The following is a 72,089-nucleotide window of genomic DNA, read 5'->3' as shown; positions in this document are numbered from 1 at the left end:
TTGAAGATTCGAGATAAAAGATTTGTCAATAGATAAGATATATATAAAACCATAGCAATTGATTTGAAAGTTTATGACTTGGTTTAACATATCTTATGTAAAAGATTTTCAGAAATTTGTTTCCGAATCAAAGTCTCGGGTTCGGTTATCAAAGGGTAGCCATATATGTATCTAAAGAAATTTCTTAAGATTTTATAGCATTATTAATGACGACAAGTGGTCTAACAGGTCGATTCAGATGAACGCTCATAGGTATAGCTCACACTTCACTTGGGTGTCTGGTTGTTCTGGCAGCAGAACAAGTTAATGATCACTAAAAATGAGTGATATCTCTCTCTGACGACTCACACTCATATTGGAGGTGTTTAGCTATGCTTTTCCTGAAAGTCACTTAGTATCATTATTAGATAATCAATCACGTAAGACTGGTTTCGGCATTACTCAGTGGGTTTCTTCATTCATGCCATTAACTTTCACTCTCTCTCCGTCGGGAAATACATGTAGAGGGGTTTAGCAATTTTCATAGTGCAGTTTGCAACTAAGAACTTTCATTGATGAAGGCTACAGTATCCCGGGAAGTCCATTGTTGTTGCAGCTCTTCCTTGATGGTATCCTTTTTGTTGATCAATATCGATTTTTTGTAAAAAGATATTTTGTTTTAGCATCGAGAATTTGCTACATTTTGAGAAAATTTGGATTTTTGAGAGTATCTATCTTGCGGGATTAAGATATCCCTTTTTGTGAAAAATGGTTAAAAACAGATCAATGGATCTTTTGATGATTGTTTTGAAATAACCATTTGGTTGAAACTTTGTTTAAAAATACCAAATGTAGAGTTTTTTTTGTTTTGGTTGGTATTTCTTCAGTGAATGATATGGCTTTCTTGTTGATTCGTCTTTATCTTGATTCATCTTTGAAGATTAGATGTGGATAGATCTTTGTTTATCTTTGATAAGTGATTGTTGAAATCCTTTTTGTTTCGTCTTTTCTTGTTGATGGATCACGGGATCTCAAGAGTTCATTTTTGGTTGGCTTATATCTAGGTGGGGATTGGTGGCATAAAAGACAGTTTGTCTATTATATAAGAAATGAATGTATCATCCCTGGTCATTTTGATATCTAAGAAAAAATGAGACTGTGACAAGGTATAATCGGATATACCTTATAAGCAATAGTGACACACCTAATCTCACAAGAAATGAATTCCACAGTGATATAGATTGACGAGGCACGAATTCTCACATGGGTTTTTGTTTTCATCTGAACCTCCTAACCTTATGTCCCTTGATTGTTTAAAATCATCAATAATGAAATAAAATCGAAGGAAATAAAGTTATATACATTATGAAAAGTAGGAGATTTGAACCTTCACTCCAATTGAGAATCAATATGACTTAAAATCTTCATCGAGCATAAGCATCTGAAAATTAAGTCAAAAGACGATTAATCACAAGGTTCTATAAAAGCTTATTATGGCAAGTATTTTATTCTATTTTTGAAGATTTGTTTTTCTGAATGTTTTTGGAAATATTGGTTATCTGAATTTTTTTGGTATTTTTGAAAAAGAAAGCAATTTTCAAATGTTTTTGAATTTTCTTTTTGAATGAAAGTAAACACACTTTTCTACAAACAAAAGTTAAAAGTTTAAGGATGGATGTTATCTGGATTTAACATTCCTAGACGGCCTAGGAAGTATTGAAACTTTGTTTCATCGAGAGCCTTAGTGAAGACATCGGCAATTTGATCTTCGGAGTTGATGAAGTGTAGTTCGATATGACCCTTTTGAATGTTGTCTTTGATAAAGTGATATCGAATGTCGATGTGCTTTGTCATGGAATGGTGAACGGGATTGTGAGAAATGGCAATTGCACTGGTTGAGTCACAAAATATGGGAATTTGTGAGATTTTGAAGCCATAGTCATGCAGTTGAGTTTGCATCCATATGACTTGTGAGCAACAGCTGGCAGCAGCGACATATTCAGCTTCTGCTGTTGATGTGGATACACAAGTCTGTTTCTTTGAAGTCCAACTCACTAGTCTACCTCCTAAGAATTGACAGCTACCAGATGTACTCTTTCTATCTAGCTTGCATCCTCCGTAGTCTGAGTCGGTGAAAGCGTTTAGCTGAAAATCGGATTTAGCTGGATACCAAAGGCCGAGTTTGGGAGTGCCTTTAAGGTATTTGAAGATACGTTTCACAGCAACTACATGGGATTCCATAGGATTTGCTTGGTATCTAGCACACACACATGTAGAAAACATGATGTCAGGTCTGCTGGCAATGAGGTATAAGAGTGATCCAATCATTCCACGATATCTTTTCTGGTCAACGGGTTTCCCATTTAAGTCTGCATCGATTTTGTATCCAAAAGCCATTGGAGTTTTTGCGGTATTTGATTTGTCCATTGAAAAGCGAGTGAGTAGGTTTTTGACATAATTCTCTTGGTTGATGAAAATGCCATCAGTTGACTGTTTGATTTGAAGTCCGAGAAATGTAGTCATCTCCCCAATCATGCTCATTTCGAATTTGCTCTTCATTAGATCTGCAAACTTAACACTTAAAGATTCATCAGTAGAACCGAAAATAATGTCATCAACATATATTTGTACGATTAACAGATGTTTATTAAATATTTTACGAAAGAGGGTTTGATCGATTGAACCTCTTTTAAAACCTGATTCTTCGAGAAAGGTTGACAACGTGGCATACCAGGCTCGGGGTGCTTGTTTCAAGCCATAGACAGCTTTCTGTAATTTAAAGCTGTGATCTGGAAATTTGGGATCTTCAAAACCTGGTGGTTGTTGGATGTATACTTCGCGATCTATCTCTCCGTGTAGGAATGCACATTTAACGTCCATTTGGAATACTTTGAAGTTCTTATGCGCAGCATATGCAAGAAAGATACGAATTGCTTCAATTCGAGCAACTGGGGCATACGTTTCATCGTAGTCGATTCCTTCTTGTTGTGAATATCCTTTGACTACAAGACGTGCCTTGTTTCGACAAATGATTCCTTGATCGTCAGTCTTGTTTCTGTATACCCATCTTGAACCTATAACAGTAACATCGGGTGGAGTAGGAACAAGATTCCATACGTCGTTTCTTTCAAATTCTGCTAGCTCTTCTTGCATAGCTTTTACCCAGTCTGGATCTTTTATAGCAGAATGTATGGTTTTGGGTTCATTCGTGGATAAAAAGGCTCCAAATAAACATTCATTTGTGGATGCGGCTCTAGTCTGAATGGCTAAGTTGGGATCTCCGATGATTTGGTCAGTTGGATGATTTCTGGTCCACTTTATTAAGCGATTCTCTTCCGCTATAATAATTGGAGTTTCAGTATCCCATTGTTCTTCTCCAGGAGTTTCATCTTGGAATAGGTTTGAAGGTTCCCCCATAAATGATGCATTGGGGTTGTTTTGGCTATTTGGGGATTGGGCATTTAAAGGAGGATTTGGTGTTTGTTCCAAGGAGGAAGTATGTGTTGGTGGTTCCCCCTCGAATTGATCTGCATCATTTTGGTTTGTTTGTGGAATAACTTCACTGGGTGTTCCTGTAGGATCAATTAAAGTACTTAGAAGTTCAGAATTGTAAGCAGTTTTTGGTTGTTCAAAAAGTAAATCAAGATCGATTTCAATGTCTATGTCAGGAGAAGGTGTTTGTTGAATTGGATTTTGAAAAATATTTTCAATCATTTTTGAACCAAAATATTCACGATCCAATTTCCTGACATAAAATTCATCGAAATGAACATCGGTACTTTCTTCAATTACTCTGGTACGTTTGTTCAGTACTCTATAAGCAGCTGAAGAAAATGAGTAACCAAGGAAAATTCCTTCGTCCGACCTTGATTCAAATTTTGAAAGGTGATCTTTATTGTTCTTTACGAAGCATCGACAACCAAAAATATGGAAAAATTTGATGTTTGGTTTTCGGTTGTTAATGACTTCATATGGTGTTTTATGAAGATGTTTATGGATTAAGGAACGATTTTGAGTGTAGCAAGCTGTGGCTATTGCTTCTGCCCAGAAGTATTGTGGCAGATCAGCAAAGATAAGCATTGATCTTGCAGCTTCACATAGAGTTCGGTTCCTTCTTTCGACAACACCGTTCTGTTGTGGAGTGTATGGGGCTGAGAAGTTATGTTCAATTCCTTTGTCTTTGAGAAATGAATCTAGAGTATTGTTTTTGAACTCTAAACCATTATCACTTCGGATTCTTCGAACAGGTCGTTTCAGCTTCAGCTCGATTTGTTTGATGAAGTTGATCATCTCTTCAGGTGCTTCTGATTTTAGTCTTAAGAAAAAGACCCAAGTAAAGCGCGAGAAACCATCAACGACAACAAGAATGTACTTCTTCCCTTGTATGGTTTGGGTTTTGGCAGGGCCACAAAGGTCTATGTGCAACAATTCTAGTGGTTCGGATACACTAGATTCTGAGATGCTTTTGTGAGTGGATCTGGAAAGTTTTCCTTTTTCACATGCGGCACAAAGAGTTTCGTTATCAAGCTTCAGAAGTGGTAGCCCTCGAACAAGATCATCGCCGATTAATTTGTTGATGTACCCAAAGTTTAGATGGGAAAGGCGACGGTGCCATAACCAACTAATATCTGCTGGGGCTTTAGATAGCAGACATATATCGGGTTTACCGTAGATAAGATCCATGTCAAGTGGATACATATTTCCGGCACGGTCAGAATCAACTATAACATCTTTTGTTTTGGCGTCCATGATCAAGCTTCGTTGTTTGGTGAAAAGAACTTCAAGATTGTTATCACACAGTTGAGAAACACTGATGAGGTTGTGTTTCAGGTCATCGACGAAGGCAACTTTCTTTATGGTAAAATTACCATTTGTTATGTTTCCATAACCTTTGATTTTTGCTTTCATGTTGTTTCCGAAGGTAACATCTTGATTGGTTTGTATAGGTTTGAAGTCACGTAAGTAGTTCCGGTTTCCTGTCATATGCTTGGAGCAGCCACTATCAATATACCATGTATCATCATTGGGTTCTCCAGCATTAAGTACCTACAATCAGACAGAAAGTTTAGGTACCCAAATCTGAATGGGTCCTGGTTTGTCAGTTGTTATTTTGGGTGCTTTGCTTGATGAATTTCTTTTATCATTTGACTTCACATTATTGTAATGGTTTGGTTTATGACAATGGAATGGTTGAGGTTTGATTTGATCTATTAAGTTTACCCAAAATGTGATTTGTTTTTGAAAGCCTGTGGGTTGATAAGATCTGTGATTTGGTGAAAGATATCCTAGATGTGAAGGTTTGTTTGAAAAGTTTTCTTCATATCTGGGATGTGATGGGCGGTTTTGAAAAGCCTTTTGATGATGATGGTGTGAAACTTTCTGATGTGATGGTTTTTGAAAGTTCCTTGAATGATTAAAAGTGATATCTTGAAAGCGGTTTTCAAAAGGTTTTGGAAAAGGTTTTGGTTTTTGTTTGGAAACCTGTTTATGAGGTATGACGTAGGGTTTAACTGGTTTCTTTGATTGGTTTTCAAAAATGTTTGGCATGATAAGTGGGGTTTTGGTGACTTGAATGGATTTTTTGCTTGTTTGTTGTTTCTTGGAGTATTTTTGTCCCAGACTAGTTTTTCCAACAATTGATGAAGTCATTGTAGGAAAAACAGTTGGTATAGAAGTACTACCATCCTCATAAGAGGAATTTTCTCCATTCAAAAAGTTTTTGAGTTTAGTGGTTCCATCGGTATGTTTGATTTGGTGAGTTAAAGAACTTGCAGAGTTTGTTTCAGAATTTACAACTCTTTTGAAAGACTTTTTGGAAACACTGAAAGCAGTATCATCTGGACTACAGTTGATAACTGTTTCGTCATCTGAATCTTCCTCATTAAGAGATGTGAAAAGATCTGGTAGAGTAGATTCAGAGTTTTCACAATTCGTCATGTATTCCTGTTTTGCTTGTTCAATTTCAAAGGATTCTCTTCCAATTCCTGGTCTATAATTCGTATCAATTTTGCCAGTTCCTAAGGTGTTTGCCTTTGTGAAAATATCATCACTTAGTTTTCTAGCAACTTTGATAGAATCCATATTCCACATCAGTCTTTTATTCTCGGTTTTAAGAGAATTGATTTGTTTTAAAGAATCAGTCAGTTTTTCATTTAGAATATTGTATTTATCAGTTGATTCTTGAAAGTCTTGTTTCAACTGAAGGATTTCCATTTCTAAAACATCTTTTGTTTCAGAAGAAATGATTGACTGATCTTTTAGTTCCAAATCCCTTTTCTGAATTAGGGACTGATTTAATTGTTCCAAGACGTGATTATAATCTTCTGATTTTCTTTCAACGTCTCTTTCCAATTTGCTTTTAGTTCTTGTTGATTCTCCAAATTTGAGTTGCAAGGTTTGTAACTCAGATTTGCAAATATCATAATTGACCATTGTGTCATGATATGTTTTGAGATCAGTTTCCAGACTAGTCTCAATTTTGGTTATGTGGGACTCAAAAATTGTTTTGGAAAAACCAAGTTCAGAGATCATATACCATACCTGTTCTATGACGTTTGGAGCTCTTGAAGGTATTTCAACACCAGCTACGAAGCAGAAGTTTGATTGTGCTTGTTCATTATCAGCTTCGTCATCAGATGTTGGCCAGTATTCTACGCTTGGTTCATGGATTGCCATCAATGCTTTTTGCTTTTCTTGGTTTTCCAGTTTCTTCAATTCATCGGCTCTTTGAGCATAGTATGCTGAGTCTTTGATTTTGGTTTTGTTTTTGGCTCGGCATTCTCTGGCATAGTGATTTGTTCCTTTGCAGTTGTGACAAATGATCACTTCTTCATCACTTTCATCCTTTTGACATTTAATCGGAAGTCTTTCAGGTGCTTGAGTTTGGGTTTGTTGGGAAGGTTGAGAATGGTTTTGTTGGAATCCAAAATTTTGGTTGTTTTGAAAACCATTGTTTTGATTGTTGTAACCTTGATTTTGGAAACCTCTGTTTTGATTTTGAAAACTGTTGTTTGGATTGTGATTATGACCTGAGTTGGGATCGTTTTGAAATCCCTGGTTTTGAAAACCTTGGTTTGAGTTATTTTGGAAAGAAGGTCTTTGAGAATTTTGTCCAAAGTAAGGTCTTGGTTGAAAACCTGAGTTATTTTGTCCAAAAGACGGTCTTGGTTGAAAACTTGAGTTATTTTGTCCAAAAGACGGTCTTGGTTGAAAACTTGAGTTATTTTGTCCAAAAGATGGTCTTGTTTGAAAATTTGGTTTAAAATTTGATTGACCATGATTTGGGATAAATCTCTGGAGATTTGTGTTTGCAACCAAAGCACACAGTTGTTGATAATCTGCTTCATCATTTGAATCAGACTGGAAGGATTGGTTTTGAAAAGATGTAGTCTGATTAAAATGATTAAAGTTTTGATCATTGTAAGGTGTTTGGTTTTGAGAAGTTGTGGACACAAGAGCAAGTGGTCCTCCAAAAGCTGCAATGGTTGGTGGGTCAATCGAGGATTCATATGATTGAAGTTCTCCATACAAATTGTACAAAGATTCGGTATGAATAGCTGGATTTCCCTGAATAATGAGTTTAACCATTTTCCAGCTTTCGAAAAGATTGTTTAAAAACTTGAGATTTATCTCGTGTTGTGTCTTTTTGATACCCAAATTGTTCATTTTAACCATAATCAAATTGAACCTATCATGAGCATCATGGATAGTTTCTGATGAAAGCATTTTGAAATTATCGAATTCATTCAAAACAGATGTTCTTTTGTTTCCGATAATTCTTTTATTTCCACAAAAACGATTTTTCAAATTTTCCCAAATTTGATTTGCGGTTAACATCATAATGTCATCCATTTGACTTAGAATACTGTGAGGTATTCCAGACACAAGTTCCTTTTTGGCTTGGAGTTCCAACTTTCTTATGATATCGGTTTGAGTGGCTTGATTCGTAGCAAGAGTAGCCATATTTTCTGGAGTAACATATGTTCCTTCTACACACTTCCAGATATCTTCATTTATAGCGTTAAGATGAAGATTCATACGGCCAACCCACGAATTATACTCTTCAGGAATAAGTATGGGTGCCCGTGAACCAGATCCTAAGCTATTTGCAATGGACACAGAGTTCATGTTGGAGTAATTTGCCAAAGACATTTTTTTTTTTTTTAAAAGGATTTTGAACAAGTGATATTAAAATGAAATTTTTAAAGACAAGCTAATGGAAGGTTTATAAACGCTATAACCAAAAGTTTTTCGACAAAAATTTCAAGGTAAATCACACAAGCTCTGATACCAATTTTTGGATATTATTCCTTTTATATCAGCTCAGATACCGATTGTTGGAAATATAAAAATCTGATTACCACAACAAAAGGCTCGGCTACCAGTTACTGTGTGACAGATATATGAGTTAAAGGTATAAGATATAGATATATATAAAGAATAATAATTGCGGAATAAGTATAAATATGAAAGCTATAAATGACTGAAAGCTATAATAATATAAATGACTGTATTTAAATGACGTAAAGCTATAAATAATATAAATGACTGTATTTAAATAACATAAAGCTATAAATAATATAAATGACTATATTTAAATGACATAAAGCTATAATAAAGTATATAAGTATATAAATATATATCAAGTAGGTTCGTCAATAAATTGACTGAACTGGACTCATGGAACAACTGGTCGATATTTGTTCTTTGAATGGACTGGTCGATATTGGGACTCTTGGAGCGACTGGTCGATATTTGTTCAATGATCAATCCGGTATTTGATAAGTAGTAAAAAGTTCATTTTCATGTAAATGGGTTGTTTACAAAACAGTGCAAAGTACACGAGTCATGTATTTGTATACGGGTATCGGGTGTTTTGAGAAGATTTTATGAGGTTGGAGTGGGTATTTGGAGGGTGTTAGGAGGTGGAGTAAGGTTGTAATTTTGGTGGTGTAAGGCAACAAAGATGGTGAAGTTGAAGGAGCTTTGGGTGGTGATGGATGTAGATTTTCGGAGTAAATCTCTCTGGATAGCCAATTCTCTCTCGCGTCTCTTTGGGGTTTCCCGTGGTCAAAATCGTCCACGAAAATTTCTAGATGTAGGTAAGGTTCTGAAGAATTGATGGTGAAAATCTCCCTAGTATTATTTTGGCTGTGTTGTGCTCGGTTTTTTGTTTTCTAACATGAAGATTCTGAACTCGAAAACAGAAATCTCTCTGGATAGCCAATTCTCTCTCGCGTCTCTTTGGGGTTTCCCGTGGTCAAAATCGTCCACGAAAATTTCTAGATGTAGGTAATGTCCTGAAGAATTGATGGTGAAAATCTCCCTAGTCTTTTTGTGCTTGTAACGAGCCCAGTTTTCTTTGTTTTTGACTTGAAGATTCTGATGTCGAAAAACAGCAAGGTGGTGATGGTTGTGGAGATTTGAAAGGGTTTTTTTGGAGGAGGTTTAAGGAGGGTATTTGGAGGGTGTTTGGAGATTATTTTGAGGTTGGAAGGAGGTTAATATAAGAGAGGTTTTTGGTGGTAAATGGTGTGATGAACAAAGATAATGAAGATGAAAAACCTTTAGTTTCAATGAAGAAGATGAAGATGGTTGATGGTGTTCTTCATTTCATTGTTGATGATCTTGGTGTTCTTCACTTAGCTTCTTGTTTGATCTTGGTGTTCTTCATTTAGCTCCAGGGATTTGTCTTTGTTCTTGAAGAAGATGAAGATTGGTGATGTTCTTGAGAGTGTTTGTAGTTTGTAGGAAGTGTTACAATATTACAAATGAACACACACACTCACACACAAACTCACGTATACATATATATATTGAAACAAATATCTTCATCTAGTGTACTTGAGTTTAAGTGATAGAGTATGGCTGGTCATGCAAGTTGATGTAGAGTAGGAGGCAAAAAAACGTGTGTCTTCATTTGGCTTCTTATTTCCTTGACTTTGTTGACACTTCTTTTTGACTACTTCCATTTCTTGACTTTTCAATATACAACATATATATATATATATATATATATATATATATATATATAATACATATATACATATATAATACATACATACATATATATATATATATACATATATATATATATATATATATATATATATATATATATATATATTGTTGAAACTGTTTAGTCACACATTTGTGTTTTCGTCATTCGCGTGTTTTCGTATTTTCCGTTTTGATCACGCATTCATGCAACCTGAAATAACTGATAATATTTGTTAGATTGTATAAAAACAGTTCATCTTATTTCAATGATGGTCACATACAAGCTTACATAAGAACATTTTTCAACAATTTGTTTGAAACACAATTGTAAATAAGTTTGAAATGTAACATAACGAATAAAAGGTACAGTGTAATAAGGAGTTTTGAACACATAAAGTGCTTATGAAAAACATTTGAAGGAAACTGTTTGGTAAAACGGTTAATGAGTAGCCAATCATTTGAATGCTGCTTATTAACAACATGTGATTAAGGGTATGAACTCACCTGTAGTAAGTGGATCAGAAGGAAGTGTCGGTAAGTGCTTCGTGTCAAGTGAAGACTTAGACACGCACAAAGATCCAAATAATCATATAAGGATATATGTATATACATAATTAGTCTTTAAACAACTAATAAACAAAGTTAAGACAGTCTAGGACATGCTAAACACTTTATACCACTGTTATAAGTCTCAAGGGTTGCATCTAAGTGTTGTAGGGAAAGGCTAGTGTGTTTGGGGTTCAAGGGTAAACTCCCTTAGAGTTTACGCTTTTGATGGTCATGACTCAAAGAGTTTACGGCAATAAACTCAAGAGTTTACGGTCGTAAACTCTAGTCCTAATGACTAGGTGCTCTTTTGTGGTTTAGCAAGCCTTTTGAAGCAATTCTACTAAGTGGTTTGGCCTTTGGAATGGACTAGCGCAACAAAACACCCCCTTTGAGGAGTTTACGGACTTATGGTATTTTCCTTTGGGTTTACTACCATAAACCCTTATGAAGAAGGGTATTGCCATGTTTTCAAGTCCTTAATACAATTAGGTAAGTGTATGTGCTTGTTTCTAAGCCTAAGGAAGGAAAATGACCAACTTAAACATACTTTAGGGTGTTTACGGTTTTGGGAGATCCCCAAACCGTAAACACCTATAAATGTTGGATTTTGGTGTTTTTCAAGGCTTAGATACATCAAAGGAAGGTTTAATCAATTCAAGGAAGGCTTAAACATCAAACTAGCGCTTAGATAAGGACTTAGGCACACTTTGGTGCCCTTTATGGTGTTTACGGCCCAAACATCTCCTTGGACCGTGAACACCTCTAGTCTTGTGTTCTTGGTATAATTTCTTGACATATAAATGTAATATTAGCTTAAAATCACTCAAGCATGGAAGCACTTACTATTAGAAGGCTTGATATGAGCTAAAAGGCCAAGAACACTTAGTGTGTGTTCTTGGTGGTTTGGAAAATCTAGACAAAATACATAAATGATTGGATGAATAGTTGCACAAACACTAGATTAAGTGTTTTACTAACTTGAAATGGTTATAACACTTACAAGATTGAAGATTTGGAATTAAATCTAGGATGATACTTGAGAGAGTTTTTGGAGTTTACTCTTTAGACATTTGGGGAGTAAACACAAATGACTAACTTCTTGGGGAGTAAACTCATACATAGGTATGAGTTCACAGTTTTGGGTGATTTCTCAACCCAAAACATAAAAGTTTGGTCGGGTGTTTTAATACGCGAAGTGTTTGCGGTTTTTAAAATTCAAAACCCGAGACGTCACTTTCTTTCACCCGTTCGTTTAAAAATAATATTAAAATAATCAAACGAACTTTATATTTCTTAAAAATAAGAAATAATGACATTGACTTATGATACGAAGTGGTTGACTTTTAGGGTTTGAATAAATGGAAATTTTGGGTTGTCACATCATCCCCCTATTAAAGGGAATTTCGTCCCGAAATTAGAATTTAGATAAGGAAGTAGGTATGAATGATCGAGTCGAGAGGAGGAAACTTCCTAATCGGTCGGTTCTAGCGCCCCTAAGTGAAATCGGGTCCTCGGTTGGAATCCCAACGAACCTTCACTAACGCGAGACTGCGTTGCTTCGTCCGCTTGACCTTTCTGTCGAGGGTCACTACGGTTCTAACACGAAGGCGGGGATCTCGACGATTGGACTTACAAGAGTCCTAACGGAAAGGTACGGTTTCAAGATCGAGACGCGATGTCACACCCCAAAACCAAGAACGGCGGAAACGTTCTGGGGCGGAGGACGTCATGTATAGTTTCAACAACAATGTAAAGTAGTAAACAAGCAACAACATCATCCATTGCATTAATAAAATAATTATTATACAATTGTATTCTGTCAATTTTGATAAACACTAAGCATAAATCAAAATGAAAGATAAGTCTTGAATAAGCTTCATCTTCCTTTCTCCTTGCATCGGTACCTGTCTATGATGACCTGAGGATACAAGTAATTTTGAAAGCGAGTATCAGCTATAAAGCTGGTGAGATCATAAGTATTAATGTGTCTTAATTTGTGAAAACTTATAATTTCTAAGACTTGACATTGCTATGAAGGAAAGCTCGTATAAGTATAAAAATGTTTGTAGCTCAACTGTAAATGTTTGAAAATTCCTAGAAATCCCTATGATTCCTATTAGTAACAAAAGGAGTCTTCTACCAAGACTTAACTGTTCTGTGTGTGTGTGTCTCTTGTAAGAGTAAGTATTTTTCCAAAGTATAACTATCATTATCCAAAAATATAGTTTGTACATTTACGTTTAAGTGAGGTTATCACTAAAACTATGTACTGGAAATATTAACGTAGTACTAAACGTAGCTCTAAAAGGACTACTACCGTACTAACTACCTCAGGCCGGATTTTGGGCAAAGGCATTACGTGATAAATTGCGCCATACTATCGACTGTAACAACGACATACGAATGGTCGAAATAAAGATATGACATTTGGCACCCGCAGACCTGCAGGTCCGGCTGTAGCTAGCAGCAAGGTGTAGGATTGTCAATCCAGCATAGATCTATACACAAACTCATACTATGGACTGATTTTATCGACATAAGGATGTCAAAATCAGTGTATGACGTTTGGCACCCGCAGACCTGCAGGTCCGGCTGTAGCTAGCAGCAAGGCGTAGGATAGTCAATCCATTATAGAATCTATACGCAAACTCAACGCTCCCCCTTCAAGAGACTCTGGCCGCAACTCAAGTCATGAGGTTTTAAGTCATGCTCCGATTTAAATCACCGTAATCAACGTATTCTAGTATATGTAAGCGTACTCATGTAAGTGTGATCATGTAATTGTACTCATGTAAGTGTTATCATGTAAGTGTGATCATGTAATTGTACTCATGTAAGTGTGATCATGTAATTGTACTCATATAAGTGTGATCATGTAATTGTACTCATGTAAGTGTGATCATGTATTGTGTGCTCTCTCTATCTAGCAAGTATAGTAATGTAAACGTTCTAGTATTCTTGTATATGTTCTCGTCCTAGTATAGATGTATATGTAATGTACAGTAATGTTCTAGAAAGTATTGACTCATGAATGAACTGAATCATTGTATGATATCGCGTTCTAGTAATGGTTCTAGTATCTTCCTGAACTACCCATATGGTAGCTTACTAGTAATCTAAGTGGCACGTATGGACGTGGATGTATACCCTTGCTACCCAAGGGCATAGGATGAACTGGAAGGACCTTTTATGACTATATATGTACATATGATATATGACAAATCTTTAAACGACCTTCGGACGAATACCCAATGTCCCACCAGACCACATCTCAAGGCGCGAAAAGGAAATAGGGTGGATAGTCTTCCTAAGTCTTTTAAACATTTCTTATATAACTATACATATAGAGGCATGCAATTTATAATAAAATAAAAACATAAGTAAGTTTTGTAAAACATTTGAAACAGAGATATTATTTTAAGAGAAGATCGACTTGATGTCAATCTATAAAACAATTTGAAGGCATAAGTATAATAAAACAGTTTTCAGTATAAAGAATCATTTGTTTGAAACACAGTTGTAAATAAGTTTGAAGTATGATAAACAGAGTAAGAAGTACAGTGTAAGAAGTAGTTTAAAACATATAAAATGTTTATAAAAATCATTTGAAGGAAACTATTTGGTAAAACGGCTAATGAGTAGCCAAATCTTTTGAATGCTGTATATTAATCACATGTGATTGATGTAATAAGTAATAATGTCCTACCTACTAATCACATGTGATTGACATAATAAGTAGCATGATTCTACTTGTATCCCCCCCCCCCATAAAACATTTAAAACAGTTTAAAACATTAGTTAAGGGGTATGAACTCACCTGCAGTATGTGACTGGAATTGAACGAGCTGTTATTGTACGGAAGGATCGGACAAGTGCTTGGTGTCAAGTGGAGACTTAGACACACACAATGATCCTAAATACATAATAAAACATATGTCTATAAATAATTAGTGATTATAACACTAATCATACAAGTAATAACATTTAAGCGCGAGGACAACACTTTTGGTCAAGTGCTAGGAGGCTAATGGGTTGCAAAAAAGGAGTGCAATGCCCCTAATGGAAGTTTAAGGTCAAAAGACCATATTCATTAGAGTTTACGGCCCAGGGAAGTAAGCTCCTGGCCGTAAACTCTCAACCAAGTCCTGAAATGGAGTTTAGAAGTACTACAATTTTAGAGGGGAATTGCTTCAAGGCTAGACAAGAGTTTAAGGTACCATATTGACTCCTAAGGGGAGTTTACGGCCCAAAGACCCTTTTCCCTTGGAGTTTACGGCCGTAAACTCCCTTGGGAGGGTTCTTATTGTCTTTTCAAGTGTCTAACAATTCTAGGAACAAGTCTAGGCTTCAATACTTGGATTAAGGGAGGTTTAAGGCACTAAATGGGACCATTTGATGGAGTTTACGGCCATAGAACTCTTTGAGCCGTAAACTCCCTCACACATGAGGTCCTAAGAATTTTAACTAGTCCATATCTCCTCTAAGTACTTGCCCTAAAAGTTTCTTGGCCTATGGAAGTGTCTAGGGTGTCCTTTGACCCCATTTAAGGAGTTTACGGCCCAAGAAATACTCTTGGCCGTAAACTCTCCAACACTTTATCTTTTCATGATTTTTCTAGGTCCTAAACCCATCAAGGTGCTTGCTAAAAATGAAGACTAAGCCCTAGGAAGAGTTTGAAGGGGTTTTGGCCCTAAATCTTGGAGTTTACGGCCTAAGGAGCATCTTGGCCGTAAACTCCCTTCCAAAGTGGGTTTCTAATGGTTTTGTTGGACTAAAATACTTGCTTAAGGCTTCTAGGTTCTTGTTCTAAGGCTAAAGGATCACAAGGCATTCATTTGTGCCCTTTACTTGGAGTTTACGGCCCAAGAGGTGGTTCCTTGGCCGTAAACTCCTCAAACTAAGTGATTTTGATTTGTTTCTAGCCTCTAATGATCATACACTAAGTCCTTAGTTAGATGCCTAACACGGAAATGGGACTAGGTGGCCTTTAGGCTTGATTTTGGAGTTTACTCCCCAAGAACGTTCTTGGGCGGTAAACTCCCGGATCTAGTGTTTTGGACATGTAAACCATGTTATAAAGCATATAACAAGTATTAAAACACATTTAGGGAAGTAGACTCACAATCTGGGATGAAAACCCGAAGATCCGTGAGAGAGTATTTGGCTTTTCTCGAAATGGAAATCAAGTAATGAACCAATTTGGTTCAGAATTCTATTTATAGTCCAGAGATTTTTGGCAGAAAATATTTCTATTCTCGGAATGGATTCTAATGACCTAGAGTAATGGAATTACAGTGTTGCACAAAATCCTAGTGCAACCACTCTCCTAATAACTCCTTAGGTGTAAAACCCTAAAACTGCCAAACTTATTCCAAAAGTTTGAATTTTCACTGCAACTGCTCTACTACTATTGGATTGAAATGGTTTGATTTAGAACAGAAATTTCGGGTTGTCACATCATCCCCTGTTAAAGGGAATTTCGTCCCGAAATTAGAATTTAGGCAAGGAAGTATGCACGAATTGGTCGAGTCGTGAGAAGGAAACTTCCTAATCGATTGGTTCTAGCGCACTTAAGTGAAGTCGGGCTCTCGGTTGGTATCCCAACGAACCTTCACTAATTGGCGACAACGTTGCTTCGTCCACTTGACCTCTCGGTCGAGGGTCACTACGATTCTAATATGAAGGCGAGGATCTCGACAAGTGGACTTGTAAGAGTCCTAACGGAAAGGTATGGTTTCACGGTCGAGATGCGAAGAGTAGAAAGTACGCTACTAAGTTCGCGGAGTAGGTCTAGTTTGTGCGAGGCACAGGACAGATTCTGATAAGAATCTCGGAGGTCCTGTCAAATTGGGATTTTAGCTTTTCACGCTTTATGCAGCGTATTAAGCCATTCTCAGAGTGAGTTATCCTAAAGAACTTGGTCACTCACTCGGAAATTCAAAGGTTCCTTTTCTTGCATAACTTCCTAGTCAAAGGCCATCCCTTGCTGGGTCAAAGTCGTACGAGTTTCTGAAGCTTGTGAGGAGTTCTGAATGAACTAAGGCGGTAGGTCGGTAAGACCTAGAATTTGACGAAGAACTGTCGGCGTCTCTGGCGTTGATAAATGCTCAATGGTTTTTGACCAATTGAAAGAGTACTCAAAATTTCCCACATTACCAACAGTGTGTCCTAGAAATTTGACTCTTCAATTTCCAAATCTCGAGCCTAGAGAATTTTGCTAAAAGTTCCTCTGTAGGAAGTGTTTTCATGGGTTTTCTTCTTACTACGAGGGTATATAAGTAAGTCATTTCATGGAGAAATGACGAATCGATCCAAGTAAGAAAGACGTAACCCTAATCATTTATCTCATGAAAACCATGGGTGTACTGGTCCTATCCTAAAGGTATCACTACGGACTCGAAGCGTCCGCAGTCACTTCGGAAGATAGTCTTACAGACATCCTTCCCTAACACGTCGAACTGGTGATATTTGGATCTCAGGTCCATTTCTGAAAGTAGATTCTTTCCTTACGTTTGCTCAACCATTTTGTCTATGCGAGGCAGAGATCATGATTTCTATGAAAATCTTGACGGAGTCTTCGATATCCGAGGCACATATGATGCGATCCATCGATCTCTGGAAGAATCTGACCGGGGCTCTCGAGGGCGAGAAACCTAGTCTCCTAATTCTATTTCTGTGTGGTTTGCTTAGTTGTCTGCACTGATCTGGCATCTCCGTGGGTGTTTAAACTATAGGGTGATCTGTTTTCGGGAGTCGTACTGGGTTCTAAGTTTATTCACATGATGATGTGATTACTCGTATACTCAGGCAGTTTCTCCGTCTTGAAGTCCATTTTAGAATTCATACAGGGCTTCACGATCACAATTTTGTGTATACGAGTCGTATATAATTAAGATTGAAAAGGTAGTCGAATAACTGATTCTTCCTTACCCTCACATCCCAAGGAGGAAACGAGTTAAGGCGGAATCATCAATTCTAAACCTGTAGAACCTTGATTATATAACACTCTTATGTATACCTTCCTCAGTGATAGATCATCCGCACGAATCCCTGGATTGAACTTGACGTACTGCACGAGTGGTACTTCGGGGATTTCTTCGGAATGAAATTAACTAAGAGATACTCCGGGAATGAGTACTTCGGCGTTCGGCTATGACGGCTTTCCTGCAATAGCGATCTAGAAGATAGGGACGTACGTATGAAGTTGTTTTCACGTTGATCAAATGGAATTTGATTGTATGATAATGTCGGAATCATACAGAAACTTTAAAGACATTAGAATTAAACATAATACGTTTATAGATAAACACAACCGTGCAACCATGAACAAGAGTTATAGTACTTTAGATTTACCACTAGACTATTGCTGCGAATAAGATATACTACAAAAGACAAGTATACGCAACACGAGAATTCCTATACAGACAGGATCTCGCAAAAGGTAAGACTCTAGTTGCACTAGTTCTAGATAGTTTATAAGTCTGTTACAACGAAACGCCTTAAATACAACAACGGGGTTCCTGAGCAGGCTCTCCTGCAGCTGTGATCCTGAGAATCTTCCCGTCTGCGCCAGAGTTTTGCGTTATCGGGCAATCCCTCTGGAGGTGTCCAATTTCACCGCATTGGTGACATATCTGGACAGTACCCACATCAGTGGAGGAAGTGAAGTGTTGGGTAGGAGTTATGGGAACACAGGTTCTTTCCTTGTTTTCCTTCTTTGGGCAATCTCTTTTATAGTGCCCAAACTCACCACAGTTATAGCAATTTAGGCTGGCCCTAGTGGTGGAGGTAGCTCTACAGAAACGGGCGATGTGCCCTTTCTTGTTGCAGTTCATGCACTGCAAAACTCGGCACATTCCCTCGTGGTGGAAATTGCATCGGTCGCACTTCGGGAGTGTTCCCTTATATGGTCTGCTCGGTACTGGGATGGCAGAGGTTTGTGGCTGCTGCCTGGCAATTTTATGAAGCCGTTTGCGTTCCACTTTGGCTTGACGTTTTCTTTTCTTGTTCTCTGCTTTCTGGCTTTGCGAGCCTGTGGCTGTTACTGTTGGACGACTTCCTGGATGGATATCGCGATTGGAAACTTTATTCCCATTAGTAGCATTGACTGTGCTGTTAGCGCCACGGTGCGCCATGACCGCGGTTACGGCAGCCACTACGGCAGCTGTAACTGCCGTTTGAAAGGTGGCGGCGTCCATTGGAAAAGTAGAGGTCTCGTTGCTTGGCTGGTCGTTTCCGGAAGACGACATGATTCTGTAATACGAAAGATAAGGATTTGTGAGCGATTTTGGTTGACTCTGATGTACTTAGATTGTTCATGAAAAAGTAAGAGTATGATCTCGAAAGTTTGACCTACATCCCTATGATGCAGTCCTGGTTAAAGAATGAAAGTATGTTCGCGAAGGTTTGACCTACATCCTTATGATGCAGTCCTAGTACGGAATGGAAGCATGTTCGTAGAATGGTCTCAAAACGTTTGTCGTTCGAACTGAGGTATCGTGGGTTGGTGAATAACAAGATCCAACCACTGAAAGAGACTTGGAAATGCCTCTAGAGATAAATCACCATAGTCCAATAACTTGACTAAAGTATGATTCAGATAGACTCCAATGAAAGTAAGATAAAATTACTCGGATGAAGAATGACACAAAAGTTAGCCGGCTGTCAATACCTTTGATATTCACGATGTAAAGATTCAGGAAAATGACCTTGTAAAGGTCTTACATCATATCCACAGAAGATAGTTCCTGACAGCATAAAGACCTAACTAAAGTACTTACGGAACAAGATAATTTCATAGAAAATACCACATCGGGCATAGACAGAAAACGATTCCTATTTATAAGGTAAATAAAGTAAAGTGTCTACTACGGGCGACGGTCATCCCTCTGGTGAACTCTTAGTTCCACCAATTGATGTTCCTTGTCAAGTAGGTGTCTTTCGAACACCATCTGGCGTACTCGGAGCTCTATGACTTCGGCTCGTGATTCAGCCAGTGTTTACAACAGGGTTTCATGGTTTCTCTTTGATCTCTCTTGAGCATCCTCTAGATGAATGGTGTGGAGGATATGCATTCTAGCATAGGCGACTACTTCTGTAATCTGATGTAGGGCTGTCCTGCCTTGAATCTCATTTCTGGCCTTTCTGCGGATCAAGATTTGCAAGACTATATCTGCTAAGCCCTCGTTGCTCAAGTCGTAAAAGCTTCGATCGCTATTAATTGGCATAGGTTGATCTTGTCCTCGGCTCCATGTTTCCAAGCATTCCACTCACTCAGGGTCGGGCCATGAAAAGCCGGAAGAGGGTTAGGAATCGAAACGGGAGCTGCTCGGGGTAGGTTCTCAACCTCTGGTTCGGGGTTAGCATCATACGAAAAGTCTTCATCACGGTGATCATCCAGGGAATAGGATGATCATTCTCTGGTTCTTCTCCAAACCAACCAGCTATGACTTCATTCGGAAGCTACTGGTTGTCAAGGGGATGGAGTCCAGTTATGATTTCTATGCAAGATTTTAGGGTAAGAAGATAATTATTAGACGAACTATCTAGATAATTATTTAGGAAACCTTCATTAGTTACATCGCTATTTGTGAAGTGCATACCAGCTATGTGTAATCTAAACAGGATAGACCTTCAATTAAGTGACCTTAATTCCTTATTCACACAGAATAGGGGTAAGGCAAAATTATCACAGATTCTGAGTCTATAATATCCTAATTACATGTAGCCTCAGTGTATCCACTTAGCAACTATTCAATCTAGTAATGAAGATCCCATTTTAATTCTCAAGTATAAAGTACTTATAGTAACACCAAATACTCCTATAGTATTTTAAATTTATTGTTATGTTCTATTGTTCTCATTGTGGTAGGGTTGGTAAGATTTTAGCATTGTTGCAACCACACACTTAAACTTAGGCACATGCTAGTTAACCCTCAGATAATATAGGTGATCAGGCTATATCTTCCCAGTTTTGACCATATGTCTCTAAGCCCACTTATGTTGCCCAACAATCGTAATTCTTTTGTACTGTCCTAATGACATTTATTTTAGTATGAATGCAGCACGTATACTTTATTAAATATTTTACTATTTAAAGTATAAACTCTTGGTCAGAGTATTTTTAATCCCTTATGTATTTATAGTTAGTATATCTTTTATGGGTTGATATACTTAATTCACTATAAACAATGCTCTGATACCAATCTGTCACACCCCAAAACCAAGAACGGCGGAAACGTTCTGGGGCGGAGGACGTCATGTATAGTATCAACAACAATGTAAAGTAGTAAACAAGAAACAACATCATCCATTGCATTAATAAAATAATTATTATACAATTGTATTCTGTTAATTTTGATAAACACTAAGCATAAATCAAAATGAAAGATAAGTCTTGAATAAGCTTCATCTTCCTTTCTCCTTGCATCGGTACCTGTCTATGATGACCTGAGGATACAAGTAATTTTGAAAGCGAGTATCAGCTATAAAGCTGGTGAGATCATAAGTATTAATGTGTCCTAATTTGTGAAAACTTATAATTTCTAAGACTTGACATTGCTATGAAGGAAAGCTCGTATAAGTATAAAAATGTTTGTAGCTCAACTGTAAATGTTTGAAAATTCCTAGAAATCCCTATGATTCCTAATAGTAACAAAAGGAGTCTTCTACCAAGACTTAACTGTTTTGTGTGTGTGTGTCTCTTGTAAGAGTAAGTATTTTTCCAAAGTATAACTATCATTATCCAAAAATATAGTTTGTACATTTACGTTTAAGTGAGGTTATCACTAAAAATATGTACTGGAAATATTAACGTAGTACTAAACGTAGCTCTAAAAGGACTACTACCGTACTAACTACCTCAGGCCGGATTTTGGGCAAAGGCATTACGTGATAAATTGCGCCATACTATCGACTGTAACAACGACATACGAATGGTCGAAATAAAGATATGACATTTGGCACCCGCAGACCTGCAGGTCCGGCTGTAGCTAGCAGCAAGGTGTAGGATTGTCAATCCAGCATAGATCTATACACAAACTCATACTATGGACTGATTTTATCGACATAAGGATGTCGAAATCAGTGTATGACGTTTGGCACCCGCAGACCTGCAGGTCCGGCTGTAGCTAGCAGCAAGGCGTAGGATAGTCAATCCATTATAGAATCTATACGCAAACTCAACGCTCCCCCTTCAAGAGACTCTGGCCGCAACTCAAGTCATGAGGTTTTAAGTCATGCTCCGATTTAAATCACCGTAATCAACGTATTCTAGTATATGTAAGCGTACTCATGTAAGTGTGATCATGTAATTGTACTCATGTAAGTGTGATCATGTAATTGTACTCATGTAAGTGTGATCATGTAATTGTACTCATGTAAGTGTGATCATGTAATTGTACTCATGTAAGTGTGATCATGTAATTGTACTCATGTAAGTGTGATCATGTATTGTGTGCTCTCTCTATCTAGCAAGTATAGTAATGTAAACGTTCTAGTATTCTTGTATATGTTCTCGTCCTAGTATAGATGTATATGTAATGTACAGTAATGTTCTAGAAAGTATTGACTCATGAATGAACTGACTCATTGTATGGTATCGCGTTCTAGTAATGGTTCTAGTATCTTCTTGAACTACCCATATGGTAGCTTACTAGTAATCTGAGTGGCACGTATGGACGTGGATGTATACCCTTGCTACCCAAGGGCATAGGATGAACTGGAATGACCTTTTATGACTATATATGTACATATGATATATGACAAATCTTTAAACGACCTTCGGACGAATACCCAATGTCCCACCAGACCACATCTCAAGGCGCGAAAAGGAAATAGGGTGGATAGTCTTCCTAAGTCTTTTAAACATTTCTTATATAACTATACATATAGAGGCATGCAATTTATAATAAAATAAAAACATAAGTAAGTTTTGTAAAACATTTGAAACAGAGATATTATTTTAAGAGAAGATCGACTTGATGTCAATCTATAAAACAATTTGAAGGCATAAGTATAATAAAAAAGTTTTGAGTATAAAGAATCATTTGTTTGAAACACAGTTGTAAATAAGTTTGAAGTATGATAAACAGAGTAAGAAGTACAGTGTAAGAAGTAGTTTAAAACATATAAAATGTTTATAAAAATCATTTGAAGGAAACTATTTGGTAAAACGGCTAATGAGTAGCCAAATCTTTTGAATGCTGTATATTAATCACATGTGATTGATGTAATAAGTAATAATGTCCTACCTACTAATCACATGTGATTGACATAATAAGTAGCATGATTCTACTTGTATCCCCCCCCATAAAACATTTAAAACAGTTTAAAACATTAGTTAAGGGGTATGAACTCACCTGCAGTATGTGATTGGAATTGAACGGGCTGTTATCGTACGGAAGGATCGGACAAGTGCTTGGTGTCAAGTGGAGACTTAGACACACACAATGATCCTAAATACATAATAAAACATATGTCTATAAATAATTAGTGATTATAACACTAATCATACAAGTAATAACATTTAAGCGCGAGGACAACACTTTTGGTCAAGTGCTAGGAGGCTAATGGGTTGCAACAAAGGAGTGCAATGCCCCTAATGGAAGTTTAAGGTCAAAAGACCATATTCATTAGAGTTTACGGCTCAGGGAAGTAAGCTCCTGGCCGTAAACTCTCAACCAAGTCCTGAAATGGAGTTTAGAAGTACTACAATTTTAGAGGGGAATTGCTTCAAGGCTAGACAAGAGTTTAAGGTACCATATTGACTCCTAAGGGGAGTTTACGGCCCAAAGACCCTTTTCCCTTGGATTTTACGGCCGTAAACTCCCTTGGGAGGGTTCTTATTGTCTTTTCAAGTGTCTAACAATTCTAGGAACAAGTCTAAGCTTCAAAACTTGGATTAAGGGAGGTTTAAGGCACTAAATGGGACCATTTGATGGAGTTTACGGCGATAGAACTCTTTGGGCCGTAAACTCCCTCACACATGAGGTCCTAAGAATTTTAACTAGTCCATATCTCCTCTAAGTACTTGCCCTAAAAGTTTCTTGGCCTATGGAAGTGTCTAGGGTGTCCTTTGACCCCATTTAAGGAGTTTACGGCCCAAGAAATACTCTTGGCCGTAAACTCTCCAACACTTTATCTTTTCATGATTTTTCTAGGTCCTAAACCCATCAAGGTGCTTGCTAAAAATGAAGACTAAGCCCTAGGAAGAGTTTGAAGGGGTTTTGGCCCTAAATCTTGGAGTTTACGGCCTAAGGAGCATCTTGGCCGTAAACTCCCTTCCAAAGTGGGTTTCTAATGGTTTTGTTGGACTAAAGCACTTGCTTAAGGCTTCTAGGTTCTTGTTCTAAGGCTAAAGGATCACAAGGCTTTCATTTGTGCCCTTTACTTGGAGTTTACGGCCCAAGAGGTGGTTCCTTGGCCGTAAACTCCTCAAACTAAGTGATTTTGATTTGTTTCTAGCCTCTAATGATCATACACTAAGTCCTTAGTTAGATGCCTAACACGGAAATGGGACTAGGTGGCCTTTAGGCTTGATTTTGGAGTTTACTCCCCAAGAACGTTCTTGGGCGGTAAACTCCCGGATCTAGTGTTTTGGACATGTAAACCATGTTATAAAGCATATAACAAGTATTAAAACACATTTAGGGAAGTAGACTCACAATCTGGGATGAAAACCCGAAGATCCGTGAGAGAGTATTTGGCTTTTCTCGAAATGGAAATCAAGTAATGAACCAATTTGGTTCAGAATTCTATTTATAGTCCAGAGATTTTTGGCAGAAAATATTTCTATTCTCAGAATGGATTCTAATGACCTAGAGTAATGGAATTACAGTGTTGCACAAAATCCTACTGCAACCACTCTCCTAATAACTCCTTAGGTGTAAAACCCTAAAACTGCCAAACTTATTCCAAAAGTTTGAATTTTCACTGCAACTGCTCTACTACTATTGGATTGAAATGGTTTGATTTAGAACAGAAATTTCGGGTTGTCACACGCGAAAAGTAAAATGTACGTTACCGAGTTCGCGGAGTAGGTCTAGTTTGTGCGAGGCATAGGACCGATTCTGGTAAGAATCTCAAGGTCCTGACTAACTTGGATTTAGCTTTCCACGCAAAGCGAAGCGTATCAAGCCATTCCCAGAGTGTGACTTCCAAAAGGACTTGGTCTCTCACTTGAGATCTCCAGGGCCTCTTTTGCTTGTTTAACTTCCCTATCAATGGCCACTCCCTGCTGGGTCAAAGTCGTACGAGTTTCTGGGATTTGCGAGGAGTTTTGGATGAACTATGCCAGTAGGTCTCTAAGACCTAGAATCTGGAGAATTTCTGTCGGCGGCTCTGGTGTTGACAAATTCTCAATGGTTTTGATAAATTGACAGAGTACTCAAGAATTTTCACATCACTAATAGTGTGTCTTTAAGAAATTTTGACTCTTAAATTTCAAAACTCATGTTCAGAGAACTTTGCGAAAAGTATCTCCGAGGGTAATGTTTCCGCGGGTTCCTTCTTACTACGGGGGTAGATAAGTAAGTCGTTACATGGAGAATGACGAACTGATCCAAGTAAGAAAGACGAACTCTATTCATTAAACTCATGAATGCTTCAGGCGTATTGGTCCCATCCGAGGGGTATCACTACGGACTCGAAGTGTCCGCATCGAGTTGAGAAGGTAGTCTTCGAGACATCCTTCCCTCACACTCAACTGGTGATATTCGGATCTCAGGTCCATTTCTGAAAGTAATTCGTTCCTTGTGTTTGCTCAACCAATTCATCTATGCGAGGCAGGGACAACGATTTCTAATGGAAAATTTTGACGGAGTCCTCGATACCCGAGGTACATACGATGCAATCCGTCGATCTCTGGAAGAATAAGACCGGACCTCTCCAGGGTGAGAAGCCTAGTCTTCCAATTCTATTTCTGTGTAGTTCGCTAAAGTTGTCCGGACTGTTCTTGTATCTCCGTAGGTGTTTAGGCTGTAGGGCGATCTGTTTACGGGAGTCATACTGGGTTCTAAGTTTGTTCACATGACGATGTGATTACTCATAAACTTAGGCAGTTCTCCGTCCTCAAGCTCATATGAGAATTCATACATGGTTTCACAATCACAATCTCGTGTATACGGGTCGTATAAAATTAACATTGAAAATGTAGTCGAATAACTGATTCTTCTTTAAGCTCACATCCCATCGAGGAAAAAGAAGTTAAAGTAGAATCATCAATTCTAAACCTGTAGAACCTTGATTATATAACACTCTTATGTATACATTCCTCAGTGATAGTTCGAACGCATGAATCCTTGGATTAAACTTGACGTACTGCACGAGTGGTACTTCGGGAATTTCTTCAGAAAAGAGAAGAACTAAAAGGTACTCCACGCATGAGTACTTCGGTGTTCTGAAATGACGGTTTCGCTAAAAAGACGTTTACTGATAAGGAGACGTACGTATGAAGCTGTTTTTGTGAGGATCAAATTGAATCGAGTCGTATGATAATGTCGGAATCATACTGAAACTTAAAGACATTAGTTTTGAACATAAGACGTTTACATACAAAATGCCAACCGTGCAACCATGAACAGAGTTACAGTACTTTAGACTTACAACAAGACCATTGCTGCGAATAAGGTATACTACAAAAGAGAAGTATACGCAGCACGAGAATCCTTATACAGATAGGATCTCGCAAAAGTAAGACTCTAGTTGCACTAGCTTTGGATGGTTTATAAGTTTGTTACAACGAAACGCCTAAATTACATTAACGCGGTTCCAGAGCAGGTTCTCCTGCGGCAGTGATCCTGAGAATCTTCCCATCTGCGCCAGAGTTCTTTGCTATTGGGCAATCCTTCTTGAAGTGCCCTATCTCACCGCATTGGTGGCATGACTGGCTAGTACTAGTTTTGTGGCGGGAGTGCGGTGCTTAGCCAGTGTTATGTGGACACGAGTTCCCTCCTCATTACTCCACCTTGGGAATTGCTTCCTAAAGCGTTCTGCTGGAGTTGCCACTGGTGGTTGTGGCATGGCAAGTATTTGGGCTCTCTTGCGCTCCTTTATGGCTTTACGATATCGTCTCTTCCTTTCCGTCATACTACTTTGCAAGTCCATGGCTGTTGCCATTTGTTGGTTTCCCGGTTTGGTACTACCATCGGAACTCTCGACCCCATTGTCAGTCTTGCTTGTGTTGCCTGAGTTGATGTGCATAAGGAAAGTTTTCACAGCAGTTGACACCGCAGCTTATAATGTAGCGGCGTCGATATGGAGGATAGGGGTTTCGTTGCTCGGTTGATTGTTTCTGGATGACGACATGATTCTGTTTCATGGAAAGAAAATAAATTTGTGAGCGAGCATGGTTGAACCTAGACGTAGTTCGACTGTTTATGTAAAGAATAGAAGTATGTTCCCGTGGGTTTGACCTAGATCCCTATGATGCAGTCCTAATACGGATTGGAAGTATGTTTGCGGAGGTTTGACCTACATCCCTATGATGCAGTCCTAGTAATGGGTAGAAGTAAGTTCGTAGAATGGTCTCAAGACGTTTATCATTCAAGCCGAGGTATCGTTGGTTGGTGAATAACATGATCCAACCACTGAAAGAGAATTGGAAATGTCTCTGGAGTTAAATTACTATAGTCCAATGACTTGACAAAAGCATGTTTCAGATAGACTCAAATGAAAGAATGATAAGAGCACTTGAATAAAGAATGACACAGAAGTTAGCCGACGATCAATATCTTGGTGTTCTTGGTGTTTTGGAAAATCTAGACAAAATACATAAATGATTGGATGAATATATGCACAAACACTAGATTAAGTGTTTTACTAACTTGAAATGGTTATAACACTTACAAGATTGAAGATTTGGAATTAAATCTAGGATGATACTTGAGAGAGTTTTTGGAGTTTACTCTTTTAACATTTGGGGAGTAAAGACCAATGACTAACTTCTTGGGGAGTAAACTCCTACATAGGTATGAGTTCATGGTTTTGAGTGATTTCTCAACCCAAAACATAAAAGTTTGGTCGGGTGTTTTAATACGCGAAGTGTTTGCGGTTTTTAAAATTCAAAACCCGAGACGACACTTTCTTTCACCCGTTCGTTTAAAAATAATATTAAAATAATATTAAAATAATCAAACGAACTTCATATTTCTTAAAAATAAGAAATTATGACATTGACTTATGATACGAAGTGGTTGACTTTTAGGGTTTGACCGAATGGAAATTTCGGGTTGTCACATCATCCCCCTGTTAAAGGGAATTTCGTCCCGAAATTAGAATTTAGATAAGGAGGTAGGTATGAATGATCGAGTCGAGAGGAGGAAACTTCCTAATCGGTCGGTTCTAGTGCCCCTAAGTGAAATCGGGTCCTCGGTTGGAATCCCAACGAACCTTCACTAACAGGAGACTGTGTTGCTTCGTTCGCTTGACCTTTTTGTCGAGGGTCACTGCGGTTCTAATACGAAGGCGAGGATCTCGACGATTGGACTTACAAGAGTACTAACGGAAAGGTACAGTTTCAAGATCGAGACGCGAAAAGTAAAATGTACATTACCGAGTTCGCGGAGTAGGTCTAGTTTGTGCGAGGCATAGGACCAATTCTTGTAAGAATCTCGGGGTCCTGACTAACTTGGATTTATCTTTCCACGCGAAGCGAAGCGTATCAAGCCATTCCCAGAGTGAGACTTCCTAAAGGACTTGGTCTCTCACTTGGGATCTCCAAGGCCTCTTTTTCTTGTTTAACTTCCCTGTCAAGGGCCACCCCCTGCTGGGTCAAAGTCGTACGAGTTTCTGGGATTTGCGAGGAGTTTTGGATGAACTATGCCAGTAGGTCTGTAAGACCTAGAATCTGGAGAATTTCTGTCGGCGGCTCTGGTGTTGACAAATTCTCAACGGTTTTGATAAATTGACAGAGTACTCAAGAATTTCCACATCACTAATAGTGTGTCTTTAAGAAATTTTGACTCTTAAATTTCAAAACTCATGTTCAGAGAACTTTGCGAAAAGTATCTCCGAGGGTAATGTTTCTGCGGGTTCCTTCTTACTACGGGGGTAGATAAGTAAGTCGTTACATGGAGAATGACGAACTGATCCAAGTAAGAAAGACGAACTCTATTCATTAAACTCATGAATGCTTCAGGCGTATTGGTCCCATCCGAGGGGTATCACTATGGACTCGAAGTGTCCGCATCGAGTTGAGAAGGTAGTCTTCGAGACATCCTTCCCTCACACTCAACTGGTGATATTCGGATCTCAGGTCCATTTCTGAAAGTAATTCGTTCCTTGTGTTTGCTCAACCAATTCATCTATGCGAGGCAGGGACAACGATTTCTAATGGAAAATTTTGACGGAGTCCTCGATACTCGAGGTACATACGATGCAATCCGTCGATCTCTGGAAGAATAAGACCGGACCTCTCCAGGGTGAGAAGCCCAGTCTTCCAATTCTATTTATGCGTAGTTCGCTAAAGTTGTCCTGACTATTCTTGTATCTCTGTAGGTGTTTAGTCTGTAGGGCGATATGTTTACGGGAGTCATACTGGGTTCTAAGTTTGTTCACATGACGATGTGATTCCTCATAAACTTAGGCAGTTCTCGATCCTAAAGCTCATATGAGAATTCATACATGGTTTCACAATTACAATCTCATGTATACGAGTCGTATATAATTAAGATTGAAAAGGTAGTCGAATAACTGATTCTTCTTTAAGCTCACATCCCATCGAGGAAAAAGAAGTTAAAGTGGAATCATCAATTCTAAACCTGTAGAACCTTGATTATATAACACTCTTATGTATACATTCCTCAGTGATAGTTCGACCGCATGAATCCTTGGATTAAACTTGACGTACTGCACAAGTGGTACTTCGGGAATTTCTTCAGAAAAGAGAAGAACTAAAAGGTACTCCACGCATGAGTACTTCGGTGTTCTGAAATGACGGTTTCGCTAAAAAGACGTTTACTGATAAGGAGACGTACGTATGAAGCTGTTTTTGTGAGGATCAAATTGAATCGAGTCGTATGATAATGTCGGAATCATACTGAAACTTAAAGACATTAGTTTTGAACATAAGACGTTTACATACAAAATCCCAATCGTGCAACCATGAACAGAGTTACAGTACTTTAGACTTACAACAAGACCATTGCTGCGAATAAGGTATACTACAAAAGAGAAGTATACGCAGCACGAGAATCCCTATACAGACAGGATCTCGCAAAAGTAAGACTCTAGTTGCACTAGCTTTAGATGGTTTATAAGTCTGTTACAACGAAACGCCTAAATTACATTAACGCGGTTCCAGAGCAGGTTCTCCTGCGGCAGTGATCCTGAGAATCTTCCCATCTGCGCCAGAGTTCTTTGCTATAGGGCAATCCTTCTTGAAGCGCCCTATCTCACCGCATTAGTGGCATGACTGGCTAGTACTAGTTTTGGTGGCGGGAGTGCGGTGCTTAGCCAGTGTTATGTGGACACAAGTTCCCTCCTCATTACTCCACCTTGGGAATTGCTTCCTAAAGCGTTCTGCTGGAGTTGCCACTGGTGGTTGTGGCATGGAAAGTCTTTGGGCTCTCTTGTGCTCCTTTAGGGCTTTACGATATCATCTCTTCCTTTCGGTCTTACTACTTTGCAAGTCCATGGCTGTTACCATTTGTTGGTTTCCCGTTTTGGTACTACCATCGGAACTCTCGACCCCATTGTCAGTCTTGCTTGTGTTGCCTGAGTTGATGTGCGTAAGGAAAGTTGTCATAGCAGTTGCTACTGTAGCTTGTAATGTAGCGGCGTCTATATGGAGGATAGGGGTTTCGTTGCTCGGCTGATTGTTTCTCGATGATGACATGATTCTGTTTCATGGAAAGAAAATAAATTTGTGAGCGAGCATGGTTGAACCTAGACGTAGTTCGACTGTTTATGTAAAGAATAGAAGTATGTTCCCGTGGGTTTGACCTACATCCCTGTGATGCAGTCCTAATACGGATTGGAAGTATGTTCGCGAAGGTTTGACCTACATCCCTATGATGCAGTCCTAGTAATGGGTAGAAGTAAGTTCGTAGAATGGTCTCAAGACGTTTTTCATTCAAGCCGAGGTATCGTTGGTTGGTGAATAACATGATCCAACCACTGAAAGAGACGTGGAAATGTCTCTGGAGTTAAATTACTATAGTCCAATGACTTGACTAAAGCATGTTTCAGATAGAGTCAAATGAAAGAATGATAAGAGCACTTGAATAAAGAATGAGACAGAAGTTAGCCGACTGTCAATATCTTTGATATTCATGACGTAAAAGTTCGGGAAAATGAACTTGCAAACGGTCTTACATCATATCTAGAGAAGATAGTCCTTGACAGTATAAAGACCTAACCAAAAGTACTTATAGTACACGATAGTTTCATAGAAAATGTCACATCGGGCATAGACAGAAAACGATTCTTTTTAATGAGGAAAATAAAGTAAAGCATCTACTACTGGCGACGGTCATCCCTCTGGTGAACTCTTAGTTCAGCCAGTTGACGTTCCATATAAAGTAGGTCTCTTTCGTACACCCTCTGGCATACTCAGAGCTCTATGACTTCGGCTCGTGATTCAGCCAATGCTTGTAGCAGGGTTTCATGGTTTCTCTCAGATCTCTCGCGAGCATCTTTTAGACGAATGGCGCGGAGGGTATGCATTCTCGCATCAGCGACAACTTCGGTAATCTGATGAAGGGTTGTCTTGCCTTGAATCTCATTTCGGGCCGCTCTGCGGACCAAGATTGGCAAGATTCTTTCTGCTGAGCCCCCATTACTCAGGTCATAGAAGCTTCGGTCACCATTAAATGGCATGGGCTGATCTTGTCCTTGGTTCCATGTTTCCAAGCATTCCACCCACTCAGGCGTCGGGCCATGAAAAGTCGGACGAGGGTTAGGAATTGGAACGGGAGCTGCCTGGGGTAGGTTCTCAACCTCGGGTTCGGAGTTAGCATCGTCTGAAAGGTCTTCATCATGGTGATCATTCAAAGGGATAGGATGATCATTCTCTGGTTCTTCTTTAAACCAACCAGCTATGACTTCATTCGGGAGGTACTGGTTTCCGTGGTGATGGAGTCCAGCCGTGTTATCTACACGAGAATTGGGGTAAGAAAATAATTATTAGACGAACTATCTAGATAAACATTTAGAAAATCTTCATTAGTTACGTCACTATTTGTGAAGTGCATACCAGTTAAATGTAATCTAAACAGGATAGGCCTTCGAATAAGTGACCTTAACTCCATATTCACACAGAATAGGGGTGAAGTAAAACTTTCACAGATTCTAAGTCTATAGCATCCTAATTACATATCGCCTTAGTGTATCCACTTAACAACTATCAACTTAGTAATGAAGATCCTGTTTTAGTTCTCAAGTATAAAGTACTTATAGTAACACCAAATACTCCTATAGTATTTTAAGTTTAATGTTATGTTCTATTGTTCTCATTGTGGTAGGGTTGGTAAGATTTTAGATTTGTTGCAACCACACAACTACACTTAGGCACATGCTAGTCAACCCTCGGATAATATAGTTGATCAAGCTATATCTTCCCAGTTTTGACTATATGTCTCTAAGTCCACCTGTGTTGCCCAACAATCGTAATTCTTTTGTACTGTCCTAGTGACACTGATTTTAGTATGAATGCAGGCACGTATACTTCATTAAATATTTTATTATTTAAAGTATAAACTCTTGGTCAGAGTATTTTTAATCCCATTGTATTTATAGTTAGAATATCTTTTATGGGTTGATATACTTAATTCACTATAAACAATGCTCTTATACCAATCTGTCACACCCCAAAACCAAGAACGGCAGAAACATTCTGAGACGGAGGACATCATGTATAGCATCACAACAATGAAAAGTAGTAAACAAGCAACAACATCATCCATTGCATTAATAATTGATATGGGCATATTTAGTTATAAAATTCATGCATTATCTTAATACTTTATGTTGATTTTATCTCATTTAATGAACAAAAGGTACTTAATTAGTTTATAATTTCATTTTTTCAGCAACAATTACATGCTCGGATGGAAAAGGAAGCGGAACTAGCGATTGGAGGCTTGGATCTTGCATTTTGAAGAATGAAGTATGTTGCTGGAAAGCTTGACCCCTTGTCAGTGTTTTGGCCATATCTCACTAACCGTAACTCCGATTAACGAGATTCAAAATGTTCTGAAAAGCACACACAATTTCGGACGACTTTCGTGTTTTGAGAAAATGCTGATTCGAAACGTACTCGGCAAGTAGGGTCGATTACTCGGCGAGTTGTATCGAACTTTCGTGATTCTGGACGCGCTGACTTGCCGTACACGGGTTTTAAGTGATGTACTCGGCGAGTAGGTCAATGGACTCGCCGAGTAGCCTCTGTTTTGTGAAAATCTATATAAAGGGAATTTCAGATCGATACCCTAATATGGATAGAAACCCTAGGAGTCTAAGAAACGATTGGAAGTGTTGCTAGGTCGTGAGGAACTGAAGAATCAACCCTACATTCAATTGTGAAGAGAATCAAGAAAATTTTGGTTTATTCTTAGTAACTTTTTTATTTGAATCATGTTTACATACTTTGATTTCGTTTTTGAGTTTATGTTTACTGCAATCATGAACTAAAAACTTATTCTTCTGTTAGGGTAGACAATTTTGTGAACATGGATTGGTTATTTGAGTAGGATTAATTTTAATTGGTAATTATGTTTAGTTAAGCTTGTTAAAGAACCTTATGTGTTGACAATAACTTTTCTTCTGTTAATAAATCAATAATTAAGTTGTATGAACATCTCTTAGTTATTAATTTCATATGATTTATTGTGACCACATAGTTGTATGTCTAGGAATAACGAATGTGAAACTAGAATTAACTAGAAGATAGGTAAGTTAATGTGTGAGCTTGTTTGATGAACATCAGCAAGAGGTTAATTGAAGGGCCAATTTAGTTAACCACTACAAGTCTTACTTAACCCGAATCAATAATCTAGGAAACCCGTTAATTTAGACAATTGGCCATTGCTTGAGTTAATTTGTTTTCTAAGAATTAGGAATAGCGAACATGAACCTAATTATCTTAATCGGTAGCCAATGAAGAATTAATCCGATACATTAAAATCATCCATGGGAACAAATGAGTCGTACCTAAACAGAAGTCCTCTTTACTATTGAATTTAGTTGGTAATTAATTGTTTTAGTTGCTAGTTAGTTAATTTGTGTGTTGGTTATTCTAATTAAGTTTCTAGTCTTGTAAAACTAGAGAAAACCCCCTTTTTGTTATTTGTTTTATTTAGATAATATTAGCATTTATTTTAATTGTTTACCGTTCCATGTATTCGATACCCTACTTGCTTGAACTATATTACTAATCGATAGGTACACTGCCTTTTGTGTGTTTATTTTGTGTCTAAGTTAGTAGGATTAAAACTAGTTGGTTTTACACACATCAAGTTTTTGGCGCCGTTGCCGGGGAACGGTTCTAAATAGTTAATTTTATTTGCTAATTGTTATCATTTTTATTTTATTGATTTTTTTTATATAGTTTAATTTTTTTTTATTTCATTATGTATTTTCCAAATCTCGATGCTTTTGATGCTTTTCTTGAGGAAGCACTGCAGGAAATTGAGCAAGAAGATGAGGAGTATGACTCAGATGAAGATTTGAAAAAATTTGATAGATGGTTAGATAACATCTTGTCTAACGATCAAGAACAATCCGAGTCACAAGAGCTAAAGTTGCAAGATGAAGAATTTAATCCAGAAAGAGATTTGGAGGAGCTGGAAAGATTGCTAGCAGAGAGGTCAGATGAAGAACAAGAAAAACCTGAGTTGCAGGAACCAAGCCGTGGTTTGACCATTACCACGACATGGCCCCTTGTATTTTCAGTTTGTGTTTCGAACCATGGGGTGACGATTCCAACTTTGGAGAAAGTTCTAAATCACGATCCATTTATGATTAGTATCCAACCGGTTCCAACCCTTGTCAATATTTTTGGGTTTTATGAATTCAAGCTCGTTTGGCCAATTTTAGAAGAAAAGAGCCAAATTTTACAAATTGGTCCAAAGAAAATATTTAATGCAACGGATGGATTGACATTGATTTTATTGGAAGTTTATTAAGTTGGGAGTCCAGCTAAGGACTCGCACAAAAAGAAGCGCTTGCGGGAGGCAACCCGTCATTAGAGTTTGCTTTTCTTTTCCTTTCTAAACTTCTACTATTTAGGGATAATTTAGGATTTTTATTTTGATGTTTTTTTTATTACTTGGTATTTGTTTTTGATCTTTTCAGTTTGAGTGTAAGGATGCATGCGAGAGTCTAGAGTCAAGGATAACCTAGGGAAAGAATCGAGTCTAGGCGAGAGAGAAAATGAAGTTTTGAGTCTAGTTACGAGTCTGGTGATGAAAGAGGTTATTAATAGCTCATTTACTAAAGAAAAAATGGGGAAAGTATCAATTTAATTTTCCCCACACACATCAGAATCGGACCTGGAGCAGAAACATTTTCTTTATACAACGATGGACTCGGCGAGTGCACTTACCTACTCGACGAGTCCCAGTATAAAAACTCGACTTCTGCAAGTATTACGCTACAACTCGGCGAGCGACCCTACAGACTCGACGAGTTGATCCTTATTTTGTCTCTCAAGCTGATGATTTGATACGACAATTGGCTACACCTTTGAAGAACATTTTCCGAGCGTTTCCGAGAGTTTTTTTCGTCTACATTTGGAGCTATACCACATGATACTTGACACCCAAGGCATGGAAGAGCTGTTCCCATGTCTAAAGTTAATTGAAGATGGAGCTAAATTGAAGATGATCAGCCTCGCCACTGCTATCCCAGGGGAGTTTGTTCCAATTCCCTCTTTACTTTAGTATTTTTTCTTTATCATGCATAGTATGCAATGGGGACATTGCATTAATTAAGTGTGGGGTAGGGGGTTGGTCATATTAGTTGAATTAGAATCCTCTTTTAGGTATAATTTTAAAATTTTTCATACCAAAAATGTTGCTTAGGACTTAATTTAGAAAATTTTGGTAAAAGTAATTAGGATTCCATGCTAGTATTATGTTGATGATTGCATGAAAACCCAAATGTTTAGTTGAGCCTATATACATTCTAGTGCATTTGTGGCTTCCTTATTCTAGTGAAATCATGGGACAAAAACACGACCTCGCTTAGTTTGAAGGACGCAATATGTTTAGCATCGTGTACCAGAAATGTATCCAGGAAAATTATTATCGCTAACCAATAAAGGTTGAAGTTGAGCGCCCCGGCTTAAGCATGTAGGGTTTTGAGTGAAAAAAAAAGTGAGTTACATGTTAAAAAAAAAAAAAAAAGAGAGAGAGAGAGAGAGAGAGAGAGAGAGAGAGAGAGAATTACAAGAAAAGTTGAAGAATTTTTGGAGCATCAAAGTTGAAGTTCAAAATTCAAAAATTCTGAAGAAATTCAAAAGTTGAAGATACCAAAAATCAAACAACAAGGTGGTGAATTCAAAAAAATTAAAGATCAAATGTCAAAGAAGTGAAGAATTTCAAAAGAGCTCTATAGTGGTATCATAAATTATAATTGTCTAGATTATGTATGCTTGGGTTGCTCAACCAAAAATACCTTGAGGTTAAGAGGTTTTCTGAGGATGGATTCGGAGGGATGCATAAAATGAGCATTGTTCGGAAAAAGTGGGCAAATGTTTATGAGGATTGTGAGTATTTGGAGTATGGGGGGTTATTAGGAAAATTTTAGACACAAATGCATGCGTTGCGGTCTTGGCATAATGGCTGGGTTCGATTGGGATTGTCTTACGTAATATTAGTGTACTAAAATTCAATTTTGCTTGGGGGAAAGCAAAAGTCAAGTGTGGGGTATTTTGATATGGACATATTTAGTTATAAAATTCATGCATTATCTTAATACTTTATGTTGATTTTATCTCATTTAATGAACAAAAGGTACTTAATTAGTTTATAATTTCATTTTTTCAGCAACAATTACATGCTCGGATGGAAAAGGAAGCGGAACTAGCGATTGGAGGCTTGGATCTTGCATTTTGAAGAACGAAGTATGTTGCTGGACAGCTTGACCCCTTGTCAGTGTTTTCGCCATATCTCACCAACCGTAACTACGATTGACGAGATTCAAAATGTTCTGAAAAGTACACACAATTTCGGACGACTTTCGTGTTTTGATAAAATGCTGATTCGAAACGTACTCGGCGAGTAGGGTCGATTACTCGGCGAGTTGTATCGAACTTTCGCGATTCTGGACGCGCTGACTTGCCGTACACGGGTTTTAAGTGATGTACTCGGCGAGTAGGTCACTGGACTCGCCGAGTAGCCTCTGTTTTGTGAAAATCTATATAAAGGGACTTTCAGATCGATACCCTAATATGGAGAGAAACCCTAGGAGGCTGAGAAACGATTGGAAGTGCTGCTAGGTCGTGAGGAACTGAAGAATCAACCCTACATTCAATTATGAAGAGAATCAAGACAATTTTGGTTTATTCTTAGTAACTTTTTGATTTGAATCATGTTTACATACTTTGATTTCATTTTTGAGTTTATGTTTACTGCAATCATGAGCTAAAAACTTATTCTTCTGTTAGGGTAGACAATTTTGTGAACATGGATTGATTATTTGAGTAGGATTAATTTTAATTGGTAATTATGTTTAGTTAAGCTTGTTAAAGAACCTTATGTGTTGACAATAACTTTTTTCTGTTAATAAATCAGTAATTAAGTTGTATGAACATCTCTTAGTTATTAATTTCATATGATTTATTGTGACCACATAGTTGTATGTTTAGGAATAATGAATGTGAAACTAGAATTAACTAGAAGATAGGTAAGTTAATGTGTGAGCTTGTTTGATGAACATCAGCAAGAGGTTAATTGAAGGGCCAATTTGGTTAACCACTACAAGTCTTACTTAACCCGAATCAATAATCTAGGAAACCCGTTAATTTAGACAACTGGTCATTGCTTGAGTTAATTTGTTTTCTAAGAATTAGGAATAGCGAACGTGAACCTAATTATCTTAATCGGTAGCCAATGAAGAATTAATCCGATACATTAAAATCATCCATGGGAACAAATGAGTCGTACCTAAACAGAAGTCCTCTTTACTATTGAATTTAGTTGGTAATTAATTGTTTTAGTTGCTAGTTAGTTAATTTGTGTGTTGGTTATTCTAATTAAGTTTCTAGTCTTGTAAAACTAGAGAAAACCCCCTTTTTGTTATTTGTTTTATTTAGATAATATTAGCATTTATTTTAATTGTTTACCGTTCCCTGTGTTCGATACCCTACTTGCTTGAACTATATTACTAATCGATAGGTACACTGCCTTTCGTGTGTTTATTTTGTGTCTAAGTTAGTAGGATTAAAACTAGTTGGTTTTACACACATCAATAATATAATTATTATACAAGTGTGTTCTGTCAAATTTTGATAAACACTAAAGCATAAATCAAAATGAAAGATGAGTCTTGAACGAGCTCCATCTTCTCTAAACCTTGCATCGGTACCAGTCTATGTTTGACCTGAGGATACAAGTTATTTTGAAAGAGAGTATCAGCTTTAAAGCTGGTGAGAGAATAAGTATTTTAGTGTCTTAATTTGTATGTAAAATAACTGTAAATGTTTGAAAAACTCTAGAAATCCCGATGATTCCTACTATTATAATAGGGAGTCTTCTACCAAGACTTAACTGATCTATATGTAGTCTTCTACCAAGACCTAACTGCTCTGAATGTTCGTTTCTTGTAAAAGTGTGTAATTTTCCAAGTGTAACTATCATTAACAAAATATAGTTTTTACATTTAATGTTTAAGTGAAAAGATCACTAAATATATGTAAGAGAAAATTAATGTAGTACTGTAGTGTAGTGCTATAAGAACTACTGTTGTACTAACTACCTTAAACCGGATTTATATTAAGGTATCATGTGATTAATTGCACCATACTATCGACTGGTAACAACGACAAAGGTATGGTCATAAAAAGAAATGACGTTTGGCACCCGCAGACCTACAAGTCCGGCTGTAGCTAGAAGATAGGTGTAGGATAGTCAATCCAGTATAGATCTATACGCAAACTCACGCTCTCCCTCCAAGAGAATTCTGGCTACAACTCAGGCCATGACATTTAAGGCATGCTCCGATACAGTGGTTCACAATTTTGTCAATGTATATATGTATATGTAATGTATTGTTACTCGTTCTAGTATCGTAGTATATGTTCTCTTTCTAGTATAGTTGTATATGCTCTTCCTCTAGTATAGTTGCATATGTTCTTCCTCTAGTATAGTTGTATATGTTCTTCCTCTAGTATAGTTGTATATGTTCTTCTCCTAGTATAGTTGTATATGTTCTTCTCCTAGTATAGTTGTATATGTTCTCATAGTAATGTATGTTCTCTCTATCTAGCAAGTATTGACTCATGAATGAACTGACTCATTGTATGATATCACATTCTAGTAATAGTTCTAGTATCTTCCTAAACTACCGATATGGTAGTTTACTAGTAATCTAAATGGTACGTATGGACATGGATGTATACGCTTGCTACCCAAGGGCATTGGATGAACTGGAAGGACCTTTATGACTATATACGTACACATGATATATAACTAATATTTAAACGACCTTCGGACGGGTACCCGTTATCCCACCAGACCACATCCAAATCGAGGAAAAGGAAACAGGGTGGATAGCCTTCCTAATTCTTTTAAACATTTCTTATATAACTATACATATAGAGTCATGCAATTTATAATATAAAAGCATAAAATAAGTTTTCTAAAACCATTGAACATAATTATTATCTTAGAAAAGATCAACTTGATGTCAATCTATAAAACGGTTTGAAGGCATGGGTTTGATAAAACAGCTTAGTATAAAGAATCATTTGTTTGAAACACAATTGTAAATAAGTTTGAAATGTAACATACAGAATAAAAGGTACAGTTTAATAAGGATTTTTAAACACATAAAGTGTTTATGAAAAACATTTGAAGGAAACTGTTTGATAAAACGGCTAATGAGTAGCCAATCATTTGAATGTTGCTTATTAATCACATGTGATTGATATAATAAGTAGCATAATTCTACTTGTATCCCCCCCCCATAAAACATTTAAAAATAGTTAAAACATTGATTAAGGGGTATGAACTCACTTGTAGTAAGTGGATCGGAAGGAAGTGTCGGATAAGTGCTTGGTGTCAAGTGAAGACTTAGACACGCACAAAGATCCTAATAATCATATAAGGATATATGTATATACACAATTAGTCTTTAAACAACTAATAAACAAAGTTAAGACACTCTAGGACATGCTAAACACTTTATACCAGTGTTATAAGTCTCAAGGGTTGTATCTAAGTGTTGTAGGGAAAGGCTAGTGTGTTTGGGGTTCAAGGGTAAACTCCCTTGGAGTTTACGGTTTTGATGGTCATGACTCAAAGAGTTTACGTCAGTAAACTCTAGAGTTTACGGTCATAAACTCTAGTCCTAATGACTAGGTTTTGTTTTATGGTTTAGCAAGCCTTTTGAACCAATTCTACTAAGTGGTTTGGCCTTTGGAAAGGACTAGGGCAACAAAACACCTCCTTTGAGGAGTTTACGGCCTTATGGCATTTTCCTTTGGGTTTACTACTGTAAACCCTTATGAAGAAGGGTATTGCCATGTTTTCAAGTCCTTAATACAATTAGGTAAGTGTATGTGCTAGTTCCTAAGCCTAAGGAAGGAAAATGACCAACTTAAACATACTTTAGGGTGTTTACGGTTTTGGGAGATCCCCAAACCGTAAACACCTATAAATGTTGGATTTTAGTGTTTTTCAAGGCTTAGATACATCAAAGGAAGGTTTAATCAATTCAAGGATGGCTTAAACATCAAACTAGGGCTTAGATAAGGACTTAGGCACACTTTGGTGCCCTTTATGGTGTTTACGGCCCAAGCATCTCCTTGGACCGTGAACACCTCTAGTCTTGTGTTCTTGGTATAATTTCTTGACATATGAATGTAATATTAACTTAAAATCACTCAAGGATGCAAGCACTTACTATTAGAAGGCTTGATTTGAGCTAAAAGGCCAAGAACACTTAGTGTGTGTTCTTGGTGTTCTTGGTGTTTTGGAAAATCTAGACAAAATATATAAATGATTGGATGAATAGATGCACAAACACTAGATTAAGTGTTTTACTAACTTGAAATGGTTATAACACTTACAAGATTGAAGATTTGGAATTAAATCTAGGATGATACTTGAGAGAGTTTTTGGAGTTTACTCTTTTGACATTTGGGGAGTAAACACAAATGACTAACTTCTTGGGGAGTAAACTCATACATAGGTATGAGTTCACGGTTTTGGGTGATTTCTCAACCCAAAACATAAAAGTTATGTCGGGTGTTTCTAATACGCAAAGTGTTTGCGGTTTTTAAAATTCAAAATCCGAGACGGCACTTTCTTTCACTCGTTTGTTTAAAAATAATATTAAAATAATCAAACGAACTTTATATTTCTTAAAAATAAGAAATAATGACATTGACTTATGATACAAAGTGGTTGACATTTAGGGTTTGACCGAATTGAAATTTCGGGTGGTCACACATTACCTTGTAATGGGATTTATGAATCTGTGATGGTTGTTGATAATTTATGGAATAATGTTTTGAATATTGATTCGTCTACTAGTCTAGACAAAGCATGCTTGTGGAATTGTCGCCTTGGCCATGTCAACAAGAAATGCATAGCCCAACTCCAAAAGGATGGAGTGTTGGAGTCATTCGACCTTAGGGACGATGACACGTGTGAATCTTGTTTACTTGGGAAGATGACCAAGTCACTCTTTACTGGCACTTGTGAAAGGGGTGAGGGTCTATTGGATCTCATACACACCGATGTGTGTGGGCCCTTTAGATCCACCACAAGGGATGCTTGCCACTTCTACGTGACTTTTACGGATGATTATAGCAAATATGGATATATCTACTTAATCAAGCAAAAGTCAGAAACCTTTGAAAAGTTTAAAGAGTTTAAGAATGAAGTGGAGAATCAGTTGGGCAGGAAAATCAAGATGCTTTGGTCAGACCAAGGAGGAGAGTACCTAAGTCTTGATTTTCACGACTATCTAAAGGAATGCAGAATTGTTTTGCAATTGATGCTTCCGAGGATGCCACAATCGAACGGTGTGGCTGAGAGACGTAATCGGACCTTGTTGGACATGGTTCGTTCTATGATGAGTCGGACTTCGTTACCAATAGCTTTCTGGGGGTATGCCTTAGAGACTGCCACCCATATCCTTAACTTAGTTCCCACCAAGATGGTTACCAAGACTCCTCGCGAGATGTGGACATGGAAAGCTCCCTCGTTGGCACATATCAATGTTTGGGGTCGCGAGGCTTTCGTAAGACGAGAGACTCACGACAAGCTCGAATCTCGTAGTGAGAAGTGTTATTTCATCGGCTATCCGCAGAAGTCTTTTTGCTACCTTTTCTATAGACCGAGTGACAATGTTGTCTTCGTTGCTAGAAGAGGAGTTTTCCGAGAAAGGGAATTGATAAGCCAAGAAGACAGTGGGAGGAAAATTGAACTTTAAGAGGTTCAAGATCAAAGCGATGAAGGAACCTCTGACACTGGCACTCAACCTGAGGAGGAAACTCCTGTTGAACCTGTTGACGAGTCCTTACCTCTTCGACTTTCCACTAGGGCTAGTGTTCCACCCCAGTTGTATGGATTTCAGATTACTACTGAAGGGGATACATTTATTAGTGATAGTACACTAGTAAATTTGGACGAACCTAGCAGCTACAAGGAAGCCATGGCAGGACCGAAGTCTGCGAAATGGAAAGAGGCGATGGACAGCGAGATTTAGTCCATGTACGACAACCAAGTTTGGAATTTGGTTGATCATGTACCGGGTCGCAAGATAGTCGGGTGCAAGTGGATCTTCAAGAAGAAGACATACATGGATGGGAAAGTGCATACTTATAAAGCGCAATTGGTTGTGAAGGGCTTTACTCAAACTCCCGGAGTTGACTATGATGAGACCTTCTCACTAGTTGCGAAGATAAAGTCTAGGGTAATGCTTGCAATAGCTGCGTTTCATGATTATGAAATATGGCAGATGGACGTGAAAACCGCTTTGCTTAATGGAAAGTTGGCTGAGGATGTTTACATGAATCAACCATAGGGTTTTGTCGATGCGAAGCATCCGAATAGAGTACGCAAGCTTGAGAAATCCATTTATGGATTGAAACAAGCATCTTGCAGACGGAATCTTTGTTTTGACGAGAAAGTTAAAGAGTTTGGCTTTCTGCGAAGCGAAGATGAATCTTGTGTATATGTCAAAGCCAGTGGGAGTATAGTGAGCTTCCTCGTATTGTATGTCGACGACATACTGCTCATAGGAAACGATGTCCCAACCTTACAGGAGGTCAAGTCCTAGCTTGGGAAATGTTTCACTATGAAGGACCTCGGAGAGGCTGCTTATATTCTAGGACTAAGGATAGTAAGAAACATGGAAAAGATATAGATAGGACACAGTCAGGATACATACTTGGATAAGGTATTAAAGCGTTTTAGTATGGAGAATTCCAAGAAAGGGGAGTTGCTGATCCAAAGCAATACCAAGCTGAGTAAGACTCAGAGCCCGAGTACAGAGGCAGAAATAGTTGCTATGATCCGTGTACCTTATGCTTCTGTAGTAGGCTCTATCATGTACACTATGACTTGTACTTTCCCTGATGTGGCCTTCGCTTTGAGCATGGTCAGCAGATATCAGGGGAACCCTGGTAGAGCTCATTGGATTGCAGTTAAGAATATTCTGAAGTACCTATGAAGGACCAAGGAATGGTTTCTAGTCCTCGGTGGGAGTGATGACTTAAGGGTACGAGGGTACAGTGACGCTAGTTTTCAGACGGATCGGGATAATTACCGATCGCAGTCAGGTTGGGTCTTTACCCTAAATGGAGGAGTAGTAACTTGGAAAAGTTTCAAGCAGGAGACCGTAGCTGATTCAACGTGCGAATCAGAGTACATTGCGGTGAGCGAAGAGTCAAAATAGGCTATATGGTTGAAGAACTTCATTGGAGACCTTGGAGTTATGCCATCCATAAAGGAGTCAATGGAAATTCTCTGTGATAATGATGGAGCAGTTGCCTTGACCATGGAACCAAGAGATCATGGTAGATCTCGACATATCGACATAATATACCATTTTATCAGACATCAGGTAGAAGAGGGACTCCTCGTTGTGAAGAGGGTATCATCAGAAGAAAACCCAGCAGATCCCCTTATGAACGGACTGAGTAGGGTCAAACACTTGCAGCATGCTAGGAGCATTAGGCTGAAGGATGATATAAGTTTGGATTAGATAGGAAACGTGTAATAGATAGTTTGTACTTGACATTTGATGAATAAATAAAATTGTGTTATTTATAAGTAAAGCTACTATCTTGTGTTGGTTATTTATCTATTGTTTCAATTTTGCATGTTTTGACTTCCTGAATGATAGGATTATTCAAACAGTCCATAGTCAGTTATATTTTGGTAGTAGATATGAAAGAAGACTGTCATGAATTGTTTGTAGGTTGTCTAAAAGGTTTTGGGCATATCAAGGTTTGCTACAAAGTTCATGAGTGCTTATGAATATGATTTGAGCATTGGAATAAACCCGAGTTTGCTGGTATCACTTTGTGGTGTTTTACCTTAAGTGATCACAAAGAGATAATATCATATAGTCTTAAAACTTAGACATATGGTTGTTGTTTGCTGGTTGGTTATGCATTGATGATGTGTAAACGCATCAGTAACTTGATGTTATAAAACACATTATTGTGCATAATTCAATTAGTAAACAATGGATGCATATGAGTCGAAGTTGATATGTTCCTTTTATTCTATGAGAATAAAAGTGATATCTTGGCCACTTGATGATTTGGTTTGACTTATTTGCCAGGCCCGGTCAGAATGAAGTTGATGTGTTCAACTGAATTCTATGTCAAACAAATCGGAAATCGAGGAACAAATGCTGGACAATAAGCATTGTCAACATGATATCAAGAACAGAGGATTATACGATCCCTTATCTGAAGGACAAGTTGATCAGAGTTGAAAGTGAAGTATAAGAGCTACGATTGCTAATCGGATTCTGAAGTCATATGTGAGACATAGTTACTAGACTTATCCAAGTGGGAGACTGTTGGAATAGTGTCTAAGCCCGTAACTATATTGGGTATGTACTTGAACCGATTGTGCATGGTCCTTTTGGGTTGCCTTCTTCAAAGCAACTTGACAAGGTAATTTAAGGAGAGAGAGAGAGAGAGAGAGAGAGAGAGAGAATATTATGGTTTATTAATATATTATAAGAATAATATATTAAAGGAGAAATCATATTTATTTAATTAGTATTGGTCATAAGTTAATTAGGAGTTAATTTGGTGACTAAAAGAGATTAATTAAATAAAGGGGTATAAATTGTCAAATGTATGATAGTTGAGTTTTGGGCTGGAGAACCTAATGGGCTAAGGGGAGAACGAAATTATGATGGGTATCCATCATATTTTCGTCCAAGCCTTATTCCAGAAGGTTCCTTGGGCTCCTTGGTGGCTAAGCTCTCCAATAGGGTTTAGACTGAAACCCTAGTAGCCTGCAAGTATAAATAAGACCCCTAGGCTATGGAAATCGGCTACACTTCATTCCAAGGGAACCCTAGGGCCGATTTCCAGCATCTCTCACCCTCTCTCATATTGCCTTCTTGCTTGTGGGGTTTGTGAACCATTAGAGGAGTTACAGTTGTGACTCTAAGCTCAAGATCAAGAAGATTACAAGGATTCAAGCCACTTGGAAGAGGTAAAACTCTTAGATCTGTTTTCTTTATGATAATTTCGAATTATATATGATAGATCTAGGTTTGTAAGTCTTGGATTCAAAGCATGTACAATAGAGAAACCTAGATCCAATCATTAGGGTTTCTATGAGCACATAGGATTGTTCTTATGCATAAAACCCATCAATCTTATGACTGAATTGCTCCCGAGCCCACATCATAAGACTAGATTGCCCTCGTGACCCTCAACTTATGATTAGATTACTCTCGGGTTTGTTGGGTTCTTCACAAAGCAGTATCGCCTCATCCCAACTGCATTATGTCAATATATGCAATAGCTAAACATATAACAAGTAAGTACATGTAATCATATAGATCTACCAATCTAACAGATCACTACAGTGTAGAACCATCCTATATACTAGGATGTATAACACAACCTAGTGGGTCTTTATATTGGTGTCTTCGACCTATGTATACAATGAGGAAAACTCACATCAAATCCAAAAGATAGTTGAACTGAAAACTGCTCAGATCTATAGGTCATAATGGTCTAGGAATGTTGTAACCTTGCTGGATCTATACTTGAACCATACACTTTCCCACCACCTTTTTCTTCAAGATTCCACCTTCCATTGGAGAAATAAGCTCATAATTGATGCTAAGGCTGAAAACAAGTAAGTGGATGGTAGGGTTTCTTAAGGAGTTATCTTAGATTATTGAGGCCAGTCATGAGAGGGTTTCCCAGAAGTTAGGGACCTTAAATAGGGCTCAAAGACGAATAATTAGGGTTTTGATCTTCCGCGATTACGCCTTGCATATCATAACCTACGCCATGCGTAGGTTATTAAACCCATGTCCATAATTCAATATCTACGACTTGCATAACTTTCCTACAATCTATGTAGATGCTACTCCCTTATTAACTTTCCTATGCCCTACGTAGGATAAAACCACCAACTTCTAATTCAACTTCAAAAATCCATAACTTCTTCATTTCAAATTTGTTTCTAGCATTCTTTATATACACATAGAGGTAAGAGCAAGCCCCATAGTCATATCTTGTTATCTTTGGCATAACAAATGTCGAACCAAAAGCATAATTTATGCAAGAAGCCCGATATATAAATTTTCCCAAATTACCCCTTTCTTCGAAATGCAATTTGAGTGCTTTAAACACTTAACCAAACATTTTCATCGTCCGATAGGGTTTAAGCTTTACTCGCTCGAAGTCCAGGACCTTACATGATCCATTTACGGCGTGCTATCATGATAAAAGAAACATCTAAAACTAGATGTTACAATGTGTGAGCATCGGAGATTATAATAGACCACCTAAAAAGGAATGGAGAACCTGAGAAAGTAATGGAGCATTAACAAACGAAATGGAGCATGGATGCATAAGTTAGAAGGTGGATGCGGAACCTTTACCCAGGATGAACCACTTACAAGCATCGTATCCATATTTGGATCTAGGTGCGCCACTTATGTAGTTGATATGCTACCTTGGTATAAGGTACTACAATCTAGTGTGCCTTGGTGTACTCAGAAGTATTGATGTGTTCCTTAAGAAAGGATGCGCCACAAATGATTATGATGTACCACTTGTGCATCATGATGGGCAAATAGGTGGTTTAATTTTCCTCTCATGTTCAAGGTACACCATTATGATTCCATGATGCTCCACTTATATTGTGAATTATACTTAGGTATTCAAGGTAGTCCAAGGATACTTAGAGGATTGAAGGTACTTGAAGTGGATGCCCAAAATGGCATGACACACCACTTTGGTGGGGAGTGCACCATCTGCCATTGTTATTCTCGATGATCTATCTTAGCCCATGATGCTCCATCATGTGTGTATTTGATACTAATGCAATGTATCTTAAAGATGAAGGTTCTAGAAGCAGCTGCATAAAAGAATGTTATGGTTGACACCTTTCATGCGACTTTGGAGTAATAGGCTTGGCCCATTAGCGTTTTAGGTCTGATCACTAGTCTATAAATAAGGATGCATGTTAGTCATTTATTTGTATCTTTAATAGTAAGTGGGTAAATATATGTTGAATTGTACTTGTAACCTTTTTTGAGAATCCTTGAATATAGAATACCCCCTCCTACACGTGGACATAGGTCACCTTGACCGAACCATGTAAATAATTTGTTTGTGTGTTTGAAGTTTTTTGTGTTTTCCACTTTACTTCCTAACAAGTGATATCAAACTTGCGGTTGGTGTTTGATTGATTGAAAATGGTATCTCACAAGTTTGATTTGGATCAATTTAATTGTTCTAATGACTTCACTTTATGAAAAGTGAAGATGAGAGCACTCTTGGTTTAACAAGGATGTGCAAAAGTATTGGAAGGAAAAGTTATATTAATGAAAGACATAGAAGCTGAGAAGAAGGTGGATATTTTTGACAAATTAATATAGTTTCATTATATTGAGTTTTAAAGATGAAGTACTGAGAGTGGTCATTGATCAAATGTATGTTGTTGAGCTTTGGGTGAAATTGAGTAATAAATATCAAAAAAATTCTTTCAAAAAATAGGTTGTATCAGATGCAATGTTTTTATACTTTCAGAATATCTACAAGTACCCAAGTGAAGGATTTTCGGGATAAATTCAATCACATTATCTTGGATCTACAAGGTGTTGATGTGAAGATTGAAGATGCAGATCGAACACTCATTCTCTTATGTTCTCTTCTGAACTCATATGAGAATTTCATTGATACCATGTTATATGGTAGGAAAACGATCAAGATGAATGATGTTAAGGATTATTTGATGTCCAAGGAATTAAAAAAAAGTTTTAGTTAGTGAAGAGGCTTCAAGCTATGGTTTATTCGCAGGGAGGGGAAGAACAGAAGAGAGAAGTAAGGGGAATAGAGGGATGTCACATTCAAAATTGAAGTATAAAGGTACAACGAAGGCCAAATATTATAATTTCAAGGAGAAAGGTAACTTCAAAAGAAGGTGTCAACAACTGAAGAATGGAAAGTTTAAGAGTGAACCAAGAAACAATAACACATTTTTTGTGGTTTACGAGAGTTCTAATGAATGGGTTGATGGTGATGTTATGATTGTATGTACAAGTAGTTCTACAGATGCTTGGATCTTGGAGTCAAGAACATCATATCATATGAAGTTTAATCTTGATTGGTTTGACTCCTTTAAACAGTGGAATGGCACATTTGATATCGATGATGATGAGATCCCCAATATCAAGGTAATGACATTGTGCAGATTACGATACATAATGGTATGGTCAAGAAGTTACTAGTATGTTCTGGATCTTTGGAATAATTTGATTTCTTTTGGCACTTTGGATAAAGGCAGCCTGAAGTATTCTGGTTAGGATGATTAGGTTTCTCCAAGGGTGATCTTGTGCTTATGAAGGGAAATATGAATCATGAGATTTATTTCCTTAAATATAGTACATTTATGAAAAAGGTAGTGGTATCCCGATCCTTGGATCAACATGATGCCAAGACAGAGTTGTGGCATCCTAGGTTGGGATACATGAGTGAAAAGGGCATGTCAGTTCTTAGGAAATAATGACTATTTTGTGAGGAGATTACTAAAAAGATAAATTTTTGTGAAGCTTGCATTAAAGGGAAGCGTGACGAAGTGAAGTTTGGTACCGAATAACACACAAGCAAGGAAATCCTGGAATGTGTTCACTTAGATATGTGGGGTCCATCTCCAAAGAAGTTTCATGGTAAATTCTCATACTTTGTGACTTTAATTGATGATAATTCAATGAAGGTATGCTTGTACTTTTTAAAGACAAAAGATGAGGTGTTTGGTATGTTTAAAGAGTGGAAGACTATAGTTGAGAAAAGGATTGGGAAAAAATTCAAGAAACTCATAATTGATAATGGGTTGGAGTTTTGCAATGGGCCATTTGAAAAATTCAACAAAATAGAAGGTATATTGAGGCACCACACTATATGAAACACACCAAAGAAACATGGAGTGATAAAAATGGTGAACCAAACACTCATGCAACGTGAAATGTGCATGCCAATCTATATTGATTTATCAAAGCTATTAATACTACTTGATATCTAGTTAATGGATTACTGTCAACTATAATAGACTTAAAGACTCCCCAAGAGGTATAGTCTGGGAAACTCTTTGACTATTTTAGTCTATATATCTTTGGATGTCTAGCATATACTTGTGTAATTGATGCTAAACTTAAGCCAAGAGCAAAGAAATGCATATTTCTAGGATACATGATTGGAGTAAAAGGTTATCGACTATGGTGTATAGAAGAAGTTATTGAAGGGTTTTGAGCCTTCTAACATTCCTAAGGTGTACATGCAACCCTAAATACCTTGGATCTATGTTTTCTCTATTATACATGCAAACTTGAACTTTCCAAGGTATTACCCTAACTAGCATACCGTGACATTTCCATTTTCACGGCCAGAAAAGACTGATTTTGTTTATGCTTTATAAAAATTAGACTATCTCTTTTAATAAAAAGGTTGCGGAATTTGTTCCCAGTAAAACATGATAAATACGTTTTCAAAGCATTTCTGAAGAAAAGTATTTTTATTCATTTTAAAACATTTGGGATGTCATTGTCAATAAAGAAACATAAGCATAAACAAAACTTACATTCATTATCACTAGTGATTTATATCTCCTAAATCTCTCTGTGTAATGTGACTTCATATCAACACCTGTGATATAAATAAACTGAGTGGGTCAGGTTGGGAAACCTGGTGAGTACATAGGGTTTTCAACCCACAATAATATAATTATTATGTTTAAACATCAAACAATCAACCCAATTACCCATCCCCATTGTCTTCTATACTCTTAAGGATCTACACTAAGAATCAACTATTCCTTGTTCATTCATTCCTAACGATCATCCTAAGGAATCGGCATGAAGTCCATCGTTGCCACGGTTTACACAATGGGCACTAAGTCTGCGTAGTCACCAGGGTTTAGGCATCAAGTCTGCATAATCACCAAGGTTTAAGGTATCAATTATGCACGATCACCAGGGTTTACGCATCAAGTATGCATGATCACCAGGGTTTAGGCATCAAGTCTGCATGATCACCAAGGTTTAGAGTACACCGAATGAGCACATCGTTCACAACACTTACAGGTTGCGAGCCTGCTAGTGTTCCACTGGACTATCTACAATAGTTCGTGGTTGTCATCCATACTCTGCTGAATGACGGGGCCATCGTTTGGGAAAATGCTTCTCACATCGTCCACCTCTCACCTCACCTCGTGGTCTATAACATCTCTCAACTCATCGTCCAACTCGTATTCCATCTATTACATCTACCCATGTTTTACCCTAACATTTTCGTAGATATAAAATACATATACAGTTTAAATCATTTAAAACGTGTATAAAATCGTTCATCTTGCATAGAGAGCAAGTATTCAGATAATATGCACACATAGCACGTAATTTATATAAAATACTTCATATCTATGTGTAAGATGAAAGTAGCTATGCACTCACCTGAAAGGTGGTGACTCAGCACTCGGACAGCGCTTCGATACTCTCAAAACAATTTTCCTTCGATAAAACCTAGTATCAATACCACTAGGGTTTAGTCAAATTATAACTGTGACTAATTAATAGTTTGACTATTGTTACTATTATATAAGCGTTAAATGGTACTTATATAACTCATAATAATAGCCCAAATAATTATTTTAAGGACCTAATAACATTACTATGATTATTTGAAAGCTATATTAAAAATTGCATAGGAATAGCTCACTTACAGCGGGTTTTATTGAAAACCGGGCTTCGTTTGGAGCTATGTTTTGAAATTGAAAGACCCTTTTTCTTAGGACTCCGGGAGCCTCGGGGCTTCTTTTGGGTGCTAGGGGGTTTACCTAGGGTTTAGGAGGTTTTAGGGGAGTTAGAGAGAGAAAGAAACTAGAGAGAGAAGTGAGAAATGTGTGAAAAAGTCGGAAACCCTCACCCCCTTTTATAGTATGTGAGGCCTCGAACTACGCTGGGCGTAATCCTTTGCTACGCGGCGCGTATCTTCGGATGAGGCTGCCAACGAGCCTGAAGTTGTCTTGCACTCAGAACAGATAAGGGTCGGAGTACACGGGGCGTGCCCAACTTCTAACGCGGGGCGTAATGGCGAGGCGACGTGTCCGAATCTGAAGACCAGACCGTGATCAGTAAGCGACGACCATGATTGAGCCACATCATCTCCCCCCCCCCTCGCAGTTTCGCATTTTTCTTTCCCAACTTCTAAAAATCATAACTTTCGCATACGAGCTCCGTTTTCGACGTTATTTATATCCACGCGTAGGCGAGAACGTACTCTACAACTTTCATTGAGACTCTGTCGGCTAATTTTGATTTTATTTTAAAAGTTATATTTTTAATAGGCCGGGACAGGATTAGTTCGTTAAAAATTCATAACTTCTTCATCCGACGTCCATTTTCGTTTGTCTTTTTATCTTCGTGCTACTATTAACGAGATCTTCGATTCTCGTTTAGGTTGTGTTGGCTAAAAACTGCTCGATCTAATATTCAAATTTCAGGCTGTACACTTCTAAGCCGAAACTTCGAAAAATCATAACTTCCTCATACGAAGTCAGATGTGGGCGTTCTTTTCATGGACACTCTCGTTTTAACATATTCTAAGACTTTCGTTTAGATCTCTATGGCTGAATATCTCTCCATCATAAATTCACTATTCACGCTTCCCCAGTGTCGTGTCGGTTCCTTTGCGAAACTTCAACGGGTCATAACTTCTTCGTTATAACTCGGATTTTGGCGTTCTTTATATGTACGGAAACCCCGTAACATATTATACAACATGGTTAAGATTATTTATTCTGAATAATCTTTTGTCAAAAAGTCATTTTCAACCCCTATCATCTCTTAATTGACTAGCCCGGATCTACGGGCGTTACAATTATCTCCCTCTTAGGATGATTACGTCCCGGAATCATCAACGAAACAGGACTCACATGATGACTCCATAGGTTTTCTCTTCATTCTAAGTAATAACTGTAAATTTCATGTTTCTTCGAATGGGTATCTAATTCTAAGACTTCCTGACCGCAGGCGGTGCCCGATCTTGGACCCGCTCTCTATCTTATGTTAGACTTCCAATCATGACCTTGATGTCTCGATATCGATCTTTATTGGAGACTCCTTCTTTAACAAACTTGAGGTAAGTTTCTTCCATCGATTATCATAATAGACCGATGGGTCATGTTCTAATGACCTCTCATAGTATGATGCGTTGCTTGCACCCAGGCCTTTTAGAGCCAAATTCCAGAACGAACTATACCTTTCTTTCTGTTCTAACCACGTCTTAAAAGGTAGCATTTCTAGCTACAAGCAACTGTTGCGATATGTCTACTGATCGCTTTGATTATCTTTTACTTCAAGCTTCTAGCTTAAGTCAGATGCTACATCGGACTTGGTTCTCTGAGCCATTTAACATACTCAGCGTAGTCGGACTCAATTTGATATGACCACTAGGTTTGGAATATCAAAAATCTTCTTAGTCATTACCGAAATGATGGTAACGACATATTTGAATAAAATGGTATCAATTACTAGCTTCTTGGTAACCTTGTGACTTTCCCTGATCCAAGCGTGAGTCCTGTGCTTTCGGTAGTATATGCATACACTACCGGAAGCACAGGACTCACGCTTGGATCAGGGAAAGTCACAAGGTTACCAAGAAGCTAGTAGTTGATACCGTTTTATTCAAATATGTCGTTACCATCATTTCGGTAATGACTAATAAGATTTTTGATATTCCAACCCTAATGGTCATATCAAATTGAGTCCGATTACGCTGAGTATGTTAAATGGTTTAGGGAACCAAGCCCGATGTAGCATCTGACTTAAGCTAGAAGCTTGAAGTAAAAGACAATCAAAGCGATCAGTAGACGTATCGCAACAATTGATTGTAGCTAGAAATGCTACCTTTTAAGATGTGGTTAGAACAGAAAGAAAGGTATAGTCTGTTCTGGAATTTGGCTCTAAAAGGCATGGGTGCAAGCAACGCATCATACTATGAGAGGTCATTAGAACATGACCCATCGGTCTATTATGATAATCGAAGGAAGAAACTTACCTCAAGTTTGTTAAAGAAGGAGTCTCCAATAAAGATCGATATCGAGACATCAAGGTCATGATTGGAAGTCTAACATAAGATAGAGAGCGGGTCCAAGATCGGGCACCGCCTGCGGTCAGGAAGTCTTAGAATTAGATACCCATTCGAAGAAACATGAAATTTACGGTTATTACTTAGAGTGAAGAGAAAACCTATGGAGTCATCATGTGAGTCCTGTTTCGTTGATGATTCCGGGACGTAATCATCCTAAGGGGGGGATAATTGTAACGCCCGTAGATCCGGGCTAGTCAATTAAGAGATGATAGGGGTTGAAAATGACTTTTTGACAAAAGATTATTCAGAATAAATAATCTTAACCATGTTGTATAATATGTCACGGGGTTTCCGTACATATAAAGAACGCCAAAATCCGAGTTATAACGAAGAAGTTATGACCCGTTGAAGTTTCGCAAAGGAACCGGCACGACACTGGGGAAGCGTGAATAGTGAATTTATGATGGAGAGATATTCAGCCATAGAGATCTAAACGAAAGTCTTAGAATATGTTAAAACGAGAGTGTCCATGAAAAGAACGCCCACATCTGACTTCGTATGAGGAAGTTATGATTTTTCGAAGTTTCGGCTTAGAAGTGTACAGCCTGAAATTTGAATATTAGATCGAGCAGTTTTTAGCCAACACAACCTAAACGAGAATCGAAGATCTCGTTAATAGTAGCACGAAGATAAAAAGACAAACGAAAATGGACGTCGGATGAAGAAGTTATGAATTTTTAACGAACTAATCCTGTCCCGGCCTATTAAAAATATAACTTTTAAAATAAAATCAAAATTAGCCGACAGAGTCTCAATGAAAGTTGTAGAGTACGTTCTCGCCTACGCGTGGATATAAATAACGTCGAAAACGGAGCTCGTATGCGAAAGTTATGATTTTTAGAAGTTGGGAAAGAAAAATGCGAAACTGCGAGAGGGGGTGGGATATGACGTGGCTCAATCATGGCCATGGCTCAATCTGGATCATCTCTTGCACTCCGGCCATCGTTATTGGCTCAAGTGCTACTTCTTCAACCATAGGTATTTACCGTATCATTGGAGGCTGAGGGGGTTGGTTCCTATTTCCATTTGCGTTTACATTTCCGCTACAGGTCCTTGCCATCTTGATTTATACACCGAATAAGGTGAATTTAGATCTTTATTTAGGATTGACGTTTAAATCATCCTTATCCCTCTGAAACATTTATATGCTAGTTCTAATATCGTAGTCGTACGTTTAGAATCCTAAACACATAAGGTTTCCAGATCCGGTCGGCAACAGACCATAGATCCGAACAAATAACACCATATAAGGCATCTTTATAGCTATAACATAAATCATTTAGCACATAAAACATTTTAGGCATCTTTCCTAAAATAAACTAGTGCTCGTGTCTAAATTATAGCATACACTCATCTCACAATCATCGCTTAGCATTCTAAGTTTAAGACTAGAAACAAATCCTTATTCCTAGTTCGCTTAAACTAATGCTCTGATACCAACTGTGACATCCCCGTTTTCACGGCCAGAAAAGACAGATTTTGTTTATGCTTTATAAAAATTAGAGTATTTCTTTTAATAAAAAGGTTGCGGAATTTTTTCCCAATAAAACATAATAAATACGTTTTCAAAGCATTTCTGAAGAAAAGTATTTTTATTCATTTTAAAACATTTGGGATGTCATTGTCAATGCAGAAACATAAGCATAAACAGAACTTACATTCATTATCACTAGTGATTTATATCTCCTTAATCTCTTTGTGTAATGTGACTTCATATCAACACCTGTGATAGAAATAAACTGAGTGGGTCGGGATGGGAAACCTGGTAAGCACACAGGGTTTTCAACCCACAATAATATAATTATTATGTTTAAACATCAAATAATCAACCCAATTACCCATCCCCGTTATCTTCTATACTCTTAAGGATCTACCCTAAGAATCAGCTATTCCTCGTTCATTCATTCCTAAGGATCATCCTAAGGAATCGGCACGAAGTCCATCGTTGCCACGGTTTAGACAACGGGCACTAAGTCTGCATAGTCGCCAGGGTTTAGGCATCAAGTCTGCATAATCACCAAGGTTTAGGTATCAAGTTTGCATGATCACCAGGGTTTGATGGGTTTTAAGCAATTCTAACACTCCTAAGTGTACATGCAACCCTAGAAAACCTTGGATCTATGTTTGTCTAAGCTACAAGCAAAATACTTTTTCCAAGGTTCATAAACCTATCTAGCATACATGGGGAACTTTATAATATAAAAGATAGCTAGAAACACATACCTTGTTGTTGTTATGATTCCTTGAAACCTTGAGAGCCTAGCACCCCAAGTGTGATGCCTCCAATGCTTCACACAACACCAAATGCTTTGTAATAACTTTGACAGAATGTGTAACACTCTAAAAATCGGTCAAGCCCTCTTGTCACTATGTGTAGCCGATTTTGGTGGAGAACATGTTGCTTATATAGTGTGTCACATCTAGGGTTACACCATGTAAACCCTAATGTGGCATGACTCTTCATTTCCATGACCCATGGGTTTCTAACTCCCATGGAGCCTCCATTGAGCATCCAATGGGTTTAACCCAACTAGATTATCCATGGAGCCTTTTAGCCCACTATATAAGTTATGGATGATTTACATAATCAACCCATATATTTAATTAGTCACCATTTGATCACTTAATTAATTCTAGATTAATTCTTGATCAATACTAATTAAATAATACTATTAATATATTAGAACTTATAATATATTAATAAACCACAAGCGTTAATTCTCTCATTTAGTCTATCCAAATGCATGATGCCATGCAACCCAAATGGACCATGTCGGGTCCGGTCAAGTACATACCAGAAATAGTTATGGACTTAGACACCTTATCCAACACTCTCTCACTTAGATAAGTCTAATAACTATAACTGCAAGTATGACTTTAGGAACCGATCAGCAATCGTAGCTCTTTTTCAATGTATCTCGGAACTAAGAAGATGATGATACGCCATTTCAGATAAGTGATCATATAATCATTTGTTCTAGATATCAATCGGACAAATACATGGAACAGTGTCTTACTTTTTGTCCAGCAGTTTGTTTCCCAATTTCCGATTTGTTTGACATAGAACTTAATTGAACACATATACTGAGTTCTGACCGGGCCCGGTAGATGGGTCAAAACAAAATCATCGAGGGGACCAGATATCTCTCCTAATCCAAGAAGGAACAGATTAACTTTGAATCATATGCTTGATCTTCTACTTGTTAAATTACACACAACCCCGCGTTTTATAACATCGAGTTACCAAGGCGTTTCCACACGACCAATGCATAACTAACTCATAGTTAACAAGTCATATCTCTAGGTTTGAAGACTTATATGATATTACCGTCTCATGATCACTCGAGATAAATTCCATGAAGTGATACAAATTAGCGCGGGTTGAATCCAATACTCAGAACTTATGAGCACTCATGAGTGTTGAGGCCATGTCCAACATCTTAGACCTCTACAACCAACTCATGACAGTCTTACTTCATATCTACTTCCAACATATGACTGACTGTGGATAATTTGAATAATATGTAAAACTCAACATAAATATTCTGGAAGTCAAAACATGCAAAAAAAATAATAGTAAACGATTGACAAGGGATAGCAACACTTTACTCATAAATAAACACAACTTTTATTCATCATCAAATGTCAATTACACTTTACAAATTTCAAAACTATCTAACTACTAAAACTAATATCATCCTTCAGCCCTATACTCCTTGCATGCTGGAGAGGCTTAACCCTACCCAGTCCCTTCGTGAGGAGATCTGTCGGGTTCTCATCCGATGATACCCTCTTTGCCACGAGGAGTCCTTCTTCTATACGATGTCTGATGAAATGGTATTTTATGTCAATGTGTCTGGATCTCCCGTGATCCCTTGGTTCCTTTGCTAAGGCAACTGCACTTTCACTATCAAAGAAAATCTCTATGGGCTCCGCTATAGCTGGTACAACTCCAAGGTCTCCAATGAAGTTCTTTAGCCATATAGCCTCCTTAGCTGCCTCGCTTGCTACTATATACGCTGATTCGCAAGTTGAATCAGCCAATGTCTCCTGCTTGGAACTTTTCCAAGAGATTGCTCCTCCAGTCCGAATGAGAGCGGAAATTATCCCTATCAATCTAGAAGCTAGCATCACTATACCCTACAACTCTCAAGTCATCATTCCCACCAAGGGTAAGGACCCAGTCCTTAGTCCTCCGCAGGTACTTGAGAATGTTCTTTACCACTGTCCAGTAAGCCTTAACAGGGTTCCCCTGATACCTGCTAACCATGCTTAAAGCAAAGGCTACATCAGGACGAGTGCAGGTCATAGCATACATGATCGAGCCTACTGCAGAAGCATAAGGTACTCGAATCATTTCTGCTATCTCAACCTCGGTACTCGGGCACTGAGTCTTACTCAGTCTAGCGTTACTCTGGATGGGTAACTCTCCTTCTTGGAATCTTGCATGCCGAATCTCTTCAGCACCTTCTCCAAGTATGTATTCTGACTAAGCCCAATTAGTCTTTTACTCCGGTCTCTCAGAATCCTTATCCCTAGAATATAGGTAGCTTCTCCAAGGTCCTTCATAGCAAAACACTTCCCAAGCCAGGACTTAACTTCCTGCAAGGTTGGGATGTGATTTCCTATGAGTAGTATGTCATCCACATAAGGTACCAAAAAGCTAACTATACTCCCACTAGCCTTGACATATACACAAGATTCATCTTCACTCCTCAAAAAGCCAAACTCTTTGAGTTTCTCATCAAAGCAAAGATTCCATCTGCGAGGTGCTTGCTTTAATCCATAGATGGATTTCTCAAGCTTACACACTCTATTAGGGTACTCTATGCTGACAAAACCCTCTGGCTGATTCATGTAAACATCTTCAGCCAACTTTCCATTAAGGAAAGCGGTTTTGACATCCATTTTCCATATTTCATAGTCATGAAATGCAGCAATGGCTAACAATACCCTAATAGACTTAATCTTGGCTACTAGTGAAAAGCTCTCATCATAGTCAACTCATGGAGTTTGAGAAAAGCCCTTTGCAACCAGTCGTGCCTTATAAGTGTGTACATTACCATCCATGTCGGTCTTCTTCTAGAAGATCCATTTGCACCCAAGTGTCTTACGACATGGCACATTGTCAACCAAGTCCCAGACCTGATTGTCATACATGGACTGTATCTCGCTATCCATTGCCTCTTTCCATTTAACAAACTCGAGGCCTGCCATGGCTTCCGCATAGCTGTTAGGTTCATCCAGACTTACCAATGTCCCATCACTGATAAGTTTCTCACCTTCCTCAGTAATATGAAAACCATAGTAATTCTCAGGTACATTCCTAACCCTTGTGGAACACCTCAGAGGTACAATTGGAGGTATAATTGGATCAACAGGAGTTTCCTCCTCAAGTTGACTGCTAGGGTTTGAGGTTCCTTCACCACTTGACTCTTGAATTTCTTCAAGGTCAATTTGCCTCCCACTGTTTCCTTGGCTTATGAACTCTCTCTCTCTCTCTCTCTCTCTCTCAAGACATCCCTCCTTGCTAAAAAGACCACATTTTCACTAGGTCTATAGAAGAGGTAACCAAAGGATTTTTGTGGGTAGCCGATGAAAATACACCTCTCACTTCAAGGTTCGAGCTTGTCATGAGTCTCGCGTCTCACGAAAGCCTCGCAACCCCGAAGTCAGGAGGAGCATCGCGAGCACCTACGACGAGTCCTGGAGACCCTACGATAGGAGAAGCTATACGTGAAGTTCTCTAAGTGAGAATTTTGGATCCGAAGAGTCGAATTCTTAGGACACGTGGTCAGCAAAGAAGGAATCCATGTGGAACCATCCAAGATTAAAGCCATTGAGAGCTAGTCAGCGCCGAAGACGCCTACAGAAATTCGTCAATATCTAGGCCTCGCTGGCTACTATCGCAGATTCATTCAAAATTTCTCACAAATCGCGAAACCTCTTACAACCCTAACCCAGAAAGGCGTGGCCTTTGACTGGGGAGAGAAACAGGAGAAGGCATTCCAAACCCTGAAATGAGCCCTATGCACCGCGCCGATACTATCCCTTCCCGAGGGGACGGATGATTCTGTGGTCTACTGCGATGCGTCCAATCAGGGGCTCGGTTGTGTTCTGATGCGACGAGGAAAGTTCATCGCCTACGCTTCGAGACAACTGAAGACACACAAGATTAACTACACCACGCACGACCTCGAGTTAGGAGCGGTCGTATTCGCTCTAAAGATCTGGAGACACTACCTGTACGGTACGAAGAGCATGATATACACCGATCACAAAAGTCTCCAACACATACTCGACCAGAAGGAGTTCAATATGAGACAACGACGATGGGTTAAACTACTCAATGATTACGAATGCGAAATTCGTTATCACCTGGGTAAAGCCAATGTAGTAGCAGACGCCCTAAGTCGTAAAGAATATTCTGGTCGAAGAGTTAAATCACTGACAATGACCATCCATTCCAATTTATCCACCAAATCCGAGAAGCCCAGATGGAGGCACTGAAACCAGAAAACGTGCTGAACGAACCTTTGAGGGGAATGGATAAAAATCTTGAGGTCAGAGGAGACGCAGTTTATTGTTTCATGGACTGAATCTGGACCCTAAAGTTTGGCGGTTATAGAGAAGTAGTCATGAACGAAGCTCACAAGACCAAGTACTCCGTTCACCCAGGTTCGGACAAGATTTACCTTGATCTCAAAAAGTTATATTGGTGGCCGATCATGAAAGCCGATCTCGCTACCTTCGTGGGCAAGTGCCTGACTTGTGCCAAGGTGAAGGTCGAATACCAGAAACCCTCAGGTCTACTACAACAGCTCGAGATACCTGAGTGGAAATGGGAGATGATTTCTATGAATTTCATTACCAAATTACCCAAATGTCCGAGTAGGTACGATACCATTTGGTTAATTGTCGATCGATTGACGAAATCCACCCATTTCCGGCCGATCAAAGAAACTTTCAAGATGGAAAGACTCACACGAATCTAGATCCAGGAGATTGTTCGACTACATGGTGTTCCTGTATCTATTATTTCTGATAGAGATAGTAGTTTCACTTCGAGATTCTGGCAATCACTACAGAGTGCCTTAGGAACGAGGTTGGATATGAGTACAGCCTACCATCCACAGACTGACAGACAGAGTGAGAGGACTATCCAAACTCTGGAAGATATGCTACGAGCCTGTGTGATCGAATTTGGTAAAGCATGGGATACCGACTTACCCCTTGTCGAGTTTTCCTATAACAACAGTTACCACACGAGCATCAAGGCATCTCCATTCGAAGCCCTCTACGGCCGAAAGTGCAGATCCCCTCTGTGTTGGGCTGAGGTGGGTGACACTCAGTTAGCTAAAGGACGAATTCTTGATAGCACTCTCACATGTCCCGAGATCATTCGAGAAACGACCGAGAAGATCGTTCAGATTCGTGAAAGATTGAAAGCCGCTAGAGACCGACAGAAAAGTTACGTAGAAAAACAAAGAAAACCCTTGGAGTTCCAGGTGGGGGACCGAGTCCATTTGAAAGTCTCACCCTGGAAAGGCACGATACGCTTTGGAAAGCATGGAAAGCTGAATCCAAGGTACATAGGTCCTTTTGAGATCCTCGCTCGAATTGGTCCCGTGGCTTACAAACTCAACCTACCCCACGAGCTCAGTAACATACATCCTACCTTCCACGTCTCGAACTTGAGAAAGTGCCTATCCGACGAGACTCTCGTAATCTTACCCGATGAGATCGAGATCAACAAGAGTCTCAACTTCGTGGAAGAACCTGTGCAAATTATGGATCGAGAAGTCAAGCGAACGAAGCAAAGCCACATCCCAATTATAAAGGTTCGCTGGAATGCCAAGCGAGGACCGGAGTTCACTTGGGAGCGCGAAGATCAAAAGAAACATAAATATCCTCATCTTTTTTGCTTAAGTTAATATGTAATAGCTTAGTTGCTTAAAGTATAATTTCGGGACGAAATTCCCCTAACGGGGGGAGGATGTGGCAACCCGACAATTTTACACTGAGCAATCGATCCATATATCTATAATTCACTTGAATTTAGCATCTTTTAATAGTATATTGGGTCCACGCTAGTGTTTTAGGCTTAATATATCATAGATATGGACATTAGGAAGGATTAGGAAGGGTGTTGCATCACAAAATCCAGCCAAACACACCAAGAGAGGTGTGTGCGGCCTCACACCCAGCAACAAACCCCTCCAGCCTCACACTCAACCCTATATAAAGGGGAGGACCCCCTTCCATTCACTTTTGGCTGCATCCTTTCTCTCTCTATACTTTCTCTCTCTAGAAAACCACCCAAGAACACCTAGAAGGCCTCCAAAACGTGAAGAACACCATCATTTAGCTTGTCATAGAGGTAAAACACTTGAATCCAAGCCTCAAACTCATAATGTTCTTCATGTTCTTTATCCTATGAAGGAGTGCGGCTGCACACCTTCATTAGGTGGCCGCACACACTCATAATACCTCCAAAGTGAGAGTAAGGCCACACAATCGACACATGGGACTCAAACAAGGAGTGTACGACCGCACACTCTAGTGTGCAGCCTCACACACAAGTCTGGCCGCATACCCCAACCGCACACTCACCTTTATGGCCATACACACACCCTAACACCCATATTCGGTCTTAAACTTGTATAGATCATTGAGTATAGAACACGGGACACTTAACCCTAGTGATTTCAATCCCTTAGGGTGATTTCTCATCATGTTTAGTCTTGAAACACCCTAGCTCTAACTTATGTATGTGTCACCATATGATTAATAGGGGCTACTTGCCTTCAGAACATCCGTTGACACTCAGCACTTATACGAATCGCATACTCGAACCCTACATTAAACTGTGAGTTCATACCCCTTAATTAACCTTTCAAATGTTTTAAATGCTTTTATGGGGGAGAATACAAGTTGAATTCAATACAGTACAATATCAATCACACGAGATTTAAAACTTGCTAACAAAAGGATTTTCTACATTTCAAAGTACCTGGTCAGTAATGTTATTTCAAATGTTTGTCAACCTCATTTTCACAAATCAATTGTCTTAAAACAAATTTTCAATGTTTTCAAAACTTAAATTATTTTCAAATCATGTATGCACCAATATATTTATATAAGTAAGTATTGAAGGACTTAGAACGGGTAACTGACCTTATTTCCTGTTCTTGTTTGATTGTGGACTTAGGGTGCTAGGTTATCTGTCCGAATGTCGTTGAATACTTATTTATATATCTTATATATTTGTGTTAGATATAAAAGTTTTCACTGTAGTTCGATATTCCTACGTATCGAAGACACTCAATCAAGTATTCTATTTAACTATAATAGGTATAGTTAAGGATTACCACTCATTTCTGATGTTACTATGATACATATTATGGTCAGTACAATTACAAGGCTATAAGTACAATACACTATGCAAAGAGTACACTATACACTATACTAAGGATACACTATCTACTATAAGGAGAAATACTATAAACTACTTCAAGAGTACAGAACGCGGTATACTAAGAGAGCACTATATACTATATGACAGAAAATACTACAACAGAACGTGATACATTATTTCTCTATACGACCTATCGCTATGCGATCGTCGGGTAATCATCGTCTCCTAGAGGGAGAGTGACCACTACGTGTATAGATCTATATGGGATGGATTTTCCCCCATCCCGACTGCTAGCTACAGTCCGAGCCTTTTAGGCCCAGGGATGACAAAACACTACTACACTATTGGTGACCTGGAGGGTCAGCCACTACACTACTATCACTCAGTATGGTTACATACGAGATCACATTCAAACCTTAATTAAACACACATCCTGAGGTGTACACACAGTTGATACTATCCAGAGTTTACATTCACTAATACACTTAACTGGCAGTGGCGCTGCTGGGGTGAAACTCTATTATTTCTCTATAATGAACAAGTTTAAAACTATATTTTTAATTCTGATATTTTCATGAGAAAACCATTACATTTCCAAAGAAACAACTTACAAATAACTAAGTCTTGGTAGAAGACTACTTTTGCTGGAAAATACAGGATTTTCTAGAGATTCAAACCATCTTCAAACTTTGTTAATAAATGTCATACTATGTGATTTGTAAACACTTTTATACAAGCAACGACACTAAATACTGATGAACTCACCAGCTTTATGCTGATACTCATTTTCAAAATAACTTGTATTCTCAGGTCAACAATAAGCAGGTACTGGTACAGCTTTTGGAAGATGGAGCACATATAAGACTCATCTTTTATTTAGTTTATACTTTTGGTGTCTACATAAATGTACAGAACACACTTCTATTACAAATATTATATTAATGCAATGGATGTGGTTGCTTGCCTTTAGTATTATGCATTGTTATGATACTGAACATGATGTCCTCCACCCCAGAACGTATTCCGCCGTTCTCGGTTTTGCGGTGTGACACAAAGTGTAATTTCATGGATTAGCACCTTATTCACATTTTTCCTAAACTAACTAAGATTGGGAATTTATAAAACATTTAGTTACTTTATAATAATCATTATATTTTTTAATGAGAATTTTAAGTCACTGTCCTAACCGTTCGACTAACGACCCTCCACCAGTCAAGGAAGTGGTGGGTGAGAGTGGACACCCATTAAGCTGCCATTTTATAGGCAACAAACTTATACCCCCTTATAGACCAGCTTCGTGAATGATGCCTACTAACGGTAAAACGACATGATCTTACATATATATATATATATATATATATATATATATATATATATAAATATATATATATATATATATATATATATATATATATATTATTAAACTTATAATATTATAAAGTATAAGGGTTGAATTTTAACATTTAAAATTCTAGGGGTTGGAACTAAAGTTAATTAGGTGAATTTACAAGTTCCAAAACTTGAGGGCAAGTTTTGTAACTTAACAAAACTCTTCAATTCATAACTTATGAGATTAATTGGTTTATTAAAATGAGTGACTCTTCATTTTATGTAACCTATGTGTTTCTTAAATGGACATTAAAAGATAAAACTTTTGGTAATCCATAACTTGAGGACAAATTATGGATTCCATTAAAACACATAATGATCAAGAATTAAAACTAGCAAGAAGTTACACATAATTCCTATGATTATCTAAACTCATAAGAACATGAATATGAATATCAAAATTTCAAGAACACATAAAATCATGGAATTTTGATATTAGCCATTGTAAATGGATTAGAACAACCATTACACCATCTAAAACAGGTTTAATAACACCAAAACAGTTTAGGGTAATGTTTCTAGTCCATTTCTAGCAGCAAAAGTCGAAAAACTGCATTCTGAGGCTCCTACTCGTCGAGTGCACGAACCAACTCGACGAGTAGGATGAGCTTTCACATGAACTCGGCGAGTCCCCCCATGGACTCGGCGAGTTCAGCATGCAGACAGCAAAAAATCGTCTTTTTTCACTATTTTGCATCAAGTATCAAACAAGCAAGCCTAGGCTTTGATACCACTAATGGGTTTTGAGCAATTGTAACACTCCTAAGTGTACATGCAACCCTAGAAAACCTTGGATCTATGTTTGTCTAAGATACATGCAAAATACTTTTTCCAAGGTTCATAAACCTATCTAGCATACATGGGGAACTTTATAATATAAAAGATAGCTAGAAATGCATACCTTGTTGTTGTTATGATTCCTTGAAACCTTGAGAGCCTAGCACCCCAAGTGTGATGCCTCAAATGCTTCACATAACACCAAATGCTTTGGAATAAATTTGAGATAATGTGTAACACTCTAAAAATCGTTCAAGCCCTCTTGTAACTATGTGTAGCCGATTTTGGTGGAGAACATGTTGCTTATATAGTGTGTCACATCTAGGGTTACACCATGTAAACCCTAATGTAGCATGACTCTTCATTTCCATGACCCATGGGTTTCTAACTCCCATGGAGCCTCCATTGAGCATCCAATGGGTTTAACCCAACTTGATTATCCATGGAGCCTTTTAGCCTACTATATAAGTTATGGTTGATTTACATAATCAACCCATATATTTAATTAGTCACCATTTGATCACTTAATTAATTCTAGATTAATTTTTGATCAATACTAATTAAATAATATTATTAATATATTAGAACTTATAATATATTAATAAACCACAAGTGTTAATTCTCTCATTTAGTCTATCCAAATGCATGATGTCATGCAACCCAAATGGACCATGCTGGGTCGGGTCAAGTACATACCAGAAATAGTTATGGACTTAGACAGCTTATCCAATAGGGTTTAGGCATCAGGTCTGCATGATCACCAGGGTTTAGGCATCAGGTCTGCATGATCACCAAGGTTTAGAGTACACCGGGTGAACACATCGTTTACAACACTTACAGGTTGCGAGCCTACTAGTGTTCCACTGGACTGTCTAGAATAGTCTGTGGTTGTCATCCATACTCTGCTGAATGACGAGGCCATCGTTCGGGAAAAGGCTTCTCACATCGTCCACCTCTTACCCTCACCTCGTGGTCTATAACACCTCTAAACTCGTCGTCCAACTTATATTCCATTTATTACATCTACACATGTTTTACCCTAACATTTCGTAGATATAAAATACATATACAGTTTAAATCATTTAAAACGTGTTTAAAATCGTTCATCTAGCATAGACAGCAAGTATTCAGATAATATACACACATAGCACGTAATTTATATAAAATACTTCATATCTGTGTGTAAGATGAAAGTAACTATGCACTCACCTGAAAGGTGGTGACTCAGCACTCGGACAGCGCTTCGATACTCTCAAAACAATTTTTCTTTGATAAAACCTAGTATCAGTACCACTAGGGTTTAGTCTAACTATAACCGTGACTAATTAATAGTTTGACTATTATTACTATTATATAAGCGTTAAATGGTACTTATATAACTCAAAATAATAGCCCAAATAATTATTTTAAGGACCTAATAACATTACTATAATTATTTGAAAGCTATACTAAAAATTGCATAGGTATAGCTCACTTACAGCGGGTTTTATCAAAAACCGGGGCTTCGCTTGGAGCAGCGTTTTGAAACCTAAAGACCCTTTTTCTCGGGACTCCGGGAGCCTCTGGGCTTCTTTTGGGTGCTAGGGGTTTACCTAGGGTTTAGGGGAGTTAGAGAGAGAAAGAAACTAAAGAGAAGTGAGAAATGTGTGAAAAGTCATAAACCCTCGCCCCCTTTTATAGCATGCGAGGCCTCGGACTACGCTGGGCGTTATCCTTCTCTACGCGGCGGCTATCTTCGGATGAGGCTACCAGCGAGCCTCCAACTGTCTTGCACTCGGAACGCATAAGGGCCGGAGTATGCGTGGCGTACCCAACTTCAGACGCAGGGCGTAATGGCGAGGCGACGTGTCCGAATCTGAAGACTAGAACCTGATCAGCAAGCGACGGCCCTGATTGAGCCATGTCATCTCCCCCCCCCCCTCTCGCAGTTTTGCATTTTTCTTTCCCAACTTCTAAAAATCATAACTTTCGCATACGAGCTCTGTTTTCGACGTTCTTTATATCCACGCGTAGGCAGGAACATACTTTATAACTCTCATTTAGACTCTGTCGGCTAATTTTGACTTTATTTTAAAAGTTATATTTTTAACAGGCCAGAACAGGATTGGATCGTTAAAAATTCATAACTTCTTCATTCGACGTCCATTTTCGTCTGTCTTTTTATCGTCGTGCTACTATTAACGAGATCTTCAATTCTCATTTAGGTTGTGTTGGATAAAAATCCCTCGATCTAATATTCGAATTTTGGGTTGTACACTGCTAAGCTGAAACTTCGAAAAATCATAACTTCCTCATACGAAGTCAGATTTGGGCGTTCTTTTCATGGACGCTCTCGGTTTAACATATTCTAAGACTTTTGTTTAGATTGCTATGGCTGAATATCGCTCCATCGTAAATTCACTATTCACGCTTCCCAGTGTCGTGTCGGTTCCATCGCGAAACTTTGACAGGTCATAACTTCCTCGTTATAACTTGGATTTCGGCGTTCTTTATATATACGAAAACCTCGTGACATATTCTACAACTTGGTTAAGATTATTTATTCAAAATAATCTTTTGTCGAAAAGTCATTTTTGACCCCTATCATCTCTTAATTGACTAGCCCGGATCTACGGGCGTTACACATACAAAACTTGATACTTGGTAGTAAAACAAGTTAGATAACATACCTTTTCTTATATCTTGTTGGAAACCTTGAAACTTTAGCCTTTAAGAGCTTAGCACCAATAGTATGAATGCCTCAAAAATGGAATCACAACACATCTAGAACAAGGATAACTTGAGAAGAGATTCCTTGCACACACAAATCGGCTAGCCCTCTAGTATTCCACTTAAGTGCCAATTTCATGATCTAGAGGGGTTCTTATATAGTGTGGCAAACTAGGTATACACTATGTAAACCCTAATCACTTTCCATATCCCTCATGCTCCATGGGTTAAAACTGTAACAACCCGAAGTTGTTCATCGCCGAAAACCCATTCTACCCATATAACTCGTCGGAAATCGAAGTGTTCCGATATCGTTTTTGGGTTTAGTTAACTAAAATAATATGTTTATTATCATTCAATGAAGGTCCAAATCGTTTAGGAACTCATGAAATTAGCCCAAAACATTTATTTCATAAGTTTTAGAAATATCCTCGTCGGGTGACGGGAACTCAATCGGGTGCGACCCAAAGCATCGTTTAAGGCCGGTATCGGGTAGAATTCCACCGTGTCCAAGTTTTAGGAACTATATAAACATGTTTAAGCACTCATTTGAAGCTTTTTCCTTCTCTCTCTACTCTCTCTCTAACCTCTCTCCTAAATCCAAAGATTAAGTGTCCAAAACTCAAATTTAAGGCTTCAAATCCTTAAGGTACCTTCCTAGCCTTAATCTATAGCATGTTTAGCTTCCAAATTAGACACTTAATCATAAAATTGGACATTATATGTGAGTTTACGGCCCAGGAGGCTGCCTAGGCCGTAAACACCAATTTGAAGGGTTTTTAGCCCTTAAACTCCTTCCTAGACTTAATTGGACTTTAGATATGGCTAAGGGACTTCAAGATATGGACTTAGAACACTTAAAACTATGATTTTGAGGACTTTGAAGGAGTTTACGGCCAAGGCATAAGCTTGGGCCGTAAACTCATGTTAATGGTGTTTTTCATGCCTTTAAACCCTTCCAAATCACCTCTATGGCTTAGATATGAATTATAGGACCTTGGTATTAGCATTTGGACACTTGAAACATGAATTTTGGGGGATTTAGATGAGTTTACGGCCAAGGATAATGCTTGGGCCGTAAACTCCCCAAAACTTGGCATAAATCCAATTCTAAGGTGTTAGAAAGCCATCCAACACCACCAAAAGCCTTGGAATAAATCAAGGGACCAACCAAAAATACTTTAAAGGCCTTAAACACATATTTTGCGGGATTTCTAAGAGTTTACGGCCAAGACTTGTTCTTGGCCGTAAACTCCAAAATTTTTGGTGTTAGAATGCAAACTAAACACCCCTAAGGCCCTTAGATGAATTTTAGAAGTCCTTTTATGCAAGTTTTAGACCTTGAAACACCTTGTAGCACCATATATTAGAGTTTACGGCCATGAAGGGGGTTTCATGGGCCGTAAACTCCATAAATCCCTCATTTGTCACTTGCAATCTCATTTCTAGGCTTGTGGGAATTTTTAGAATCACATGTGATTGGTTTTAACAACATTTAGCATCATTTTCATAAGGATTAAGGAGTTTACGGCCAGGAGCCTATGCTAGGCCGTAAACTCCCATAAATTAATCATTTTGGTGATTTTAATCCATTCCATGCATTTAGATCAAAGCCTAGAATCATTTCCCATGTCCATGTAAGCCATTTAAGCCATTTAAACACCCAAAACCACACCCACATGAGTTTACGGCCGTAAACTCATGTATGTGTGTGTTTTGTGGTTGTAAACTCATTTAAAAGTTTACTCATGGGGAGTAAACTCAAGTCCCAAGTCCCTAGTGTCATTTCCCATCCCTAAACGCCACCCGGGTCCCTCCAAACACTCGTATCGGAGTGTTTTCGCGACTAGAAACAATTGTCCCTATCCAACAATCAATCTAAGTTCTAATTAGATACAAATGTGTATCTTTACATTATAATTAGGAACCTCGTGTATTTACAAGCCCCGGATCAACTTTTAGCATCCAAATCGTCATACTTCTCGTCCGGTGAGTTCATACCCCTACGCCTTTTTCACTGTTTTTAACTGTTTTCAGGGGGGGAATACAAGCAAACCAAAACTATTTTCAAATCATAACATTTATGTGTTTCAAATAATATCTGGCAATCTTATAAACTCTCTTACTCCTTATGTGTTATGTTGAGCATAAGGAATGATATATCAATTACAACTAAATGGATTTTAGTTAAGAAAATAACCAAACTAATCAAATTATTATGGGTATAATTTGGGGTTCTATGTTTCTCTTTATATCATGTACTGATATCTGTATTAAGTTATTAGATAAACTATGTCTGATTCAGTTTATCTCTATACCATTCGAATGTTTTGCCAGATAGTCTCATTGTATGTATCTATTTTTCACTGTATCATGTCTTAAAGTCTTTGTATGTTTGTTATCGTATGAGAATTGTGTGAATAGTTTAATACTAGTTTGTGAGATAGTCACTACCCTTTATGGATGATCAAGTAAATCCTCTCCGGATGTGTAACCAGAGTCTCCTGGAGGGAGAGCGAACAGTTTGTGAATAGATCTATTCGGGACTGACAATCCCACACCTTAACTGCTAGCTACAGTTAGGCGGGCACGCCTGGGGTGACAAATTATGTATATCATTCGACGTCTGACTAACGTCAAGGAGGTCTCGTTGTCGTATCAGTATGGTTACCCGACTCACAATACGTATTAATATAAACTTATTCACAGCTAGGATTTGTTTAGAATCTAAATCTGTTCGGGATGGTAATCCCATGGTCTTGTATCTATATCTCGTTCGGGATGGTAATCCCATGGTTATGTCTATATTTCGTTCGGGATGATAATCCCATGATCTTGTATCTATATTTCGTTCGGGATGGCAATCCCAAGGTTTTGAAACTAAATCTTATACGGGATGATAATCCCATGGTTTATCAAGCTATCTTATATCTACTTTCGGGATAGTGATCCCATGATCTTTATCGAATTATCTTATAATTGGTTCGGGATGTTAGTCCCAAGGTTTTCAAATACTAACTGGTCCGGGATGTTAGTCCCAAGGTTTTCAAAATACCTTCTATCTACAGTTCGCCTAAATTATAGTTTTGTATATTAAACTATACTATGTGTTATTCAATCAATCGTGTAATTAGGAAAATATGGGATTTTCCTGGGGTTAACTTATATCTGTAATAGAACTGTAACGAAAGATAACTTAACTACTATACATAAGAAAATATGGGATTTTCTTGGATATCAAACTTTTTCAGAAAACTAAAGGAAACCGATACATTTTCACAAAATAAAACCGCTTATGAACTCACCAGCTTTATGCTGATTTTCAAACTGCTTGTATTCTCAGGTCCAAGTTAGACAGGTACCCGACGATATCTTTTGGTGAAGATGGAGTGCTCCGAAGACTCGTCTCGTTTTGTTCATATGATATATGTATAACTTTTGTACAATTTACTTTTGAACCAAACGTAAACTTTTATATATATATATATATATATATATATATATATATATATATATATATATATATATATATATATATGTGTGTAATGTAATGGTTGTTTACTGTGATTACTATGTACATTGGATTTGATACTCAACGTGGAGTCAACCCTGGGAACGTTTCCGCCTTTGGTTTTCGGGGTGTGACAAAAACCCCTTGAGTATCCATGGGTTACCACATGGGTTTAGCCCCACATGAAGAACTATGGATTACAAGCCCACTTTATAAGAATAAATGATTTACCAAATCAACCCCTTATATTTAATTAGTCTCTTTTGATCACAAAATTAATTCCAAACTAATTATTTATCAATACTAATTAAATAATATGATTTAATATTAATATATTGGAACTTATAATATATTAACAAATCATAAATATCCTCTTCTTAAAAGTTCATCCTATCAAATTGTCCTATTGATATGCAACCTAAATGGACCATGCTACTCTCGGGTCAAGTACATACCAATTATAGTTATAGACTTAAACATTAATCCAATAGTCTCCCACTTGGATAAGTCTAATAACTATTATTGCAAGTACGACTCCAAAACCCGACTAGCAATCGTAGCTCTGAAAAGTTGTTGTCGAACTCTGACCTAGTCAATGATGTGTCCATTAAATAAGGGATCATATATTCCTCCATTCTAGATATCATATGGACTGAGAAATGGATTATAATCATTCTCTCTGTCCATCTGTTGTTTCCCGATTTTCGATTTATGACGACCGACTAATT

The sequence above is a fragment of the Lactuca sativa genome, chromosome 6 (genome assembly GCF_002870075.4).
Source record: "Lactuca sativa cultivar Salinas chromosome 6, Lsat_Salinas_v11, whole genome shotgun sequence".
NCBI lineage: Eukaryota > Viridiplantae > Streptophyta > Magnoliopsida > Asterales > Asteraceae > Lactuca > Lactuca sativa.
Note: the sequence above shows the minus strand (reverse complement) of the source record.